The sequence below is a fragment of the Eschrichtius robustus genome, chromosome 7 (genome assembly GCF_028021215.1).
Source record: "Eschrichtius robustus isolate mEscRob2 chromosome 7, mEscRob2.pri, whole genome shotgun sequence".
NCBI classification, from domain to species: domain Eukaryota; kingdom Metazoa; phylum Chordata; class Mammalia; order Artiodactyla; family Eschrichtiidae; genus Eschrichtius; species Eschrichtius robustus.
Window position 1 is genome coordinate 97623120 of NC_090830.1, and position 72089 is coordinate 97695208.

Consider the following 72089-nt stretch of genomic DNA (forward strand, 5'->3'; position numbering starts at 1 on the left):
ATTCAACACCCATTTATGATAAAAACTCTCCAGAAAGTAGGCATAGAGGGAACTTACTCAACATAATAAAGGCCATATATGACAAACCCACAGCCAACGTCGTTCTCAATGGTAAAAAACTGAAACCACTTCCATTAAGATCAGGAACAAGACAAGGTTGCCCACTCTAACCACTATTATTCAACATAGTTTTGGAAGTTTTAGCCACAGCAATCACAGAAGAAAAATAAATAAAAGGAATTCAAATTGGAAAGAAGAAGTAAAACTGTCAGTGTTTGCAGATGACATGATACTATACATAGAGAATCCTAAAGATGCTACCAGAAAACTACAATAGCTAATCAATGAATTTAGTAAAGTAGCAGGATACAAAATTAATGCACAGAAATCTCTTCCACTACTATACAGTAAGGATGAAAAATGTGAAAGAGAAATTAAGGAAACACTCCCATTTACCATTGCAACAAAAAGAATAAATTACCTAGGAATAAACCTGCCTAAGGAGACAGAAGACATGTATTCAGAAAACTGTAAGACACTGATGAAAGAAATTAAAGATGATACAACCAGATGGAGAGATATACCATGTTCTTGGATTGGAAGAATCAACATTGTGAAAATGACTCTACTACCCAAAGCAATCTACAGATTTGATGCAATCTCTATCAAACTACCAATGGCATTTTTCAGAGAACTAGAACAAAAAATTTCACAATTTGTATGGAGACAAAAGAGACCCCGAATAGCCAAAGCAATCTTGAGAAAGAAAAATGGAGCTGGAGGAATCAGGCTCCCTGACTTCAGACCATACTACAAAGCTACAGTAATCAAAACAGTATGCTACTGGCACAAAAACAGAAATATAGATCGATGGAACAGGAAAGAAAGCCCAGAGATAAACCCACGCACATATGGTCACCTTATCTTTGATAAAGGAGACAAGAGTATACAATGGAGAAATGACAGCCTCTTCAATAGTGGTGCTGGGAAAACTGGACAGCTACATGTAAAGGAACGAAATTAGAACACTCCCTAACACCATACACAAAAATAAACTCAAAATGGATTAAAGAACCTAAATGTAAGGCCAGACACTATCAAAGTCTTAGAGGAAAACACAGACAGAACACTCTATAACATAAGTCACAGCAAGATCCTTTTTGACCCATGTCCTAGAGAAATGGAGATTAAAAACAAAAATAAACAAATGGGACCTAATGAAACTTAAAAGCTTTTGCACAGCAAAGAACACCATAAACAAGATGAAAATACACCACTCAGAATGGGAGAAAATATTTGCAAATGAAGCAACTGACAGAGGATTAATCTCCAAAATATACAAGCAGCTCATGCAGCTCACTACCAAAAAAACAAACAACCCAATCCAAAAATGGGCAGAAGACCTAAATAGACATTTCTCCAAAGAAGATATATAGATTGCCAACAAACACATGAAAGATACTCAACATTACTAATCATTAGAGAAATGCAAATCAAAACTACAATGAGTTATCACCTCACACCGGTTAGAATAGCCATCATCAAAAAATCTACAAGCAATAAATCCTGGAGAGGGTGTGGAGAAAAGGGAACCCCCTTGCACTGTTGATGGGAATGTAAATTGATACAGCCACTATGGAGAACAGTATGGAGGTCCCTTAAAAAACTAAAAATTGAACTACCATATGACCCAGCAATCCCACTACTGGGCATATACCCTGAGAAAACCATAATTCAAAAAGAGTCATGTACCACAATGTTCATTGCAGCACTCTACAATAGCCAGGACATGGAAGCAACAGATGAATGGATAAAGAAGATGTGGCACATATATACAATGAAATATTACTCAGCCATAAAAAGAAATGAAATTGAGTTATTTGTAGTGAGGTGGATGGACCTAGAGTCTGTCATACAGAGTGAAGTAGGTCAGAAAGAGAAAAACAAATATTGTATGCTAACACATATATTTTAAAAAAATGGAATCTAAAAAAAATGGTTCTGATGAACCTAGGGGCAGAACAGGAATAAAGACCCAGACATAGAGAATGGACTTGAGGCCACGGGGAGGGTGAAGGGAAGCTGGGACGAAGTGAGAGAGTGGCATTGACATATATACACTACCAAATGTAAAACAGATAGCTAGTGGGAAGCAGCTGCATAGCACAGGGAGATCAGCTTCCTGCTTTGTGACCACCTAGAGGGGTGTGATAGGGAGGGTGGGAGGGAGATGCAAGAGGGAGGGGATATGGGGATATATGTATACATATAGCTGATTCACTTTGTTATACAGCAGAAGCTAACACACCATTGTAAAGCATTTATACTCCAATAAAGATGTTTAAAAAAAAAAGAAATAAAAAGGTCCTTGAGACTGCACAGATCTGTACTATTAATTTATAATCTTCCATTGCTATACATTTACATATAATGCAAGCAGAAACTTGGCACATGCTATCAATAGACAATTTGGAAACAGGTCTGCACATATGAGAAATGTGGAAACAACAGCCACCAGTCCATTGCATCTCCTGTATTACTATGGATTTCTGCCATTTACATTTTATCTCACCTTGTGCCTGGGTAGAAACACTAACACACAATTTACTGTTTATGCTCTATCCCAAGTGGTTGATTAGAGCTTATTATAAGAGGTCTGAAACAGTCATTGTACCTGGGCTCCTAGTCATGCAATCTGCACCATGGTTTGTCCAGAGTACTGGCTGATGGATAAGCTCTCCTTCATTGCCAGTTCCATGCTAATTATTCCTTGCTCACTCCCCAGTGCTCATTTTATTCACTGGCTTTGTTCCTCAATCTGTTGCTTAACACTTTGTCCAACTCCCTGGTTAAAATTGCCAGTTCACTCTCTCCTCACCCAGCCCCAAATTGCCCATTCAGACACAAGACTAGACCCCATCCTCTTTACACCTAAACCTTAGACCAGCGGTCCCCAACTTTTTTGGCACCAGGGACCGAATTGTGGAAGACAATTTTTCCACGGACCAGGGGCAGGGTGGTTCAGGTGGTAATGCCAGTGATGGGGGAGCGGCAGATGAAGCTTCGCTTGCTTGCTCGCCTGCCACTCACCTCCTGCTGTGCCCAGTTCCTAACAGGCCGCAGACCGGTATCTGTACGACGCCCGGGGGTTGGGGACCCCTGCCTTAGACTCAGGAGAGGGAGGGTATGTCCTAATGATTTAGGGATGACCTGGAAGGTCAAGGTTTGCATGACCTTGCTAAGCCTCAAATAGGCCTCTTCCTTTGAATGTTATTGACTTAGCTAAAAATAATTTTTAAAAAAGAGCACTGAATGCCAGGGAAACATGTTTTTATTCTATAGACTTTGAAAGCGTTTAAGCCCAGAATTTTAATAATTGGTACCAGTATAAGATGTAAGTGGATTTGGCAGTAACAGAATTATTGCAGTTATTCACAGAACTGCTGGAGTTGTGAGTTATAAGAATAGCATGAATTCAGTGAAAAGAAAAGTCTCCATACTTTGCAAATAGATTATGTATAATTTGGTAATGAATTGGATTAGAATAATAATAAAAGAGACAATCACCACTCCAGCATGATATACTTAACAAAGAAGATAGACTTTGGGGAAAAATATAATTGGAGAACAATATAGACTTGTTGATTTTGATTTTGCCAATATTGACTTAAGATATGATGAATAGCAAGTCTCTAAGCTGGAAAGGTTAAGAAATTTCTAACTTTAATACTGGACCCCTACCTCACAAGATATATAAAAATAAACTTAAAATGAATCACAGACTTAAATATAAGATCTAAAAGTATAAAACTTTTAGAGAAAACATTGGAGTAACTATTTTAACTTTATTTTTGTGAAAGTCTAGGGTATTCTCAGTTCTTTTCTAACCATCTCTTATGCCTTGGGCATGAGTGTGGCTTTTTAAATTCCTCAGCACATATAGGTGCTTTTGAATGCCCTAATTTCCTAAAGAAAACTCTCCCTACCTTTTCCTTCTGGGCTTCAGGCCATCTATTGCATGTCTCAGTTGTAGTCTTTAGCCCCAGGCAGCTGCAGGTTTTTAATTTGCTTACAGTGTTTTCTAGCAATGCACACTGCTTTCCGGCCCTGAATGAATTCCAAGATAGGCAAGACAGAAACTATCACCTGTGGCAGTCCCCCAGACATTTTAGAATAGAACAGATGAATATAATTACAAATAAGGTCTGCTGTGCTTCCTTTAAAACCAGGGACAAGGGTCCCACACTGGGAACACAGGCTGTCATCTTCAAGACCACCACTGTGCCAGGAAGGGAGTGAGACAAGGCCAAGAAAAAATGTCACAAAAGCTTTCCAACAATTTTTTAGTTGCCTTTCTCCTAAGTTATTGTTCACTTGGTTTCTGTAAACCTTTGCCTATTTCCAGAGTTCTGACAAATTGGTCCTGAAAGTTTCAACTTGTTTTTCCATGTTTCTGTGGAAAGCTGGGAGTTTGGAGCTACTTACTCCACCAGTTTTTTTTTTTTTTTTTTTCCTAAGGTATGTTATTGTTTTCTAAGCTAAGAAATTTTTCTTTAGACTTCACCAAAATATTGTATACAACTTGAGAGTGATAACACCACCTGCGTACTTTTTTCTGAAGCGCATCTGCTAACCTACCTTTCAATTGTTTATTTACTTTCCAGAAAAAATTTCAAAAACCTTTACTAACACTAATATGTTGACAAATATGATATCCTCTCTTTCTTCTCAAGGAGCAGAGACTGGGGTGGTAGACGTCTGGGTGTCATGGAGCTTAGGACCAACATATATCCCTTTCTTTGGGAATTTACAAATTTCAGGGATGGCTATGTGGTAATAATAACCAGCATGGATATATAACAGCTAAGCCTTTGTGATTCATTGATAAATAGAGAATTTCTAGCTGAGAAACACAATGTTAAACTTGGTGCAATTATGTGATTACGAATCACTAGGTATGTAACATTGAAAGTTTTCAATCTATAAAAACAAAACAGGTTTTTAATTTATCATCTATTTTAAAAATCAAAGTTTAAACTTTTCATGAAGATGTCATATTATCTGTTTCCACCTGGAGTTGAATATTTAAGTCTGTATAGATATATTCTTCACATACATATTTTAGTATATGAAGCCAAGATAATATATATATATTTTTAAATTTCTTAAAGGCTGCCACTAACTTGGTAAAAACTTTTGTGTGTGGGTGATTCATAGAACAAGTGGATTTTTGTAAGTTCAATTAATTCATTTCTACTTAATTTACTTCATAAGGCTTTTGTGAAGAGCTTTAAAAATGTGCTTTTTCATGTACCAGTTTATAGAGGGGGGAATAAAAGCCCTTTATCAACTAATTGAATTACAAAATTCAACTCAACCATAATCACATAGGTGATTATAATTGCACAAACTTAAATGCAATTGCACTGAAATTATTTCTTTTTAAATCAGAATCTATAGTGATTAACAGTAGGAATTCATTTTATATGTGGAAATTAAATTGCAAGATATTTAAATATAATCAAAGTATATCTTTTTCTTAATGCAGAGATAATTTTGTTTCAATATTGGAACGGAAGAGAACCCTGGGCTGCACCCCCCTCCCCAATACAAAGACACTTCCATGTCTCCTGCCTCTTGTTTGTAGGGAAGCTGAAGTCTCCCAGGCCCCCCTGAGTCACAAAGGAACAGGCTCAAGCAGCTAAAGATTAGGGCAACAGAGTCACAAACTAAGTGTCTGATGCACATTCCTGAGTTGTTTTACAGATATTGTAACTGCCACCAAAAGGAAAAAGCTGACTGCATGATGACCAGACTGCAGCCATGACATAAACTGCTCCATCTTGAGCAGTTCTGAGTCTATGGCTAGCACAATTACAAGAACTAGCCTTAAGAGAATGGAATTAACACTGTTGCTCATAATAATCTATATATTTGTGGGCATCAAAATAACTGTAGCATGTTCTGTCCATATATGTAAACAGGCAACTACAACTGTCAGCAAAGAGATGCTACAGACCCATGTAGACATCTTCCACTCTTAAGAATATGGCGGCCTATGTCAGCATGAAGAAGTGACAGAAGACGGACCTTTGCCCATGATCCCATAGAAATGGAATGATGTTCTGACAAGTGGGAATTTGTAAGAACTTTTTGGCAGGAAAGAGCTCTCTGCAGGAGGCCCCTTTTGTCTTGTCACTAACCTTAAGCCAGACACCACATGCCCTACTTATCACTGGCCCTAGCACACCTTTCAAATCTTTTAATCACACAATACCTTGCCTAACTTGGTTCTTTCCGTAGATCAAAGAAGTAGAAATAAAGAATAAGCAATTAACAGATGACCAGATCTCTTCCTTAGCGTCCCCTTCAGTAATCTTGTGAACAAACTGTTTGAACAAGACAGCATCTAAAGAAAAATCACAAGAAGTCGACAAGCCTGCACACAAGTCTGCACACAAGTCTGCACACAGTGGGGGACGACTCTGACCCCCATCTCAATGATTAACTTAGATTACTTCCCCTTTTCTCTTTAAAAGCTTTTATGGCCAAGCAGAATCTTTGGAGATGGTTTTTGGGGTACAACGAGTTCACTATCTCCCCAGGTCGCCAGCATTCTGATTAAAAGCAACTTTCCTTTCTAGCAACATTTGTCTCTCTCTTGAGTATTGATTTTTTGAGCGGCGAGCTGCTGGACTTGAGTTCAGTAACAATATCTTTAATCTCCCAAAGGACAAAAAAGCTCTAAAGGTGACACTACTAGCTCATGGATGAGCTTGAATCTATAATCCAAATCTAAGCCTAGTTTCCATATCTTTAAAATTAAGCTAAACTATTTCCAAACTCCCTTCAACTCTTATGCTCTAGAAAACTAACTCTCAATTTATGTAACTCTCAGTTTATGTTTACACATTTTCACTAAATTATCTGTGTATGTATGCATCTATGTAAACATCCATTCATCCACTTAAAAAAATTCTGAGCACTTACTATGTACCAGGCTATATGATGCTTTGGGGGATATAGGTTTTAACAACCTAGGTGGGTTCTTTCCCTCATGGAAGAAAACTAATCATCAGACCTGGTCATTGTTTTATTTTTGACCCTGCTCTGCCCAAGGTCAGATCACCTAAATCACCAGTGATTTCATACGTCAAAGAGGCTTAAACTCATCAGGTTCCCATCTTTGTTGCTACCTTAAAAACATTCACTTGTTCATCTGGATTCCTGATTATCAGCCTATATGTGATCAGGGGAAACATTTCACTCCATGCCTTCCATGTTTGTGTATTTGGATATTCTTATTTACCAGTTGCGGACTTCCTATTTCCTTGCTTCACATGTGTTGGATTCTCTACCACCTGTCTTCCTCTATCCCTATAACTATCTGGTTTCATAATATTATATTAGTTGATAATTTCTGATGATACATTATTTGTGCTATGATGACATCAAAACTACAAAGATTTTTCTAAAAGAATCTCCTTAAAAGGCAAATAACCTTTATACAATAGTTTGGTATTATGTATTCAAGTTTACAATTACTTAATTTTACCTGTTATAAACTGCATTTACAAATAATATTATCAACAGAGAAAATTTTATTTATTACTTCAAAAGTTTTCATTTTAAAATGATCCCATAAATTCATTTAAATATCTGTAACACTATACTGAAGTCCAAAAGCTTTGTATGGTTGGCTTAAATAACCTTCACCACCACACATATTACAGACATAGAAACAGCCTTATGGTCACAACTTCCATCCATTCCATGCCCAGGAAGTGATACAGATAGAATCTCATCTCATTCCTGTATAACTGTAAAGTCCATTTTCTTTTCACTACAGTACATCTCCTCCCCATAGAAAAGATTTCAAACTGTGTTCCATGGAAACAGATTTTCCTAAAACAGGAGGTAATTTCTTGGTCAAAATTAAGAAATATGCTACATAAAAAACTTCCACTCTCCCTTCCATCAATAGAGATATGATTCAGCTATATTGGTTCATAAAATACCAATTCCCATCCCCTAGGTCACCCCCAATTTACATTTAACTCAGATTTACTTCAATACAGAACTGTATTTTGGGGTCTGTTGTTGTTATTGAAGGGGAGCAGAATATGTCACCCCGAAATATGTCTCTTTAGCATAAGGATTATCTTGAGCTGGTTATTTTTAAGAAATAGCAGACACAGAAAAGCCCTGAAGACCACATACAAGTTGCCATTTTGTAAGGGACATTTACATGTATAAGGTAAATCTCCATTTGTAAGTGTGTCTCCCTCTCTGTACCAGGAAGAGGTGGATGACCAAATCTCTAGAAACTCTTACCTATGGAGAAGGTAACTGACTTAAATCTGCATAACAACCATACCCTTATTTACTGTGCTTTGCCTGGTAAGGTTCCATAACTGGCTCCCCACCATAAACCCAACATCTTTTGTCTTTAGCTGGAGATGGTATTTAAATTTCTTATTAAGAGCAGGCCAATAATCTAAGAAAATGTTGTCCTTTTAGCAGATGAAAAAAAAAAATTAAGTTTTACTTTTACGTAAGTACACTATCGGTTTTAAAGCTTAACTTAAAAATCTTTATGATAACAATTCAATTTTTAGCCAACTTGACCACATAAGATTCCCTCTTTTTTCTCTCTCTGTGTCCAGAGATAACATGAGGCTATTTGACTTTTAGTAGACACAGATTATATTTAATGCCGATTACTCTAAAGACATGTCTATTAATTAAATCAATGAACTTCAGATACCTATAATACCAAATATTTTTCCAGGTCATGTGATCCTGAGAAGCATTTGTGTTAGTTTGTATTATATTTTTTGAGGATTTTTATGAATACTAAACTTACATAAGTACTTGTTTGTTTAAATAGAGCTTTTTAACAAATAAATTTAGCAATATCATCAGCAGGTAAAAATAAAAATACTACACATATACAACACATTTATAAACACACGTAAATATATAGACAGATGAAAACAGAGACCTTATAATTTTCATTTTAAAATTAGCCATGAGATGGGTGTGATAATGCAAAATTCACTAGTCTATAAAGTAGTTGGACTAAGTTTACTTGAATAGAGTTTGGGCAGAGGAGTTCTGACAGCAGTTTATATTTTTTAAACATCACCCCCTCTCTTTTTTTCAGTCTTAGGACATGGGGACGGTCTAGATAAGAGTTCCCTGAGGAGACCTGGTAAAACATTTTTATCTCAAAGGCACAGGGAAAGAATGTAAGTTCCCCCAAGGACTTTGGTTTCTTAAAACCAATCCTTACAAGCCTAGTGAGATAAATAGGGACTGGTAATAAGGAAAGGGTGAACTTTGAACTGCCTCTAGAGTTGCATTTTGAGTTTTGCAAAGATTTGTAAGATAAAGATAGTTGTTCTCAATTCCCCAAAGAACTGGGTTGCAGCCTAAATTATGTCATAGGTTGATCTACCCATCTCATTAGATTATCTTCTTTTTGTTTTCTTTTTTTTGGTAAATATAAAGACTTTAGAAGGTGTTTACTGTTTAGACATAATCTATGATTAGTCACAAAAATTTCAGCACTCAATGAAATTCACTTAATTTGGAAAAAATATATATTTGTACTCCTTTTATTTCCCAGTGCACTCTAAGATCTTGCAGAGCTCTGGAAAATCATTATAAAGATATATTCTTACTGGCTAGTTTATGAAAGAAAAAAAAGTCAGGTTATATAAGTTTTACTGTTTCAGATTTTATTGGATAATTGGTATTACATGCATTTAAGATATTTTATGTGCTTATTAGTATACTGTACTAGACCATGCCATAATTTTCATTAAATGCAAGAGCTTCCATTCAGTTTAGAAAACAGTTTATATATTCTTATATCCTAAGATTCTTCATCCTTATAGGCAATTGTGCTTGTTTCACTTGTGTGAAATTGTTTGGTGTAACCGTTAATAGGTTTGAATGATGAAAAGTGCAACTTCCCTTCAGCACTCTGAAGGGAAGTTGGGAGTTTTGTTTAATAGTAAATGTATATTTTGCTGTAATTTCAAACCTTCTGCTCTCTCAACTGTACTATACACAGCATGATATAAGAGCAGGAAAACCAACAGAATCAACAAATGACAAGATCAATTTTGCTTGCTTTATACTTTTAGATTAAGCCTATATCTAACACTTCCAAATAGTTCTCTACTGGAGGATATCAGAATCTTCCCAATATTAAGCACTATTTTATTATTTTTTCTCCATTTCCTTTATTTTCATTTTTTAAAAAATTTATTTTATTTATTTTTTATACAGCAGGTTCTTATTAGTCGTCTATTTTATACATACTAATGTATACATGTCAATCCCAATCTCCCAATTCATCCCACCACCCCCACCCCACCCCCATCCCCGCTTTCCCCCTTTGGTGTCCATACATTTGTTCTCTACATCTGTGACTCTATTTCTGCCTTGCAAACTGGTTCATCTATACCATTTTTCTATATTCCACATATATGTGTTAATACACGATATTTTTTTCTCTTCCTGACTTACTTCACTCTGTATGACAGTCTCTAGGTCCATCCCCGTCTCTAAAAATGACCCAATTTTGTTCCATTTTATGGCTGAGTAATATTCCATTGAATATATGTACCACTTTTTCTTTATCCATTCATCTGTCAATGGGCATTTAGGTTACTTCCATGACCTGGCTACTGTAAAGAGTGCTGCAATGAACATTGGTGTGCATGTGCCATTTTGAATTATGGTTTTCTCTGGGTATATGCCCAGTAGTGGGATTGCTGGGTCATGTGGTAATTCTGTTTTTAGTTTTTTAAGGAACCTCCATACTGTTCTCCATAGTGGCTGTATCAATTTACGTTCTGCCCAACAGTGCAAGAGGGTTCCCTTTTTTCCACACCCTTTCCAGCATTTGTTGTTTGTAGATTTTCTTTGTTTTTTTAACATCTTTATTGGACTATAATTGCTTTACAATAGTGTGTTAGTTGCTGCTGTGTAACAAAGTGAATCAGCTATATGCATACATATATCCCCATATTCCCTCCCTCTTGTGGCTCACCTTGACCCTACACATCCCAACTCTCTAGGTGGTCACAAAGCACCGAGCTGATCTCCCTGTGCTATACAGCTGCTTCCCACTAGCTTTCTATTTTACATTTGGTAGTGTACATATGTCAATGCTACTCTCTCACTTCATCCCAGCTTACCGTTCCCCCTCCCTGTGTCCTCAAGTCCATTCTCTACGTCTGCATCTTTATTCCTGTCCTGCCCCTAGGTTCATTAGAACCATTTTTTTTTTTTTTTTTTTTTTTTTTAGATTCCATATATATGTGTTAGCATACAGTATTGTTTTTCTCTTTCTGACTTACTTCACTCTGTAGGACAGACTCTAGGTCCATCCACCTCACTACAAATTAACTCAATTTCTTTTTACGGCTGAGCAATATTCCATTATATATATGTGCCACATCTCCGTTATCCACTCATCTGTCAATGGATACTTAGGTTGCTTCCATGTGCTGGCTACTGTAAATAGTGCTGTGTTTGTAGATTTTCTGATGACGCCCATTCTAACTGGTGTGAGGTGGTATCTCATTGTAGTTTTGATTTGCATTTCTCTAATAATTAGTGATGTTGAGCAGCTTTTCATGTGCTTCTTGGCCATCTGTATGTCTTCTTTAGAGAAATGTCTATTTAGTCCTTCTGCCCATTTTTAGATTGGGTTGTTTGCTTTTTTAATATTGAGCTGCATGAGCTGTTTATATATTTTGGAGATTAATCCTTTGTCCATTGATTCGTTTGCAAATATTTTCTCCCATTCTGAGGGTTGTCTTTTCATCTTCTTTACAGTTTCCTTTGCTGTGCAAAAGCTTTGAAGTTTCATTAGGTCCCATTTGTTTATTTTTGGTTTTATTTCCATTACACTAGGAGGTGGTCAAAAAAGATCTTGCTGTGATTTATGTCAAAGAGTGTGCTTCTTATGTTTTCCTCTACGAGTTTTATAGTGTCCGGACTTACATTTAGGTCTTTAATCCATTTTGAGTTTATTTTTGTGTATGCTGTTAAGGAGTGTTCTAATTTCATTCTTTTACATGTAGCTGCCCAGTTTGCCCAGCACCACTTATTGAAGAGACTATCTTTTCCCCATTGTATATCCTTGCCTCCTTTGTCATGGATTAGTTGACCATAGGTGCATGGTTTTCTCTCTGGGCTTTCTATCCTGTTCCATTGATCTATATTTCTGTTTTTGTGCCAGTACCATATTGTCTTGATTACTGTAGCTTTGTAGTATAGTCTGAAGTCAGGGAGCCTGATTCCTCCAGCTCCGTTTTTTTCCCCTCAAGATTGCTTTGGCTATTCAGGGTCTTTTGTGTCTCCATACAAATTTTAAGATTTTTTTGTTCTACTTCTATAAAAAATGCCATTGGTAATTTGATAGTGATTGCACTGAATCTGTAGATTGCTTTGGGTAGTATAGTCATTTTCACAATATTGATTCTTCCAATCCAAGAACATGGTATATCTCTCCAGCTGTTTGTGTCATTTTTGATTTCTTTCATCAGTGTCTTATAGTTTTCTGAGTACAGGTATTTTACCTCCTTAGGTAGGTTTACTCCAAGGTATTTTATTGTTTCTGTTGCAGTGGTGAATGGGATTGTTTCCTTAATTTCTCTTTCTGATATTTGATTGTTAGTGTATAGGAATGCAAGAGATTTCTGTGCATTAATTTTGTATCCTGCTACTTTACCAAATTCATTGATTAGCTCTAGTAGTTTACTGGTGGCATCTTTAGGATTTTCTATGTATAGTATCATGTCATCTGCAGACAGTGACAGTTTTACTTCTTCCTTTCCAATTGGGATTCCTTTTATGTCTTTTTCTTCTCTGATTGCTGGGACTCCCAGAACTATGTTGAATAATAATGGCAAGAGTGGACATCTTGTCTTGTTCTTGATCTTGGAGAAAATGCTTTCAGTTTTTCACCATTGAGAATGATGTTTGCTGTGGGTTTGTCATATATGGCCTTTCTCATGTTGAGATAGGTTCCCTCTATGCCCACTTTCTGGAGACTTTTTATCATAAATGGGTATTGAATTTTGCCAAAAGCTTTTTCTGCATCTATCGAGGTGATCTTTTGGTTTTTATTCTTCAATTTGTTAATATGGTGTATCACATTGATTGATTTGGGTATACTGAAGAAGCCTTGCATCCCTGGGATAAATCCCACTTGATCATGGTGTATGATCCTTTTAATGTGTTGTTGGATTCTGTTTGCTAGTATTTTGTTGAGGTTTTTTTCATCTATATTCATCAGTGATATTGGTCTGTAATTTTCTCTTTTTGTAGTGTCTTTGTCTGGTTTTGGTATCAGGGTGATGGTGGCCTTGTAGAATGAGTTTGGGAGTGTTCCTTCCTCTGCAGTTTTTTGGAAGAGTTTGAGAAGGATGGGTGTTAGCTCTTCTCGAAATGTTTGATAGAATTCACCTGTGAAGCCATCTGGTCCTGGACTTTTGTTTGTTGGAAGATTTTTAATCACAGTTTCAATTTCATTACTTGTGATTGGTCTGTTCATATTTTCTATTTCTTCCTGGTTCAGTCTTGGAAGGTTATACCTTTCTAAGAATTTGTCCATTTGTTCCAGGTTGTCTATTTTATTGGCATATAGCTGCTTGTAGTAGTCTCTTATGATGCTTTGTATTTCTGCAGTGTCCATTGTAACTTCTCCTTTTTCATTTCTAATTTTATTGATTTGAGTCCTCTCCTTCTTTTTCTTGATGAGTCTGACTAAAGGTTTATCAATTTTGCTTATCTTGTCAAAGAACCAGATTTTGGTTTTATTGATCTTTGCTATTGTTTTCTTTGTTTCTATTTCATTTATTTCTGCTCTGATCTTTATGATTTCTTTCCTCCTGCTAACTTTGGGTTTTGTTTGTTCTTCTTTCTCTAGTTCCTTTAGGTGTAAGGTTAGATTGTTTATTTGAGATTTTTCTTGTTTCTTGAGGTAGGATTGTATTGCTATAAACTTCCCTCTTAGAACTGCTTTTGCTGCATCCCATGTTTTGGATCATCATGTTTTTGCTGTCATTTGTCTCTAAGTATTGTTTGATTTCCTCTTTGATTTCTTCAGTGATTCATTGGTTATTTAGTAGCATATTGTTCAGCTTCCATGTGTGTGTATTTTTTAAGTTTTTTTCCTGTAATTTGTTTATAATCTCATAGTGTTGTGGTCAGAAAAGATGCTTGATATGATTTCAATTTTCTTAAATTTACCAAGGCTTGATTTGTGACCCAAATGTGATCTGTCCTGGAGAATGTTCTCTGTGCACTTGAGAAGAAAGTGTAAACTGCTGTTTTTGGATGGAATGTGCTATAAATATCAATTAAATCTATCTGGTCTATCGTGTCATTTAAAGCTTCTGTTTCCTTATTAATTTTATGTCTGGATGATCTGTCCATTGGTGTAAGTGAGGTGTTAAAAGTCCCCCACTATTATTATGTTACTGTTGTTTTCCTCTTTTATAGCTGTTAGCACTTGCCTTATGTATTGAGGTGCTCCTATGTTGCGTGCATATATATTTATAATTGTTCTATCTTTTTCTGGGATTGATCCCTTGATCATTATGTAGTGTCCTTCCTTGTCTCTTGTAACATTCTTTATTTTAAAGTCTATTTTATCTGATATGAGCATTGTTACTCCAGCCTTCTTTAGATTTCCATTTGCATGGAATATCTTTTTCCATCCCCTCACTTTCAGTCTGTATGTGTCCCTAGGTCTGAAGTGGGTCTCTTGTAGACAGCATATAGATGGGTCTTGTTTTTGTATCCATTTAGCGAGCCTGTGTCTTTTGATTGGAGCATTTAATCCATTCACATTTAAGGTAATTATCGATATGTATGCTCCTATTACCATTTCCTTAATTGTTTTGGGTTTGTTTTTGTACATCCTTTTCGTCTCTTGTGTTTTCAACTTAGAGAAGTTCCTTTAGCATTTGTTGTAGAGCTAGTTTGGTGGTGCTGAATTCTCTCAGCTTTCCCTGTCTGTAAAGCTTCTGATTTCTCTGTCGAATCTGAATGAGATCCTTGCCAGGTAGAGTAGTCTTGGTTGTAGGTTCTTCCCTTTCATCACTTTAAATATATTGTGTCACTCCCTTCTGGCTTGTAGAGTTTCTGCTGAGAATTCAGCTGTTAACCTTATGGGAATTCCCTTGTATGTTATTTGTCATTTTTCCCTTGTTGCTTTTAATTTTTTTTGTCTTTAATTTTTGTCAATTTGATTACTATGTGTCTTGGCGTGTTTCTCCTTGGGTTTATCCTGCCTGGGACTCTCTGTGCTTCCTGGACTTGGATGGCTATTTCCTTTCCCATGTTAGGGAAATTTTCAACTACAATCTCTTCAAATATTTTCTCGGGTCCTTTCTCTCTCTCTTCTCCTTCTGGGACTCCTGTAATGCAAATGTTGGTGCGTTTAATGTTGTCCCAGGGGTCTCTTAGGCTGTCTTCATTTCTTCTCATTCATTTTTCTTTATTCTGTTCCGCAGCAGTGAATTCCACCATTCTGTCTTCCAGGTCGCTGATCTGTTCTTCTGCCTCAGTTATTCTGCTGTTGATTCCTTCTAGTGTAGTTTTCATTTCATTTAGTTTATCATTCATCTCTGTTTTTTTGTTCTTTAATTCTTCTAGGTGTTTGTTCTTTAATTCGTCTAGGTCTTTGTTAAACATTTCTTGCATCTTCTCGATCTTTGCCTCCATTCTTTTTCTGAGGTCCTGGATCATCTTCACTATCATTATTCTGAATTCTTTTTCCGGAAGGTTGCCTATCTCCACTTCATTTAGTTGTTTTTCTGTGGTTTTATCTTGCTCCTTCTACTGGTACACAGTCCTCTGCATTTTCATTTTGTCTGTCTTTCTGTGAATGTGGTTTTCGTTAAACAGGCTGCAGGACTGTAGTTCTCCTTGCTTCTGCTCTCTGCTCTCTGGTGGATGAGGCTATCTAAGAGGCTTATGAAAGCTTCCTGATGGGAGAGACTGGTGGTGGGTAGAGCTTGATGTTGCTCTGGTGGGCAGAGCTCAGTAAAACTTTAATCCACTTGTCTGTTGATGCGTGGGGCTGAATTCCATTCCTGTTGGTTGTTTGGCCTGAGGCGACCCAGTCCTGGAGGGTATAGGCTCTTTGGTGGGGCTAATGGTGGACTCAGGGCGGGCTCATGCAAAGGGATATCTCCCAGAACTTCTGCTGCCAGTGTCCTTGTCTCCGCGGTGAGCCACAGCCATCCCCCGCCTCTGCAGGAGACCCTCCATCACTAGCAGGTAGTTCTGGTTCAGTCTCCTATGGGGTCACTGCTCCTTCCCCCTGGGTCCTGATGCACACAGTACTTTGTGTGTGCCCTCCAAGAGTGAAGTCTCTATTTTCCCCAGTCCTGTCGAAGTCCTGCAATCAAATCCCGCTAGCCTTCAAAGTCTGATTCTCTGAGAATTCCTCCTCCCACTGCTGGACCCCCAGGCTGGGAAGCCTGACATGGGGCTCAGAACCTCCACTCCAGTGGGCGGACTTCTGTGGTATAATTGTTCTCCAGTTTGTGAGTCACCCACCCAGCGGTTTTTATATATGAAGTTCTTAGAAATCTTCCTGTCACATATTCAACACTCGAATTATTGCTAACATATATGCTCACACTATATAACTTCATTAAAATATTAGGGAAAATAGAAAAAATGTCTAGTACCTATTGTAATCTGAATAGGATATAATAATTGCATATATTATTATATAGGTATGTATACATGTATACATACATATACATACATTTATGTATACATTTATATAGATTTATACATAAATTATGAAGACTTTTCCTATAGTGATCTTCGAAATTCTACCAGCCTCTGCTTATTGCCCATTCCATAGTCACTTCTACATTTTCAGGTATTTGTTACAGCATTGTCTCACTCCAGGTACCACAATCTCTATTACTTTCCCATTACTGCTGTAGAAAATTACCACTTTTATACTTCAGATCTAGAGGTCAGAAGTATAAAGCATGTTGCTTTCTTTCTGGAGACTCTACAGGGAAATCCATTTCCTTGTTTCCAGCTTCTAGATGCTGCCTCGATACCTTGACTCATAGTTCTTCATCATTCCTACTTCTGTTCCATCAGCCCATCTTTTTTCTCTGGCTAACTCTCTTGTCTCCCTTTTATCCCTTATAAGGGTTCTGTGATTATGTTAGGCAGATCTGAATTATCCAGGTTAATCTCCCTTCTCAAGATCCTTTACTTAATCATATAAGCAAAGTCTCTTTTCTCATATTAAAGTAACATATTCACAGCCTCTTGGGATTAAGATGTGGGCATCTTTGGGGGACCATTATTCTGCCTACTACAACAATGATGCATAATTGAAGTAAAATTTTTGTAGTGCAAATCCCATGGGTTCTGAATTTAAGAGAAAGCCATGTTTCTTTGTGATATTCTGAAAAGCCTTTGAAAATACTTGTCTAACACAGAAAATAGAGAGATGCTAGGAGATGCTTCAACAAATGATAAGGAACAGGAGTCCACAGATTGCTCTTATCCTTTTTTGCCTTATACATAATGCTCTAATTCTATCTCCCAATTTTTTTTTTTTATCATGCTACTAGTGCTGTGAATCAAACCTGCCATGGCCAGTCACTCTTGAACAGTCCCTGCTTCCTGAAATCCAACCAATCAAACTGTCTCTTCTTTTTCACTCATCAGCAATTATATTGCAGCTTTGGAATGACCAAAAAACAAATAGTCAGCTGACATTTTGAGTAGAAGCCTTCCAGGTCCACAGAAACCACAACAATTTCCCAAACAATAAAAACTCTAGAAATCACTAGTTTCTATGACCTTTCACTTCATCATCAGAGCAACAGTCTTCTTTCTTCACTCTGCCCTTAGATGCTAGAAGTCAGACCATCAGTGATTATAGAACACTGGAAAGAAGAAATATGCAAGATCTTGACAGCCTCTTAACTGCTATATTTAATAATGTGCTACTCCTGTTGTAACAATTCAAAAGTAATCAATATTTAATTTGGGTATCAGGTTATTGGTATTTTTGTTTTTAGGAAACTCATATTTTCAGTGAACGATGATGAGACCTTTTTTTGTTCATGATAAATAAGGACCTAAGTATACAGAAGAAGTTAAAAAGGATAATAGGATTTAACTTAAAGCTACTATTTTGATAGAAATTATGATGTTATAAAAAGAAGATAATACAAAGGGTAGGAATAAATAATGATGATGATGATAATGTTGATGATGGTGGTGGTAGTGGTAATATTAGATATTTACATGAATGATCTCAACAAATGTGTAATGCAGGTATTATTACATCCTTTGACACATGATAAAACTGGGACTCAGAAAGTCTGTCTTGCCCAATGTTGTATCACTAGTAAGTGACAGAACTTGAAAATAAGCTCATGACTCTGATTTGAAAGAGTTCTTTCCCATTCCCTGAATTTCATCATTAAAAATCATAGTTAAAGATTTTTGGTATGTATATGATAGAAATAAGGACAAATAAGGCAAAATAAGACAATAGTTGACCGGATTTCTGTACCTACCCAATGTTTAACCATTTTCATCACAAACTATGACTAACTTGGATTTCATATTTACTGATTGGCTATTAAAATCTCTACTTGTGAGATTCTACAAATCTACTGATTCAGTCAACTTAGGCAAGTTAGTCTCTATAGCTCTTACTTTTACTGTTCTCTAAGTGGAACAATAATAGGTCTGAACTAAAGTTAATCAGTTATCACAGTGTTACTGATATGAACTAAAGGCATTATCACAATGCCTCATATACATTAAACATTCATTTAAAGAGACTTACTGTTAATATTAATATCATTATCCCTGTTGTAATTATAAACTATGAATGGATAGTGCCATTTATCTATACCAAGCTCAGCTTTCAGACACACATAGCCCTCTGGACTCTGGGAACTGACTGAGATAGCATCCACTAAATAAACCAATCCCATATTTCAGTGTTCTCTTCAGCTTTTATTTCACTTGGTTTTCACTCCTCCTACTCCCTTCTGAGATATTTGTTCAATTCAGCATATACATTCCAACTAACCTGGATTTTAACTGCATGGCTTGCACTTTTGAGCTTCCCTTAGTGTTGACACAGCAATAATAACTTACATCCTGATGCCCTTGTACAGTGAAATTTTGCCCCACCGTATGCCATTCCAAATATTCTCTTAAGTCTTTGGCCTGTATGATTTGCCTTAGTTTTTCTATTGCTAATCAACCTCCTTTTACGTATCAATTCCATAAAGAATTTGGAATATCTCACCTTCTACTATCATTTTCATTTTCTTGTACCAATAAATCTGCCAGTCTCCGGTAGGTGTCTGAAATAGAATCCTGAGAAAAGCTCATCTGGATAAAGTTCAGGAAAGAAACCATACCCATCCTTACGTTTTTGTCTTTGATTGAGCCTATGATAAACAGAATGTGTGGGATTTTGTTGAAAATTAGTCCTTCAGATGTTCTACCAAAAAGGGTGTTCAATACGTAAATAAATGTGAGAAATGATGCATACTCTCCCTGTTCTGGATATATATTTTTAATGTTTAATTAAGCTTTTCATCTTGTGACAACTGTAGATTCACAGACAATTAATTATAAGAAATAATACAGAGAGATTCTATGTACACTTTACCCAGTTTCCCCCAAGGGTAATGTCTTTAAAGACTACAGTATAATATCACAACCAGGATACTGAAATCTATTCAGTCAAGATACAGAATGTTTCTATCATCACAGGAGCCCTAATATTTCCCTTTTGAAACCACATTCATTTTCCTCCCAACCTTATCCTCCTTAACTCTGACAACCACTAATCTGTTCTCCATTTTTATAATTTTATCATTTCAAGAATGTTATATGAATGGAATCATACCATATGAATCTTTTGAGATTGATAGAACAATTTTATCACTTAGTAATTCTCTGGATATTTATCCAAGTTTCTGAGCATAGCAATCGTCCATTTCCTTTTATTGCTGGGTCTTATTCTGCAAGATGGATGTAACAGTTTGTTTAACCATTCACCCACTAAAAGACATCTGGACTGATTGTAATTTTTTGCTATTACAAATAAACTGCTATAAACATTCATATACAGATTTTTGTTTGAACATAAGTCATAATTTCTCTGCAATAAATACCCAAAAGCGTAGTTGGCTGGGTAGTTGCATACTTAGTTTCATAAGAAATTGCCAAATGTTTTGTGAGTGATTGTATCATTATACATTCTTACCAGCAATGTATAAATGATTCCATTTCTCCACATCCTTGAAAGTATTTGCTGTTGTCACTATATTTTATTTTAAACATTCTGATAGGTGTGTAGATAATTCTCATTGTGGTTTTACCTTGCATTTCTCTAAAGGTTAATGATGCTGAATATTTTTTAATGTGATTATTCGCCATCTGTATATCCTCTCAGATGAAATGTCTCTCCAAGTCCTTTCCCATTTTCTAATTGGATAATTTGTCTTGTTACTATTGACTTGTGAGAATTCTTTATATAGTCCAGATACTAGTCCTTTATGGTCTATGTTGTTCACCAAGATTTTCTCTCATTCTGTAGCCAGTCTTTTAATTTTCTTAACACGGTCTCATGAAGAGTAAAACTTTTATATTTTGATAAAGTCTGATATATCACTTTCTCCTTTTATGGATCATGCTTTGGGTTTCAAGTCTAAGAACTCTATGCCAAACCATAGATGTCAAAGATTTTCTCTGATGTGTTATTCTAAAATTTGCATACTTTTACATTTAAGTCTGTCAACCATTTTGAGTTAGTTTTCATATTGCTTGTGAGACTGAGGTTTAGATGTATTCTTTCCGCACAACTTATAGTTACAGTAATGAATACTATGTGCTATTATCAGAGGAATAGATCCTCTGATAATAGATCTATTACCTAACATAGATCAAGGAACAAGACAGAGAACCCCAAAATAGAATCATACAAATATGCCCAACTGATTTTTTACAAAGGTTCAAGAACAGTTCAGTGAAGGAAAGTCTTTTCAATAAATGGTACTGCAGCAACTGCCCATGCTGCTGAGATTGTGACAGAGATTAAACCTGTTATATCAATTTGGGGAGAATTGCCATCTGTAGTATGTAGAGTCTTCCAATCTATGAACAAGGTATACCTCTTCATTTATTTATATCATCTTTGATTATGCTCAGTAGTATTGTGTAGTTTTCATCATGTAAGTTCTGTAGATGCATTTTTTTACATTTATACCTCCAGTATTTCTTTATCTTCAGGATTTCTGCTGTCCTGAAACCTCATCTGTTTTTATCATGAGACTTTAACTTGACATGTGGTTTCTCAGGATTTCTTATACCTGAGATTTCTTGATGTGCTCCTTTCATTTATACCTCTGTCCCTAACTCACAACTATACAGGTCAAATATGATACCAGAAGGGCAACCTAATTTATTATAAATGACTGCTCTCACTATGCCATCCACTTCAGCTCCCCTTTTACTCCCAACATCCACTTTATTTTATTTTAATTAGTTCCAGCAGCAGATATAAAGAATGAATGAAAATTGAGAGATCAATTAGTTTGGCATTTCTGAGACTATATTTTAGTTTTTTAAAATACTGCTTGAAGAAAGTTCAATTCCTTTGTTAAATAAGGTGCAGAGTGGAATAAGCAAAAGTCCTAAAACATGTTTTTGTTTTTGATTCTTTTTTGCTTCAGTGGAATAAGCAAAAGTCCTAAAACATGTTTTTGGGTTTTTTTGCTTCAGTGGAGTAAGAAAAAGTCCTAATACATGGTTTCATTGAGAAATAGAGAAATAGACAATCAGTAACTGGCTCACAATTTGTCAGGTTCTAAAAGCAGTAATAGAAGAATTCTGTTCATGGAAGTCAGATAAGATTTTCTGCCTGGTTCCAGAATAGAGTAAATGCTCTCTGTGAAGGCTAGCTTTGAGAAATGAGAGAGATATTTAGTCCAGTGATTTATGTGTCCAGGACAGACTTAGGAAGGGATGGAAATAAAACTGAAAGTGAACTCCAGAATTTGGAGGATAAAAATAAAATGGGATGGGGGAAAGCTGCTATGTGTTATATGTCAGTACAGTATATACATAAAATGTAAACTGTTCAGCTTTTATGAATGCATTTTGTTAACTGAATTTGATCATGAGCCTTCACTATCAACTTGTAATATACACCCTTCATTGTGGATATATTTTGTAGTTCCTACTCTTTATTAAGGTTTGTTTGTTGAAAATTTACTCGTCCCAAATTGAGATATCCCTATAAGTGTTTGGAATAGTGAAAACAGGCCAGCTGTCAAGTAAAGAAGCAGATAATGAAAGGAGAATACATGTGACATATACACTGTATGTGGGAAGTAGAACTAAAAAGAACCTTAGACATTTGAATTTCTTTATTTTCATTGAGGGACTGAAGCCTAGATGTAATGACAGAGTCAGATGCTCCCAGCTTCCAATATACTACTTCCAAATGAGCAAATCCATAATCTGCAGATGTCTGAATTTGTAGGCAGGATTTGTGAAATGTATCATGACTCTTCTCTACTCAAGGATGGTCTTGAAACTCAAGAAGAGAGATAATTTCAGAAGTGTGCCAAGATAAGATTAGGAGAGGAAGAGTGATAAGCCAGTAGGGCTTGGCCTCAGGTTTTGGCACAGATAGTAAAATTTGTCATGAGGGTTTTCAATGAACCACATTTATGTGAAAATTTAGCAATTGAAAATGGCTTGAATGACATGCTGGGAAGAGAAACACATGTCAAAAAACAGGCTCGAATCACCAAGGGAGAAAGGGAGGACAAAAAGAAAAATCTCATCTGCAGAAAGAGTTTGCCATATCCAAACAATTAGGCTCTTTTCCCAGGAACTTGTAACTGGGACTAAGTGGTTTCAGTCTCAATCTTCTGATCTCATGAACAGAGGAAATATAAATCTGGAAACTGTGGGCAAACATTTATGCTGCCTGGCAGGTCTTTTTAAATACTGGGTTGGCAAGCATGGAAATCGAGCATTTAGTGGGAGAAAAATGACAAAGATGTTTAAGAAGAAGAAGGAGGAAGAGGAAGATAAGAAGGGAAGAAGAGAAAACGGGAGAGGGAGAGAAATAATTGTTGTCTAGCACTACTATACACAAGAAAGAATATATAGCTGTTAAGAATATGAGGTCAGAATTTAGAAAGAGCTTGATTCAAATCTCAGGTAACATCACTTACTTGTCTGTAGATCTTAAACAAGTTAAATAACGTTAAATATCACCAGTCATATTCCCCTAGCATTCAGAATAATAGGTCTACTACAAGTAGGGGCATATATCACGTGTAACTTTTACTGCATGTCTGACGCACAGTTAAGTGCTAAATAAATGTTAACAAAAATAAGACAAAACAAAAATGAAAGGCCAGAGTTGTGAGGGCTTAGACCTTCTTAAAGAAATAGAGGTGTGTGAGGGGAGGAGGGAGATAGTCAAGAGCCCTGAACATCATGAGAGGAAGAACTGCAAAAGAGAGATGGGGATATAATAGAGTAGAATATTAGCCTTTTCAGAGTTTTTCTAAGAATAACCCTTTAGGCTATTTCCGTAATAAGTTGCCTATAAATAAACTACTCTCTAGTTTTCTGAAAACATGACTATCCTCTTAAAATTGCTTAGCTTGACAGTTAGAAGAATAATTCCACTACAGTTTCACCTCTTTCTGTTCACAGTTCACCTAATACTCTGTCCCTATCACAATATTTAGTGATTTGGTCATTTTCTTCCCTAGTGTTCAAATGAATGAGAGAAAGCCTCAACTCAAATTTCATTTCCTACCTAATTGCTGAGTAAAATAGAAAAAAATAATGATGGTTTAGCACCACTATACACATGAGCAGTTGTGATGAGATTAGACTTAATTGCCCCATACATTCTTATTTTTCCATCTTTCACTGCCAACAATAGTTGAAGATTAAAACAGCAGAAAACTGCAGTAACAAAAATAACACCTAACATGGATGATAATAACTGAATTTGGGCTTATAGAAATTGCAGAGTCAACTCTGGTTAGGCAGCTAAGGTGTGTGTGTGTGTGTGTGTGTGTGTGTGTGTGTACATGCTTATATGTTTTCTAAGAGAAGTGACTTGGTTGTGAAAAAGATATGTTGCAGCAGAAATCACCTATTCAGCCACAGGAAAATATCTTTAGGTCACAACATGTAACAAACATTGAAAGGTGACCTCTTTAGAATCAGGAACTTACTGGCAATTATAGGATAGGGAGCAACCCCCCTTCTGTGTGACTCTTCCCAGATTCTGGGCTTCATAGAGTTTTGTTTTGGGAGAAAGTATTCAAAGATGCTCCTTCTCTGCATATGATTGACCTGAATTTCTCTTTCAGGTATATTGAAAGAATCAGTAGCAATATTCTAACTCATGGAGTATGTTGAAGCATATAACTTTAAGCTATAAAATAATTTTGTTAAATATAATTCTTGTCCAATGGCACATGGCATCTAGGAGGTACAATGAAGCCCAGAATGGATCAGTGTGATCAAGGAGTGAAAGAGTGTTTGGGATCTATTTTCTCCCCATAGGACAGCAACATAGATCTCATATCATTGTTTCATCAGTCACATTGTCAGGATTTGCCTTTTCATTTAACCTCACATAAAAGTAGGTTTTGTTTATTACTATGACTCTAAAGACAATTACCTAATCATTTTATCTTTATATTCTGAGTTTCCCACAGGATATGTGATGCATAATGACAGGAAATTACTAAAAGGTTTTGTAAATTAAAACAAAATCACTCGACTTTCAAAAATTGTTTTTGTTACTGGTTTCTCACGTTTGCAGTGTTGTGTATTTCCTTATTTCCTGACGCTAACTTCTGCATTAATTCTGATGCCCTCGTATCCCCTAGTCCCTGAGAGCTTGCCCCTTTATTGACCCATGTTGTTCCAAGAGCTCAGCTTTTATGTATGCATCATTTCATTCAGGACTGGTTCACACAGTGGGATGTCTCCTTTTGTTACCGTTCAGCATTATAAAATGTAACAGTAATTTCACTCCATTATATATGAGTGTCTAATAAGATGGTTTGCAAAATTCCTCTCAATTTAATTTTTATCATTTTATTTCAAAAACAGAAAATGTATTCATCAGACAAACCAAGGGACTGTATATTATTCTCAAGGACTCTTCCTCCATAGGACCTGAGTTCAAAACTTAACTCCACCACTCGTTAAGTTCTGTGATTTTAGGGGAAATCCTTATATTTCATGAATATTAGATGACACTGATTTTAAGTTGTGGCATTATATAGATTTCTATATAAGATACAGGGTTAGCAAGGAGGGTGGGAGGAGTTTGTATATATCATATGACTTTTTTTTATTATTTTGCATTTTTATTCTTAATTTATTTAAAGAGATCTTTTATTCTTATTTAGATTTGTATTACATGTCCTCTTGTACATAGACTTAAAGGAAATATAAGCAAAATAAATTTGTGATATATTTGTAATTGCTTCTTATTCAGAATCTGAATTTGGGGAATCACTTTTAGATTTAGAGAAGATGTATATTTTTTCCATATAATAGTGTCACCTGTGCCATAAAGAGCATTGGGGATACAGCATTTCTTTAAAGTGTGATCCATTATTCTATCTGGAGCTGTCTCGCATATTGTTACTGGTGCTGCCAAACAAAATGCAAGTTTTGACTTTGGAGTTTTCTTGATCATACGAGAGGGTGACCATAACAAATGCTGTTGGAGCCCTACACAATCTTTTTTACTGTGAAGTGTACTCATCCACCAGCTTTTGAGGGTGTTGACTGCTCACAACTCGCATCTATGCTGTTCTCCAAAAGATTAAACTCTGCTGACAGAGCTGACAGAGCCCTAGCGCAGAGATATCCTGGGGGCACTCCATGTACAAGGACTTGCGGGTACACAGTATAACAGTTCCAGCTCCTTGACCCTGGGCAGGACAACCTCTTGATATTATTTATACTTCAGCATTCCCTGTGGATACAGACTAAGGCTAGTCTTGCCATGTAACCACATGCTAGTCTAGCTCCTTGCAGTATGCTATACAGCCTCTCTTATACCCCTAGTGGTTTCTCTTGAGGAAACTCTCTCAGTAAGTCACTTGTGTAAGAATTTCCATCTTTTAAGCTTATCATCTAGTTACCTGACCTAAATCAGTAACTTTAAGAACCTTAAGATTACAACCAGAACTCGTATTTCTTTCCTCACATAGAGAACTTGTGACTTGCTGATTGAAACTCAAATTGTTGCAGTTGTCCATTTATGGCCCCAGGCATAACAAACAGAGTTGAGCAAGTTAGAAGTAAAAATAACCTGACTGAACCCTGGCTTACTGCTATTAGAGGAAGCCATTGATTGTGAGAAACATTCTTATTTAGAAGATTTTTAAAATGTAAAATATTTGCATCTTAGAATTGAAGAAATATTATATTTAACCTTTTATGACTCAGTTTCCTTATCTGTAATATAAAGACATTCATTGCTCCTACCTCATATAATTGTTGTAAATATTGCATTAGTAAACATGTATAAAACACTCAGAAAAGTGTGTGGAACAGAGTAATCAATGTATGTGTCTTAGGAGTAGTAGTCATATTAGTACATGAAAAATTTACTGAAGAAGTTTGCTTTAAGATATATTTCTTATTCAGCATAGAATAAATTTTTTTTTAACTTACCCCAAATTCAAATATATTCATGGCCATTTCCTTTATTTCCTCTCTTATTGCACTTGAGGTTGTGACAGAATCATTTTCAATCAAGTAAAACTTGTTGACATCCTAGTCCTGGATAAAGGAAAGAAAATTGGACAGGAGTTATCTCTGATATACTAAATTTTTTTTTTAACCCCTTCTTTCACAGATTAGAAATGTCAATGTTTCCAAGCAGATTCAGATGCATATTAGAATTTGAGAGGCATCGCCCTCCCACCCCAAGAATTGTTCAGCAGGGCAGGCAGGTACCCAAATGGGAGCATTCTTGGAGAGTCCACTATCCTCTTTGTACCTAGGCCACAATTTCTCAGGCTCATTATAGTCACCTCTTCTTCCTTATTATAGGTGCAGGCAGAATTCCTGTTTTAAATTAGTATGCAAAAATCAATAGCCTTCATACACACAAAGAGTAACTAATTAAAAGATACAATGTTAGAGAAAACTGTATTAGATCAGTCCTATTTAAAATTGAGAAAAAGATTAAATACTGAAGAATAAACTTAAGGATTGTTCAAAACTTATAAGAAATAATTCAAACACTCCTGAGAGATACAAAAGTAGATTGAAACAAATGGAATAATATCTCAATTTTGGATAGGATGACAAAACATTATAAAGATGTCAGTTGTCCTTAATTTATAGATTGCATGCTTACTTGTATATAAAAATACAATTAAGCTTTTTTATAGAGTTAAGAAGTTTGTCCTAAAGTGCATACAGAAAGAAAACCACGCAAAAATAGCCTGAAAAACATGACAAAGGAACAACTAGAAAAGGTGACCAGCCCTACCAGAAATTAAAGCATACTATAAGACTTCTATGATTAAAACAGGGTGGTACTGGAGTACAAATAGAAAATAGACTAGTGGAATTGAATAGAAAGCCCAGAAATAGACTCAATTACCTAAAAATCTGATATACAAAAAAGGTGACATCTCAAATTACTGGGGCAAAGATAAGACTTTTTAATAAATGGTTCCAGAACAGCCAGGTAGTCACTTGGAAAAAGATATAATTAGATGCATACCTTACACCATACACAAGTTTTGTTGTTGTTGTTGTTCTAAAAATTATATTTTTTAAACCTTTTTTATTTCACAAAGAAATTCTTTTTTTTTAATTAATTTTTATTGGAGTATAGTTGCTTAACAATGCTGTGTTAGTTTCTGCTGTACAGCAAAGAGAATCAGCTATACATATACATATATCCCCTCTTTTTTGGATTTTCTTCCCATTTAGGTCACCACAGAGCACTGAGTAGAGTTCCCTGTGCTACACAGTAGGTTCTCATTAGTTATCTGTTTTATACATAGTAGTGTATATATGTCAACCCCCATCTCCCAGTTCATCCCAGCCCCCCTTACCCCCTGGTATCCATATGTTTGTCCTCTACGTCTGTGTCTCTATTTGTGCTTTGCAAATAAGTTCATCTGTATCATTTTTCTAGATTCCACATATAAGTGATATTATACGATATTTGTTTTTCTCTTTCTGACTTACTTCACTCTGTATGACAGTCTCTAGGTCCATCCACGTTGCTGCAAATGGCACAGTTTCGTTCCTTTTTATACCATACACAAGTTTTAACTCCAAATGGATTAGTGACCTAAATGTTGTTTTATTCCATAGCAATATATACTTAATTTGTCCTTGGGGAATAACATTTGATTTCTGCACTGGCAAATTATCACCTAGACATGATGATACCCAAAGACTGAATCCATTATAATTGTCTAAAAACTTGAAAAAAAAAGTCAAAATAGGTTGTCTGCCTCTTAGCAATTTCTAAAGCTAGTTTTTAATATTTTTAAATGGGGTTAAGTATTCATGTTTAATGTATTTTTGGAGATGACAACACAGTAGTTTAAAAAAAACGACTTTTAGGGCTTCCCTGGTGGCGCAGTGGTTGAGAATCTGCCTGCCAATGCAGGGGACACGGGTTCGAGCCCTAGTCTGGGAAGATCCCACATGCCATGGAGCAACTAGGCCCGTGAGCCACAACTACTGAGCCTGCGCGTCTGGAGCCTGTGCTCTGCAACAAGAGAGGCCACGATAGTGAGAGGCCCACGCACCGCGATGAAGAGTGGCCCCCGCTTGCCACAACTAGAGAAAGCCCTCACATAGAAACGAAGACCCAACACAGCCAAAAATAAATAAATAAATAAATAAATAAATAAATAAATAAATAAATAAAAAAAACAAAAAAAAAACGACTTTTAGAAAAGTTAAAGCATAATACGAACATATGGCATTTTTGCTACTAAGAGCATAAAATGATCAGAGCTCCCTATATGGAGTCTATAACCTTGAGTACAATTGGCTTGTAGGTCACATGTTTGCAGTGAATTCACTAAGGTTTCAAGACTAAAGAAGTCCAAGTAAAAAATGAGATCACAGAGGTCATTACGGGACAGAATATCTGAGCAAGATGAAGAAGCACTGATGTTTCTCTCTGAGCTGTTTAAAATGACCCCCCAGTAATAGCCCACTAGATTTTGTCTCCTTTTCCTTCTTGTTAAATATTTGACCTTGACCTGGTTTCAACATATTTCCTTTCTCTCATGATGCACAGCATCCATACTCATCAATGCCAGTCAAAGAAAGAGAGTTGTGTATAATCTCTAAGTCTCTAAAAAAAACAATATACTTTTAGAACTCCACACCAATGAAAAATAAATCCTAAATCCGATGAACAATTTAAAATTATTGATCATCATGTTTTTCTGAGAAACATAAACTTGAGTGTAACATTTAATGGATTAAAAATAAAATGTTCTAATGGGTTGGCCCAAGGACCTAGGTCCTATGTGTTGTACATAAGAGTGGAGTGAATCTATTGGTAGTGTATATGCACCAACCCAAGGTAGAAATTATTTTTTCTGGAATGTCGCTCGGTAAGGGAGATTGTGTAAAAGGTCTGGTTACCAATCTTGGGTAACAGAACTCATGCAAATCATAGAAGTGTGGCTCATATTCTCATGCAAATAAGGATGTTGATATGGAAATTGATACAGATATTTATAAGCAGATATATACTTAACACTGATATAAATTTAAGATAGAGAGACATGGCTATAGGTGTAGATATACATATCTATTAACAGGATGACTTGGAGGACCTTTTTTTTAACATCTTTATTGGAGTATAATTGCTTTACAGTGTTGTATTAGTTTCTGCTGTATAACAAAGTGAATCAGCTATATGTATACATAAATCCCCATATCCCCTCCCTCTGGCATCTCCCTCCCACCCTCCCTTTCCCACTCCTCTAGGTGGTCACAAAGCACTGAGCTGATCTCCCTGTGCTATGCAGCTGCTTCCCACTAGCTATCTATTTTACATTTGGTAGTGTATATATGTCAATGCCACTCTCTCACTTCATCCTAGCTTACCCTTCCCTCTCCCCATGTCCTCAAATCTATTCTCTACATCTGCATCTTTATTCCTGTCCTGCCCCTAGGTTCTTCAGAACCATTCTTTTTTTTATAGACTCCATATGTATGTGTTAGCATACGGTTTTTGTTTTTCTCTTTCTGGCTTACTTCACTCTGTATGACAGACTCTAGGTCCATCCACCTCACTACAAATAACTCAATTTTGTTTTTCTTTTATGGCCGAGTAATAATCTGTTGTATATATGTGCCATATCTTCTTAATCCATTCATCTCTCAATGGGCACTTAGGTTGCTTCCATGTCCTGCCTACTGTAAGTAGTGCTACAATGAACATTGTGGTACATGACTCTTTTTGAATTATGGTTTTCTCAGGGTAGATGCCCAGTAGTGGGATTGCTGGGTCATATGGTAGTTCAATTTTCAGTTTTTTAAGGAAACTCAATACTGTTCTCCATAGTGGCTGTATCAATTTACATTCCCACCAACAGTGGAAGAGGGTTCCCTTTTCTCCACACCCTCTCCAGCATTTACTGTTTGTAGATTTTTTGATGATGGCCATTCTGACTGGTGTGAGGTGATACCTCATTGTAGTTTTGCATTTCTCTAATGATTAGTGATGTTGAGCATCCTTCCATGTGTTTGTTGGCAATCTGTATATCTTCTTTGGAGAAATGTCAATTTAGGTCTTCTGCCCATTTTTGGATTGGGTTGTTTGTTTTTCTGGTATTGAGCTGCATGAGGTGCTTGGATATTTTGGAGATTAATCCTTTGTCAGCTGCTTCACTGGCAAATACTTTCTCCCATTCTGAGCGTTGTATTTTCGTCTTGTTTATGGTTCCCTTTGCTGTGCAAAAGCTTTTAAGTTTCATTAGGTCCCATTTGTTTATTTTTGTTTGTATTTCCATTTCTCTAGGAGGTGGGTCAAAAAGGATCTTGCTGTGATTTATGTCATAGAGTGTTCTGCCTATGTTTTCCTCTAAGAGTTTTATAGCGTCTGGCCTCACATTTAGGTATTTAATCCATTTTGAGTTTATCTTTGTTTATGGTGTCAGGGAGTGTTCTAATTTCATTGTTACATGTAGCGGTACAGTTTTCCCAGCACCACTTATTGAAGAGACTGTCTTTTCTCCATTGTATACTCTTGTCTCCTTTATCAAAGACAAGGTGACCATATGTGCGTGGGTTTATCTCTGGGCTTTGTCTGAGTTTTCTATCCTGTTCCATTGATCTATATTTCTGTTCTGTGCCAGTACCATACTCTCTTGATTACTGTAGCTTTGTAGTATAGTCTGAAGTGCGGGAGCCTGATTCTTCCAGCTCCGTTTTTGTTTCTCAAGATTGCTTTGGCTATTCAGGATCTTTTGTGTTTCCATAAAAATTCTGAAATTTTTGTTCTAGTTCTGTGAAAAATGCCATTGGTAGTTTGATAGGGATTGCATCGAATCTGTAGATTGCTTTGGGTGGTATAGTTATTTGCACAATGTTGATTCTTCCAATCCAAGAACATGGTATATCTCTCAATCTGTTTGTATCATCTTTAATTTCTTTCATCAGTGTCTTATAGTTATCTACATACAGGTCTTTTGTCTCCTTAGGTAGGTTTATGCCTAGGTATTTTGTTGCTGTTGTTGCAATGGTAAATGAGAGTGTTTCCTTAATTTCTCTTTCAGATTTTTCATCATTTTGTATAGTAAGGCAAGAGATTTCTGTGCATTTATTTTGTATCCTACTTTACCAAATTCATTGATTAGCTCGAGTAGTTTTCTGGTAGCATCTTTAGGATTCTCTATGTATAGTATCATGTCATCTGCAAACAGTGACAGCTTTACTTCTTCTTTACTGATTTGGATTCTTTTTTATTTCAGGCCCTTCTCTGATTGCCCTGGCTAAAACTTCCAAAACTATGTTGAATAAGAGTTGTGAGAGTGGACAACCTTGTTTTGTTCCTGATCTTAGTGGAAATGGTTTCAGTTTTTCACCATTGAGAATGATGTTGCCTGTGGGTTTGTCATATATGGCCCTTTATTATGTTGAGGTAAGTTCCCTCTATGCCTACTTTCTGGAGAGTTTTTATCATAAATGGGTATTGAATTTTGTCGAAAGCTTTTTCTGCATCTACTGAAATTATCATATGGTTTTTATCCTTCCATTTGTTAATATGGTTTATCATATTGATTGATTTGCAAATATTGAAGAATCCTTGCATTCCTGGGATAAACCCCACTTGATCATGGTGTTTGATTCTTTTAATGTGCTGTTGGATTCTGTTTGCTAGCATTTTGTTGAGGATTTTTGCATCTATGTTCATCAGTGATATTGGCCTGTAGTTTTCTTTTTTTGTGACATCTTCGTCTGGTTTTGGTATCAAGGTGATGGTGGCCTCGTAGAATGAGTTTGGGAGTGTTTCTTCCTCTACTATATTTTGGAAGAGTTTGAGAAGGATAGGTGTTAGCTCTTCTCTAAATGTTTGATAGAATTCGCCTGTGAAGCCATCTGGTCCTGGGCTTTTGTTTGTTGGAAGATTTTTAATGACCATTTCAATTTCAGTGCTTGTGGTTGGTCTGTTTATATTTTCTATTTCTTCCTGGTTCAGTCTGGGAAGGTTGTGCTTTTCTAAGAATTTGTACATTTCTTCCAGGTTGCCCATTTTATTGGCATATAGTTGCTTGTAGTAATCTCTCATGATCCTTTGTATTTCTGCAGTGTCAGTTGTTACTTCTCCTTTTTCATTTCTAATTCTGTTGATTTGGGTCTTCCCCCTTTTTTCTTGAGGAGTTTGGCTAATGGTTTTATCCATTTTCTTTATCTTCTCAAAGAACCAGCTTTTAGTTTTATTGATCTTTGCTGCCGTTTCCTTCATTTCTTTTTCATTTATTTCTGATCTGATCTTTATGATTTCTTTCCTTCTGTGAACTTTGGTGGTTTTTTGTTCTTCTTTCTCTAATTGCTTTAGGTGGAAGGTTAGGTTGTTTATTTGAGATGTTTCTTGTTTCTTGAGGTAGGATTGTATTGCTATAAACTTCCCTCTTAGAACTCCTTTTGCTGCATCCTGTAGGTTTTTGGTCATCGTGTTTTCATTGTCATTTGTTTCTAGGTACTTTTTGACTTCCTCTTTGATTTCTTCAGTGATCCATTGGTTAATTAGTAGCATATTGTTTAGCCTCCGTGTGTTTGTAGTTCTTACAGTTTTTTTCCTGTAATTCATATCTAGTCTCATAGCATTGTGGTCAGAAAAGATACATGATAAGATTTCAATTTTCTTAAATTTACTAAGGCTTGATTTGTGACCCAAGATATGATCTATCCTGGAGAATGTTCCATGAGCACTTGAGAAGAAAGTGTATTCTGTTGTTTTTGGAAGGAATGTTCTATAAATATCAATTAAGTCCATCTCGTTTAATGTGCCATTTAAAGCTTGTGCTTCCTTATTTATTTTCATTTTGGTTGATCTGTCTATTGGTGAAAGTGGTGTGTTAAAGTCCTCTACTATTATTGTGTTACTGTCTATTTTCCCTTTTATGGTTGTTAGCATTTGCCTTAGTATTGTGCTCCTATGTTGGGTGCATAAATATTTACAATTTTTATATTTTCTTATTGGACTGATCCCTTGATCATTACGTAGTGTCCTTCTTTGTCTCTTGTAATAGTCTTTATTTTAAAGTTTATTTTGTCTGATATGAAAATTGCTACACCAGCTTTCTTTTGATTTCCATTTGCATGGAATATCTTCTTCCATCCCCTCACCTTCAGTCTGTATGTGTCCCTTGGTCTCAAGTGGGTCTCTTGTAGGCAGTATATATACGGGTCTTGTTTTTGTATCCATTCAGCCAGTCTATGTCTTTTGGTTGGAGCATTTAATCCATTTACACTTAAGGTAATTATCGACATGTATGCTCCTATTACCATTTTCTTAATTGTTTTGGGTTTGTTTTTGTAGGCCTTTTCTTTCTCTGTGTTTCCTGCCTAGAGAAGTTCCTTTAGCATTTGTTTTAAAGCTGTTTTGATGGTGCTGAATTCTCTTAGCTTTTACTTGTCTGTAAAGGTTTTAATTTCTCTGTCAAATCTGAATGAGATCCTTGCTGGGTAGAGTAATCTTGGTTGTAGGTTTTTCCCTTTCATCACTTTAAATATGTCCTGCCACTCCCTTCTGGCTTCCGGATTTTCTGCTGAAATATCAGCTGTTAACCTTATGGGGATCCCCTTGTATGTTATTTGCTGCTTTTCCCTTGTTGCTTTTAATATTTTTTCTTTGCATTTAGTTTTTGACAGTTTGATTAATATGTGTCTTGGCGTGTTTCTCCTTGGATTTATCCTGTATGGGACTCACTGCACTTCCTGAACTTGACTGGACATTTCCTTTCCCATATTAGGGAAGTTTTCAACTATAATCTCTTCAAATATTTCCTCAGTCCCTTTCTTTTTCTCTTCTTCTTCTGGGACCCCTATAATTCAAATGTTAATGCATTTAATGTTGTCCCAGAGGTCTCTGAGACTGTCCTGAATTCTTTTCATTGTTTTTTCTTTATTCTGCTCTGTGGTAGTTATTTCCACTATTTTATCTTCTAGGTTACTTATTCGTTCTTCTGCCTCAGTTATCCTGCTATTGATTCCTTCTAGAGAATTTTTAATTTCATTTATTGTGTTGTTTATCATTGTTTGTTTGCTCTTTAGTTCTTCTAGGTCCTTGTTAAACGTTTCTTGTATTTTCTCCATTCTATTTCCAAGACTTTGGATCATCTTTACTATCATTACTCTGAATTCTTTTTCAGGTAGACTGCCTATTTCCTCTTCATTTGTTTGGTCTGGAGGGTTTTTACCTTGCTCCTTCATTGCCTTCGTATTTCTCTGTCTTCTCATTTTGCTTATCTTACTGTGTTTGGGGTCTCCTTTCTGCAGGCTGCAGGTTCGTAGTTCCCATTGTTTTTGGTGTCTGCCTCCAGTGGGTAAGGTTGGTTCAGTGAGTTGTGGAGGCTTGCTGGTGGAGGGGACTGGTGCCTGTGTTCTGGTGGATGAGGCTGGATCTTTTCTTTCTGGTGGGCAGGACCGCATCCAGTGGTGCGTTTTGGGGTGTCTGTGAATTTATTATGATTTTAGGCAGCCTCTCTGCAAATGGGTGGGCTTGTGTTCCTGTCTTGCTAGTTGTTTGGCATGGGGTGTCCAGCACTGGAGCTTGCTGGTCATTGAGTGGAGCTGGGTCTTAGTGTTGAGACGGAGATCTCTGGGAGAGCTCTCACTGACTGATATTACATGGGGCTGGGAGGTCTCTGGTGGTCCAGCGTCCTGAACTCGGCTCTCCCACCTCAGAGGCTCAGCCCTGACACTTGGCCAGAGCACTGAGACCCTGTCAACCACATTGCACCTGGCCAGAGCACCAAGACACTGTCAGCCACATGGCATTTCCTCACAAACTAGAAAGGAAGATCCTTGAGGACAGGGAATATCCTTGTTTCTCTAGTGCCTATTACAATGCCTGGTCCATCACAGAAACTCAATGTGTAATCGGGAAGAACAAATTTGACTCCATACTGTATCTGTTTCTTTTACTTACCCTTTGTATTCACTTGCTTTTGCTTAGTCGTACTAGTTTAACCAGGCATGAAACCAAGCAGGACCCTGTGGGGCCCTCCCAAGTTGGAGAACTTCTTTCACTCAAGACTTCATGATAATCACAAAAATATTTTTTGAGAAAGACTAGAAAGTGAGTAAACAAGGAGGAATTACTCGGCAGCACATTAAACCCAGAGTAGCATTCACTGTGGGCAATTCATGGAAATGAGATCAGATGCTTATTTATCCTATCATTTGCCATTTTCTGGGAAAGTGAACTGGACTCTAGCAACACTTAACATTGGATTACAGAAACTAGCCTCTGGCTGTGCATAGTGGGACTTAGAATTGTATGAACAAGGAAGTGCCCTCCCTCCCCTCTGATTCATCATATCCTGGGAATTCAACCATTGTATAAACCAGATCTAATCCACCTTTCAGTGTCCAAGGCTCAGGAGGAGCCAGCCCCTCCCTGGTGTGATTAGAGGGCTAGGGACAAAGCCTAACTGTTGCCACTCTTGACCTCCAGCCGAAAGCTGATCTTAGCCCTCTACTGGGACTGGGGATTGACGGCCTAGGCATCCAACTATAACTAATGTCCATTGAAATCTGCAGAAGGCCAGTTCCTAAGATGGGAGTCCAGTCTGTGGGGTATCAGTTTTAGACAAGTTAACACTGACTGCTCACTGTATCATATGCCTGTTAATAAAAATATGTATAATAAATTAGGGAACTGATATAATATGGTTTCTAATATCAACTTCTTATGGACCTAACCTAGGATCCAGTGACATCATTTTGTTGTCTGGACTGACATTGCTCCTCTTCTGCTGAGTTCAGGTAAGAGTCCCAACTGTAGAATAATTATGTCCCATCTTTGGGTTTCTGTACAATTTGCAGATAGTTCTTAATATATTCACTAGCAAATTCTATGTGTTTACTATAGTATAGTGGTTTGCTTTATTTTGATTTTTGGAGAATGACAGTTTTTCATTATAACTGAAACTAATATTTTCATTTAGTCCCCAGGATGCTATTCTAGAATAATGTTAATTTTTATGCTACTTTTGTGCTTATATGGAAGTGCTTTATAATTGATGGTATTGGACTGGATGTCAATGATTACTTGAAACCTTTGGCTAAATAATCATAGTGTGTCATACTATTTTGAGGTATTAAATCATAGCCTTCTAGGACAGTCTGAATAATTTATACATTTAAAAGGAAACAAACTAAGCAATTACCTTCAAAATATATTTTTATAATTTCATATTAGCACTCTTCATTTAATAATTATAGAGAAAAATGTTATTAAGGCAAGTGAAATTATTTTAATATTAAAAGCTACTCTAATATTTCAGTCCCTTTAAAAGATGTCTCAATCTACCTTCTTATCAAATAAGAGAGTAGAATTATCATGTTTGTTCTACTTCCATCAGAAAGTCAAATTTAAATGTCATCAGTCTCTAACAATTTAACTACCAAAACAGCTAGGTGAATTAGTAATAATTTTCTGCTTGAAGTTTGAAGTCACAGATTATAGCATCCCCTACCCCAAAGTGTGATGCTAGAATCCTGACTTCTGTGTGCATTTTCACAGAATATTCAATAATCTTACTGCATTAGACATTAAGAAAACCATCAATACAAGTCTCCAGGAATTATCTGGATCTTTGGAATCCAATGAGACTAACTGCTGGTCTAGTAAGCTTTTGTCTCTCCAGGTAAAATTCTTAGAAGCACACATGGGAATGGGTGAGAGAGACTACAAGAAATAATTTTTTTATCAGAGAGTTTGACACAATACCCTCACTTTGTTAAAAAGGGAAAGTACCAAAGGATTATTTCAATTACATGAACGGTCAGGGGCAAGGATGCAACAGTGGACTATACTCACACCGAAAGAGTTAAAAAGTTGACTGGCACATATTTAGATGATTTTTTTTTCTTCCATGAAACTGCAAGGAAATCTGCTCCCTCTTTGAGAATTTCCAAAGGAGAATCATTCCACTGTTTTAAAATGTTAACAGTGAATTCAAAACAGAGGTGCTATTTTCAAATAAGACAAACTAGACCAATCTCTTCCTGAACCAGACACCTTTAAAAAATTTTTATTGGAAGGAAGAAATTAATATACTTCTACAGCTATGCTATTCATTTTAGACATATTCTGTCATTTAGTTGCTGCAGGGAAATCTGTGAGGTAGCCCCCCCAAATAACACCTGAGGCTCTGGAAGGTTAAGAAGTTTAACCAAAGTCACACAGCAAGTAAGTACCAAATCTAGATTTGAACCACAACCTGTTCTTTATGTTTTACCCTTAGAGTTAGACCTAAAAGTTTTCAGCAGTAAACTGTTGTCTTTATTAAAGTAAAATGTCTTCTTTTTTTTTTTAATAATCACCAACAAATATCACTGTTCTTGGCATTAAATAAAATTGTGCAAATTTAAATTGAATTCCTTTTGCTACTGCTTCTTCCTCTTTTCCTTTCCCTTCTTTTTTCTTAGTCTTCATCTTTCCTGAATCCATACACCGTAGTTTGAGTGTTTTTCCCCAGAGCAGACCTTGTACTTTTAGTTATGTGAACCCTTAGGAGGTTCAGACAATAATACCTCTCAAAGGGGAGTATTTTCTCCAGGTGGGTATTTAAACAGACTTCAATCTACACCACTCTAATAGCTCACAACTGTACTTCAAGCTGGGCCAAATGTTTTAATATTTTATGGCTTCACCATTATTTTCTGAATGTGTACATACCATAGAAGTTACGAATGGGAAAATAATAAATAGAAAATACGCTAATTCATAGCGCCTCTCCTAATTCTGTGAATTGATTCAGAAAACATTACAATGCATTGCACTATATAACGTGTAATTTATAAAACCCACCATACAAAATACCAAGTACATAGATGACTTTTTATTTATTTTTTTTAATTTTTTCCTTTTTATTTTAATGTGTTATATTTTCTAAAGAAAACTCTTCAGCAGGTTTTTGAAAGAGGGTAGAATAAGGAATGCATTTCTGGTGATTAAAGACTGGCCTTGTCTAAGCGAGGCATTTTTAGTCAGAGAAAATGATTTGACCCAGAAAACAATGAAAAACAGATTTGTCATGTCACCTTTTATGCCCCAGTGCAAAGAATGTGGCTTTTGGAATTGTGACCTTGAGAAACTTAATCAAAATATCATTTTTCTCATTTATCAAATGGGGATAATTAAGATGTGCAAGTTTATTCTGAAAAATGAAGTAAACTACATTTTAAAAGTCTTTTGAACTGTATCTGGCACATAGTGGATATTTATTACATTTTAGCCCCTCTTTCTGCCACTCATTTTGGGGTCATAGTTAAATACAGCTAGAACCTAAATAGTTACAAAACTGTTTTGAAAACCATTTATTGTGTTAAAACTCCAATATATAACACAGAGTAAACATGTTTCCCAATATCAAGAATATCTGAAAATTGCATTCAAGCTAAGTATAATTTATGGCCTTTAATTTTTGGTTCTCCAATTTCATTTTTATTGTCAACTGAAATTATAATTTAAAATTTTAATATTATATTTCCTCAAAACAAAGTTTAAGGACAAACACCCATGCTAAAAGCTTAATGTTTAGCTGTGACATCTATTATTGCTCTACTATGAACTATGATTCTAAACCAGAACTTTAGTTTGATGTTAGCTGCTACTCTCCTTCTCTGGAATTTTCAGATCACAATATCAGGTATCTATGAAGTTTGACCGTATTTAGTATCTAAATTGTAGATCACAGAGTAATGCTCATCATGACTTGCTAGTTCCACATGGATAGATTCTGACTTACACAATGCCAATTCCCTACAACATCCAGGCAATTTTGATATGGAGCATCTGAACTAGATATCAGGATTAGCATGAGAAAGGATATCTCCTAATAAATGCCCTGAAAGCTTGTGGCTCTTTTCTAATTATGATCTAACTCTCTAAGTTCTTTTTCTCTTACTGAGATATAATTGATATATAACACTGTGTAAGTTTATGATGTACAACATGTTGATTTGGACATTTATATATTGCAATGTGTTACCACCACAGCTTTAGCTAACATCTTCATCACATCACATAATAAATAATGTGATTGGATTCTCTAAGTGTGGGATGGGGCTTATTAGCTGGTAGACATCACCAGAGGGTGATTAGATAGGGACTTGGACATTTTGTTGAGAACCCCTAAATGTGATTTCTCTTGGTCAGTCTCCCCACAGAGAAATTCACTAGTCTCCTGTGCCGACAGAAGGAAGGAGGGCATAAATCTGGTAGCCAGAACTGGAGAGCCCAGGCAAGGAAGAGCTTTGGGTATCTCATTCTTGTTGCCTTTCAATGAATTTTCCTGTTCCCAGTGTGGTTCTCTCACCCACAAGCACAGCTCAACTCAGTATCCCTTCGCAATTGAGTATACTGTTAAAAAGAAGAGATGGAATTCTGACATTTAAAATATTCACCAATACTTGGACAAGCAACTCAATTATGTTCATTTCATATGTCAAATGCATGATTAACAATGTCAATTCTGGAACCATATAGATCAGTGTTTAAGCCTGAGTTTATCTAAATGTTAGCCATGTATACAAAAGAAATTATAATACAGTCTAATTAATAAACACTTGATGAAAATTTTTACGAGGATAAAATGAAATAATGTTTTTGAACAGTAGAGGACACATGTACTTAGTATTTGCTTCCATTGTTATTACCACTCACACAACAGACAATTCAGACTTTTTTTCACATTATATTCTTCAGATTATATAGAACCCTATGGCAATGTTTTATTCTGGGCATAAACATTTGTACAACTTGTTGAAAGGGGGAGGTAGGAGTCAGTATGTGCACTTCCACAGTTATGGATAGTTCAAGATAATGATTCATTGTAGTTACTGCTAGTGAACTATGGTTAAAGCAATACTTTGTAATGATTTTAAGTCTATATTTTATCATTTTGAAACAGAACATAATGTATAGCTTAGAATCATTCATCATTTTCTACTCAGATACCTAGAGGTTACACTTTCATAATTATTTAGTAAAGGACATGTCATTTTTGTTTTTTCTACAGCTGTTTATTTTATTCTTGTGCTTTTTTCTCCCCATGAAATATACTTGGGTCTTCTATTATAGATAATTTTAATGCTTTATCTAATGCCTTTTCCAGAAAACTGAAACAAAGAGGGGCATTAAATTTTTTAAAAATCCAGGTAACTAATAGATTTTGTATTAATACTGGGGACATGATTTGCATCATTAATTTTTCTCTGTTTTATCTCTTCTTTTTAATAATATACTCGGGAAGAAGGAAAGAAAAATCTGGGATGTGTGATATGTGCATGCATTTATTTCCACAGATATACACATTAGAAAAGCAGATCTTTAAATTATATATTTTTAAAAATCTATATGATTTATACTTTTAATACTTTTTGAACATTATGTTTTTCCAATGGAAATTTTTAGGAGTGCAAAATGGGCAAATTTACTAAAAATTAACAAAGAAGTTTTGTGAAGATTTTATATGGATATTTCTGTCTTTAGAACATTGACATTTAACCTGTCATTATTTATTGAGAGCTAGATAAATTATTTCATCAATGGAACTGTATGCCTGACAGTATAAGAGACTTATGCTATCATGATAAAAATAGGTATATTTCATATATGATTTTATTGTAGCATCTGTCTTTATACAATAGTTGGGTGTATGAAGATATAGTAGGATAATTTGAAGAGATATGTGTAAATATACAAATGTTGAAACATATATTGATCAGAATCAATTTAGATAGCTTATTGAAGGAAAAAATAAGACGATTTTTAAATGACCTTAGCTTTAAAAATTCTATATTCCATAGGAATAGATGTATTTTATAACTTGTTTCACAATGCATCGTAAAACATAATAGTGCTTTTCAGAGCAAATACAAATATAAATGAGAATATAATAATAAGAATAGAGTTGGAGGGGGTAGTGGTGTCTGAGGATGGCTGCAGCAGAAAGGGGTTGATTAGAATAGTGCTGTGTAGCTAAAATAAGTTTTTAAAGATTAAGGTGTTGAAACAAAAAAGATCAGAACACTCAGTGGGTGCCATGATATTCATTGTTCATGATTATTTTTATTATTTTATGTGTGACGACATTCTAGCTCTAAATCTGACTTATATGTAGGTTCTAGATCATTTGAACCTAGCAAAGGCAAAAGCAAAATTATAAAAGCAGAGTGAAGATTAAAAAAGGACAAGACTCGGAATTGAAATAACAGAGGAAAAGAGTCAACTGCTTTTAGCCCAATCAAAGTCTGCTCTGTGAAACACAGAACAGTTCTTCTAGTGAAGACTTTGATTATTTTTTCAGTACCTTTTTAAGTTAAATAGATTAAAGCCTTGACATTCCTAAAAGGAGACACAGAGTGAACACTCGTCCTGCTCTCTCCTAGCCACATGTCTTGGATGAACCACTTTACCTACTTTGCCAAGCTCAAGTTTCTGAAAGAGACTCCATGACATTTTAAAGCAGTTTAGGCTCTAGCTATTGAGAATTCAATTATTCTATTCTTTTCTTTCATTATGTTAACATTTCTCCTTTACATGATCAGCACCATCTATCAAGAATACAATGAGAAACACATTCTGAAACTCTGATGGAACTAATACAGAACCGTAACCATGGAGAAGAAAGTTCCAGCTAAAAAAGTTTTTCCTCCAGTAATGAAATTCCAAATATATTTTTCAGACCTCTAATTTTCACCTTCTTGAAAATATGTTTGTTCTCAGAAGAAGATATTTCTATTAAATCATTCCAAAGTTCAGTGAAAATAACTGCTTGATACTTCAATTAACAGTAATCACCAGTCATCCATACGGAATAAAGTCATCAACATAAAGAAGTACAGCTACCTTGGGGAATTCATAGGCAACTGCAGACATCCTCTCTGTTGACTGTCTCTCATGTCATTCCTGCAGAATAAATTTGAATTTGGGTGAGGACGAAGTATTTAGGGAGGTCATAAGTGTAGAAGGCCTCAATGATCAACTCATTACAGTCAAGTTTTCTATTTCTGGAATACATTTCTTTCTAATTAAAAGCTAACAAACACACAGGAAAAGACATATATAATATATATAATATAGTTTATTATATATGTCAAATCCCTTGAAATGAGTTTGAATCTGTGTGAGGGAACTGGAGGAGAGAGGCAGTAACTAGAGGAGGTACTTCTTTTCCTTCAATAAAAACTAACATACAAAAAGAAGTATGTCTTATCTGTCATTTGGGGATGCTAGTGTGTGTGTGTGTGTGTGTGTGTGTGTGTGTGTTTCAACCATCAGTGCTTAAGAAAAATTCATATCTATACAATGTGTTTATGTTTTCAATAGCGACAATATTGTAGAATGGAAAGCCCATCAGAGACTCTGTGTAGTGAGTTAAGTTGGATACACTAACATATACAAGTTTCAGGAGTTCAGTAAACTCTGCTATAAATACAACTCAATACGTTGTAATGATTTAGCACTGTGGTGCAAAACAAAAGAAAGAAAGTTCCATTTGTTTGAAAACTTTGTAGGTGCAATAATTGTGTACATTCTGTGCTAAAATGTTTGGGGAATATAAAAAAAATTGTCACAATGTTTTAGGTGGTCATGCCTCTGCAAAGTTATGGTATAAAATCGATTACAGTAGCAACAAACAAAAGTACAACTTTCGGTTATTTTCTTTCTTTTTTTTCAAAATGAACTTTTGTTGAAAATATTTTATTGTACCCTCATTATAAAATACTCATTGTAGAGAATAAGAAAACTGAGTAAATTTTTAACAACTGCATGGTGAGGTTCAACGTATATGTACAGGATGTGTCTGGCACAAAATAAGCACCTAACAAATGCTAGCTATAATTTAAATTTATGTGAATGTTCTTGATTCTATGGGAATTGCCTGGCTCCTCTTTTCAAATATTTCTCAATATCTAGATTGCTTCAAATATTTTGTCTCATGTATAACCATCTAGCAAGAATAAATCACATCAATTATATTACTTTTGGTTGACTCACAAAGTAAATATATTCACAGAAGAAAAGAAATGAATATGCAAATAAGCAATCACTGGCTACAATGAATATATAAAAAAAGATCTTTGCTTGTAGTTATAAAATCAAATCATCTGAAGGTCAAAAGACACATTTAAAAGATAAGAATACCGAGAAAAATGTTGGATAGCTTAAAGTTAGTCCACATACAATATATTTAGCATAACCAACTCTGACATATTAGATGTTAAATGGAATACAACTCATTTCTGCTACTGTCAACCCAGATCACTATTCGATATGAAATGATGCAGAATGAAATTTCTGTTTCAGCTTCTTGGCTTTTAGCACAACTCACCGCGTTTTACAGATGTCTGACCTTTGAATTTTAATTCAAATGCTCTTTTCTCTGAACAAAGACTGACATAAAAAAGTTGTTCTTTCATACAAGAACAGTTCCATAATGAGCACAAAAAAGATCCTATGCAATGTAATTTTTTTTCTTAAAAAATATGTCTAGTTCTGTCAAATACAGTTGTTCCTAGGGGTATTTCAGAATTTGTAGGTAAATATATAAAAGGAAGGATATTGTATAGCAATGATTCATCTTTTTTTTTTTTTTAAAGTTTAGTTGATTAGGAAGAAATGTTTTAATGATCCTGATCTTGATTCTAGTTCTTCAGAAAAATTGTCAGCTTTTCGTATGTTTTATTTTTCTCATTATCTATTTGTCACTTAGGCCCAGAGATTTTTTTTTTTTCTTTTTCTTCTTTCTGTCTTGTTATTCTTATTACACCTTACCTATCTATCTAAGATGTTACTATCATTTCTATACTCTTTTCCACATCCTTTAAGATTCCACTATGGGTTGTTCATCTCTGCTGCTTTCTTTCATAGCCTCTTTCTCATAGATTTCCAAATTAATGACAATAACACAGAAGAGAAAAGCCATGTTCTATCATTTTACTGCATTTTACTGCATGAATTGTAACTGAAGACTAGACTACATATTAACACCTTAAAGAAATTTTTATTGTGGATAATGACATATATGAAATAATTCTGGGATTTCTTTATTTTTAAATAGCTTTATTGAGATAAAATTCATATACCATACAATTCACTCCTTTAACATATACAATTCAGTGTTTTTTAGTATACTCGCAAAGTTGTGCAGCAGTCACCACTATCTAATAACAGAGCATTTTTACCACCCCTCAAAACAACTGCATACTCACTAGCAGTCACTTCCCATTTCTCCCTTCCCACAGCTCTTGGCAAACACAAATCTACATTCTGACTGTATGGGTTTGCCTACTCTGGACAATTCATATCAATGGAACTATACAATATGTGACCTTTCTTGTTTGAAAGTGATTTGTTACATTTTTTCTTAATCAATTTTTTAATGTCACTGACTGACACTGGTTCTGCCCCCATGTAAACACCATAATTTTAAAATCTGTCTCTGCTATAAGAAACTTACATTAATTTAGGAGGCAGTTTCCACTATTTCTGAAGATTTCTCTTTCGATCCCTTTCTTATTTGTTCAGATGTATTTTGCCTTAGAATTGGACAGCTTTTCCTTACCCATAGAAGCCACTTCTTTTAACTTTTATACTCAAAGCCAACCATCAAGCAGTTCACGGTGATGTTAGCCTCACAGAACTCCCAGTTGACTCCTCCCAGAAGCCAGTATCTGCCTCAGCTCCCTGGGACTTGTGACTCTGCTGCACCCTCACTATTTGTTTCTGAACAGACTGCCTTGTGCATTCTGTCCTTCTGGCTTCTCATCTTCACTTAGCTCCAGGCTCTTTCCTCCCACTTGCCACCTTATTGCTACACTTTCCTGCTCCTGTGCTACTTACGTAACTTTGCTCCACAAGATATTCTGGCACTTCTGCTTGCATAAAACCCAACACTAGTTACTGCTGGCATATCTGTTGCTCTGATCAACCCGACTCTCAATAGCTGTCTATTCCTTTGGACCTATAACTTAGAATTTCCACTACTCACACTGCATCTTAACCACAGTTTCATATGGCCTGGTTTTGTCCAGAATTAAAACATTTATGTGAAAATCTGCTTTTATTTAAACACCACTTTTTGTGTATATTCCTCACCAAAATTCGCTTTTTAAATTTTTCATTAGGATATATTGTTCTAAAGTTCTGCCCTAATTATCACCAGTTTCCCACTGACCAATGTTACAATACTATTTCCCATCAGCATTTGTCCAGTTAATTTTTACCTCAATGTGTGAGTTGTTTCACTTCTGCCTAGACTCTGGGTGTGGTTTATATTCCAGTTATTTCATTTCCAGGTTCCATAATGTTTTCTATGTTGCACATTCAACTCGTTTTATTTATGATCTTACTTCAATGGTTCATTTAATAAAATTTTCCTCTTTTCTATTATTTCTCAAAATTTTATTCTTCCTTCGTTTTTTCTCAAATGTTATTTCAGTTCAATCCTAACATTTAATATTTTAGCATAAACATTTTAGATTTGTCATTGTCTAGCTTTTAAAAAACAGACCCTTTTAAATTCATCACAATTTTACTGCATCCCTGCCATAGCCCAGGCAATTTCCTAGGTGCTACAGATATAGAGACAAGTTGAAAACACTGCACTCAAGCAGCTAGTGCAGAATTCAGGCAACTAAACAGATTTCAATATATCCTTATGAGTTAAAATAGAGATATGTAGAGTGTATTCATCTTCTATTGTTGCCATAACAAATTATCACAATTTTAAATGCTTAAAACTATATAATTTCATTATTTTATAGCTCTGTAGGTCAGAAGTCCAGATTGGATCTCACTGAGCAGAATGAAGGTGTCACAGTGCTGCATTCCTTTCTATGGGTCCTAGGGGGAATCTGTTTCTTTGCTCATTAATTCAGCAAGAATAAGCAGAATGTAGTTCTATGTAGTTGTAGTACTGAGCCTCCATTTCTTGCTAGCTGTCAGCTGGAAGCTGGTCTCTCTCTCTACAGTCTTATACATAGCCCACTACATCTTAGAATTCAGCAACAGGGCATCAAATTCTTCTCATGCTGTCATCTCCCCAACCATTCTTCTCTAGACACATCTCTCTCTCTTATTGCACCAGGGAAAGCAGCTCCATCTTTAAGGTCTCTTGATTAGATTACATCCAACTGAATAATCCAGTATAGTCCCCCCGTCTCAAGTCCACATCCTTAAGTCCCTTTTGCCATGTAAGATAATATATTCATAGGTTCTAGAGATTAGGAGGTGGATACCTTTGGGGGGCCATTATTCTTCTGACCACACACAAGGAACACAAAATAATGTTTAGTGCAATGAGAGGAAGTAAATTTATAGTAGAATATTGTACTCTACTTGAGGACAGGGATTGGATCTGCCTTGTTTCCCGCCGTATCATCTGCCCTAGCAGGGCTGGCCCTGTCGTTACCGGGGCTCGCAGGACCCAGGCAGCCATGCCCTCCGTACCCTGTCCTCACTGGGGCAGACCCGAGTGCTCCAGGGAGCAGACTCCTGTGGGTGCCCTACATGCTGAGGTGGGGCTAAAACCATAGCTGAGCCCCAGGGGAGGGGCAACTAAGGAAGAGGAACAGAAATCTTTCTGTCAGCTGCACATGCCACAGATTAAATCCCTGTGATCAGCTTGGTAGACCCTGCATCTATGGAATATCTGAATGGACGAATGTTCCCACAAATGAAACCGGTCTAGCTCTGGCAACTGTGGACTTTGGGGGCAAGCACACGCGAGAGTTGGGCCAGATCAGAGTCTGAGCTGTCCCCTCAGTGCCCAAAGCAGGTCCAGAGACCAACCTAGAGGCATTGGAGGACCTCCTAGGGAGGCAGAGGTGGGCTGTGGCTAAGAGCGGGGACAAGGACACTGACAGCTGAGACCCCAGGAAAATATTATTACTATTATTTGTATTAAGTTTTGATACATTCTGTTGTTGTTTTTTACATTATTATTTATTTTTATATTTATTTAGTTTTTTGGGGGTTTGGTTTTTTTTTTCTTTTTAAACTTTTTAAAAGATATTTTTTTTTTATATTTCTAGTTTTACTTTGCATTCTCATTGTCCTGTATTTTTTACTTTTTTTTCTTTTCTTTGTTCTATTTTGTTTTTATCTTTTTTTAAATCGTTTTTGTGTGTTTGTTTTATTTTCTTTGCTTTATTCCTCAGTTTGCATTCTGCTTTGTCTTTGTCTTTGGTTTTGTGTTTTTGTTAGTTTTGAATTGTTTGATTTTACTTTTGGGTTCTTTTGTTTATCCAGTTGTTCCCTTATTTTTTGTTTTCTTTGTTTTTTTTGTTTCTTTTGTGTGTGTGTGTTTGTTTGGTTTTGCTTTTACCATTTGTCTATTTTTTTTATTGCTGTTGTTGCTGTTTGTTTGTTTCTGTCTTTGCTATATGTCTTGGGGTTTGTTTTTCTGTTTGTTTCATTTGTTTTCTTCCCCCCTCACTTTTTTTCTTTTTTTTTTTTCCCCTTTATTGCCATGATGCGTGGCTTGTGGGGGGGTCTTGTTTCCCCGGCCAAGGGTCGGGCCTGAGCCTCTGGAGTGGGAGTGCCAAGTACAGGATGCTGGACTGCCAGAGAATTCCTAGCCCCAGGAAATATTAATCCGTAAGAGCTCTCCTAGACGTCTCCATCTCAAATCCAAGATCCGGCTACACGCAACTGCCTGCAGGCTTCAGTGCTGGATGCCTCATGCCAAACAACAAGCAAGATAGGAACATGAACCCATCCATTAGCAGACAGGCTGTCTAAAGTCATACTAAGCTCACAGACACCAAAAAACACACCCCCTGGCATGGCCCTGCCCATCAGAGGGACAAGATCCAGCTCCACCCACCAGAAGGCAGGCACCAGTCCCTCCCACCAGGAAGCCACTGGACCAACCTCACCCACCAGGGGCAGACACCAGAAGTAAGAAAAATTATGGCCCTACAGCCTGTGGTAAGGAGACCTCAAACACAGTAAGTCAGACAAAATGAGAAGACAGAGAAATACGTTGCAAATGAAGGAGCAAGGTAAAAACCCACAAGACCAAATAAAGGAAGAGGAAATAGGCAATCTACCTGAAAAAGAATTCACAGTAACGATAGTAAAGACGATCCAAAATCTCAGAAATAGAATGGAGGCATAGATCAAGAAAATACAAGAAATGTCTAACAAGGACCTAGAAGAACTAAAGAACAAACAACAGAGATGAACAACACAATAACTGAAATTAAAAATACACTAGAAGGAATCAATAGCAGAAAAACAGAGGCAGAAGAACGGATAAGTGACCTGGAAGATAGAATGGTGGAAATAACTGCCACGGAGCAGAATAAAGAAAAAAGAATGAAAAGAAATGAGGACAGCCTCAGAGACCTCTGGGACAACATTAAACGCACCAACATTCAAATTATAGGACTCCCAGAAGATGAAGAGAAACAGAAAGGGTCTGAGAAAATATCTGAAGAGATTACAGTTGAAAATGTTCCTAACATCAGAAAGGAAACAGTCAGTCAAGTCCAGGAAGCACAGAGAGACCCATACAGGATAAACCCAGGGAGAAACATGCCGAGACACATAATAATAAAGCTATCAAAAATTAAACACAAAGAAAAAATATTGAAAGCAGCAAGGAAAAAGCAACGAATAGCATACAAGGGAAACCCCATAAGGTTAACAGACGATTTTTCAGTAGAAACTCTGCAGGCCAGAAGGAAGTGGCAGGATATATTTAAAGTGATGAAAGGGAAAAGCCTACAATCAAGATTACTCTACCAAACAAGGATCTCATTCAGATTCGACGGAGAACTCAAAAGCTTTACAGACAAGCAAAAGCTAAGAGAATTCAGCACCACCAAACCAACTTTACAACAAATGCTAAAGGAACTTCTCTAGGCAGGAAACACAAGAGAAGGAAAAAAAACCTACAAAAACAAACTGAAAACAATTAAGAAAATGATAATCGGAACATACATATCAATAATTACCTCAAATGTAAATGGATTAAGCGCTCCAACCAAAAGACACAGACTGGATGAATGGACACAAAAACAAGACCCATGTATATGCTGTTTACAAGAGACCACTTCAGAACTAGGGACACATACCAACTGAAAGTGAGGGGATGGAAAAAGATATTCCATGCAAATGGAAATCAAAAGAAAGCTGGAGTAGCAATTCTCATACCAGACAATTAAACTTTAAAATAAAGATTATTACAAGAGACAAGGAAGGACACTACATAATGATCTAAGGATCAATCCAAGAAAAAGATATAACATTTGTAAATATTTATGCACGCAACATAGGAGCACCTCAATACATAAGGCAAATTCTAACAGCCATAAAAGGGGAAATCTACAGTAACACCATAATAGTAGGGGCTTTAACACTCCACTTACACCAAAGGACAGATCATCCAGACAGAAAATTAATAAGGAAACACAAGCCTTAAATGACATATTAGATCAGATAGACTTAATTGATATTTATAGGACATTCTATCTGAAAGCAGCAGAATACACTTTCTTCTCAAGTGCACATGGACCATTCTCCAGGACAGATCACATCTTGGGTTGCAGATCAGGCCTTGGTAAATTTAAGAAAATTGAAATCGCATCAAGCATCTTTTCCAACCACAACGTTATGAGATTAGAAATCAATTACAGGAAAAAAAAACTGTAAAAAACAAAAACACATGGAGGCTAAACAATATGCTACTAAATAACCAATGGATCACTGAAGAAATCAGAGGAAATCAAAAAATACCTAGAAACAAGTGACAATGAAAACACGACAACCCAAAACCTATGGAATGCAGCAAAAGCAGTTCTAAGAGGGAAGTTTATAGCAATAAAATTGTACCGAAGAAACAAGAAAAACTCAAATAAACAATCTAACCTTACACCTAAAGGAACTAGAGAAAGAAGAACAACAACAACAACAAAAATAAAAACTCAAAGTTAGCAGAAGGAAAGAAATCATAAAGATCAGAGCAGAAATAAATGAAATAGAAATGAAGAAAACAATAGCAAAGATCAATGAAGCTAAAAGCTGGTTCTTTGAGAAGATAAACAAAATTGATAAACCTTCAGCCAGACTGATCAAGAAAAAAAGGGAGAGGTCTCAAATCAATAGAATTAGAAATGAAAAAGGAGAAGTTACAACTGACACTGCAGAAATGCAAAGGATCATAAGAGACTACTACAAGCAACTATATGCCAATACAATGGACAACCTGGAAGAAATGGACAATTCTTAGAAAGGTACAACCTCTCAAGACTGAACCAGGAAGAAATAGAAAATATGAACAGAACAATCACAAGCACTGAAATTGAAACTGTGACTAAAAATCTTCCAACAAACAAAAGTCCAGGACCAGATGGCTGCACAGGCAAAATCTATCAAACATTTAGGGAAGAGCTAACACCTACCCTTCTCAAACTATCCCAAAATATAGTAGAGGAAGAAACACTCCCAAACTCATTCTACAAGGCCACCATCACCCTGATACCAAAACCAGACAAAGTTATCACAAAAAAAGAAAATTACAGGCCAATACCACTGATGAACATCAACGCAAAAATCCTCAAAAAATACTAGCAAACAGAATCCAATAACGTTAAAAAGATCATACATCATGATCAAGTGGGATTTATCTCAGGCATGCAAGGATTCTTCAGTATGTGCAAATCAATCAATGTGATACACCATATTACAAAATTGAAGAATAAAACTACTTGATCATCTCAATAGATGCAGAAAAAGCTTTCAACAAAATTCAACACCCATTTATGATAAAAACTCTCCAGAAAGTGGGCATATCTCAACATAATAAAGGCCATATATGGCAAACCCACAGCAAACATTATTCTCAATGGTGAAAAACTGAAAGCGTTTCCTCTAAGATCAGGAATAAGACAAGGGTGCCCACTTTCACCACTATTATTCAACATAGTTTTGGAAGTCCTAGCCATGGCAATCACAGAACAAAAAGAAATAAAAGGAATCTAAATTGGAAAAGAAGTAAAACTGTCACTGTTTGCAGATGACATGATACTATACATAGAAAATCTTAAAGATGCCACCAGAGAACTACTAGGGCTAATCAATGAATTTAGTAAAGTCGCAGGATACAAAATTAATGCACAGAAATCTTTTGCATTCCTATACACTAACAACAAAAGATCAGAAAGAGAAATTAAGGAAACGATTCCATTCACCATTGCAACAAAAACACTAAAATACCTAGGAATAAACTTACCTAAGGAGGCAAAAGACCTGTATGCAGAAAACTATAAGACACTGATGAAAGAAATCAAAGACGACACAGACAGACGGAGAGATACACCATGTTCTTGGATTGGAAGAATCAATATTGTGAAAATGACTATACTTTGCAAAGCAATCTACAGATTCAATGCAATCCTTACCAAATTACCAATGGCATTTTTCACAGAACTAGAACAAAACATTTTACAATTTGTATGGAAACACAAAAGACCCTGAATAGCCAAAGCAATCTTGAGAAAGAAAAATGGAGCTGGAGGAATCAGGCTCCCTGACTTCAGACTATACTACAAAGCTACAGTAATCAAGACAGTATGGTACTGGCACAAAAACAGAAATATAGATCAGTAGAATAGGATAGAAAACTCAGAGGGAAACCCACAGGCCTATGGTCACCTAGTCTATGACAAAGGAGGTAAGACTATACAATGGAGAAAAGACAGCCTCTTCAATAAGTGGTGCTGGGAAAACTGGACAGCTTCATGTAAAAGAATGAAATTAGAACACTCCCTAACACCTTACACACAAATAAACTCAAAATGGATTAAAGACCTAAATGTAAGCCCAGACAGTATAAAACTCTTAGAGGAAAACATAGGAAGAACACTCTTTGACATAATTTTTGACCCACCTCTTAGAGTAATGAAAATAAAAACAAAAATAAGCAAATGGGATTTAATTAAACTTAAAAGCTTTTGCACAGCCAAGGAAACCATAAACCAGATGAAAGACAACCCTCAGAATGGGAGAAAATATTTGCAAACTAATTAACTGACAAAGAGTTAATCTCAATATCAAAAAAACAAACAACCCAATCAAAAAATGGGTGGAAGATCTAAATAGATATTTCTCCAAAGAAGACATACAGATGGCCAAGAAGCACATGAAATGATGCTCAACATCACTAATTATTAAACAAATGCAAATCAAAACTACAATGAGGTATCACCTCACACTGGTCAGAATGGTCATCATCAAAAAATCAACAAACAATAAATGCCGGAGTGGGTGTGGAGAAAAGGGAACCCCCTTGCATTGTTGGTGGGAATGTAAATTGATACAACCACTATGGAGGTTCCTTATAAAACTAAAAATAGAACTACCATATGACCCAGTAATCCCACTACCCTGAGATAGGCATATACCCTGAGAAAACCATAATTCAGAAAAACACGTGTACCCCAAATGTTCATTGCAGCTCTATTTACAATAGCCAGGACATGGAAGCAACCTAAATGTCCATCAGCAAAGGAATGGATGAAGAAGATATGGTACATATATACAATCAAATATTACTCAGCCATTAAAAGGAATGAAACTGGGTCATCTGTAGAGACATGGATGGACCTAGAGACTGTAATGTCCATTAAAAACTTTCCTTCATCTGTGTATCTAGATACAATTAGAAATGAATCTCATTTCAGTACTGTTTTCCCTTTTACAGAAACTGGGTCAGATATAAACAGTGGAGCTGATCAATATGATTTTATGATTTGTTACAGTTTACAAAAATAGTTGATAAGAAAAGGACTGGAGACAGTGAATCGTAATGGAAAGAAATCCTAGATGTGGTATTGATCAGATCTTTATTCAAATCTTCAGTCTGCTAAAATTAGCTCTATAATTCTGTGCAAATTATTTAACATTTAAGATCCCCAGTTTCCTCATAGACTTAAAAATAAAAAAGCAATTCCACCCTCACAGAGCTCTTATTAGAAATAGAGATGACTATAAATTTCTTAGCATGGAGGAGCTCATTAAATTCCTGATCTTCAGAGGTAAATTTCAGTCCGTTTTTATGTTAGAGGCATGTTCTATATTTAACTCACGTACAAATTCAATGCATTCCTCCATAATATGATACTGAACACAGTGTTGGAGGAGATGTGGTCATCTGAAACTAAAGATTTCTCCCTTATTCTTTCTGCACTTCAGAAAGCAGGAACTCCGTTTCCTGTCCTCTCTGTGTCCAAGTACCCTCAAGTCAGTTGGAAACAGCTGGCATGGGGGCAAACCCATGGATGCCCTTCTTCCTAGAGTTGAGGAGGAACATTCTTCACTTACTCCTGAGCATCAACATGATTGAAATGATGTGTTCGTAGAACCACTTCATTCTCATGTAACAGGAAAGAGGAGTCTCTCCCACAGTATGGTAAGTTGGGCCCTCTATCCAGGCTCTCTCCTACCTCCTTAGCCTTGGATGGTAATGCCAGCAGAACTGCAATGGAACTCCATGTGGAGCTAAGCTACTCAGATATGGTGCAGCAAAAGGACCCCTCTATTAGAAGCGCAAAAAATAATTCTAGTTCTATCACAGATTTTCTTTTCTTTTTTTTTTTTTTTTTTGCCTTGAGCAGTCTTTCTTAAAAGAATGGGTCATTTTTCAATATATGCAAATATCGAATCATTATGTTGTACACCTGAAACTAACATAATGTTATATGACAATTACAGCTCAATTAAAAAAGGATATTACAGATGACGTTTTAAAAAGAAAATGGAAAGATTAGAACAAGATAAAGGATTTTATTTTTCAAAGTAAGGGGAAAATATGTCAAAAGATGGTCAGGAAACACTCAGCTCTAGTTTTTTTCATCACTTGTCCCACCCTCTCATCACTTTCAGCTCTCCAATACCTTTGCCTATATTAGAATTGGAAAATGTAGCTCTAACTTCCATAACATAGAAGAAACAAAAATAAACTTAAAAAAAAAATACAACTCATGAATGGCCACTGTCAACATGGCTTGGCATTAGGAAAATTCACCCATGTTGAGAACCTGTTTTGTTCATCTGAGATGATTTTACTTGACTAAACATTTAGAATACAAATACAAAATTATATCAATAAAATGCCTTTAACTGCAGAGAATAAAATTTGGGTTCAATCAATAAGATCCTTAAAATTCTACTTGACACATACCTCATTAAACATATATTCTTTGTTTTCATATTAAAAGGTTGCATCTGAACTCAATGGGTGCCTGTGCTAGTGTTGCTGAGGGTCAAGGCTAAGCCCCCTGAGGACACAGTCCCTGATATTAACTATCCTGTATATCAAAATCCTGGTAAATATTCATAAGCATCCATATTTAAATTAAATTTCTAAAATGATGAAATGACTCAGCTCCATCTGAGGCAGCAGGCTTATGATACTTGTCTAACCTATCCTCATTTTATGGAAATGATTAGTAATTGCCTGTAGACCAATGTAATAAACCATTTTGAAATAGATTAACATAATCCTCTTTAGCATATGGAATACCACAAATTCTCAAAAATCTAGTACAGAGTCTGTAACAGAGGTGATTCTCAATAGGTGCTTGTGGCTGATACGGTGAGAAAATTAAAAGCTGTGTATATAAAGCACCATGATTTTTATTAACAGAGAAAAATGCAAAAACCTCTATATTTTTCCTACATAAGATTAAGCCCCCAGATATTTGGAATCATCAAAGACCTGGAATTGTTTTAAAAAATCCACAGAGCTGCTGGATATTTTTCACTTTTCATTTTAATATTTTGATATTATGAAGGCAGTCAAATTTAGATCCCTGAGAATTTCAGTTCTAAATATAAATTCTTACTGTTATGTCCTATGCTAAAGCTGTTTCTGATCTGACGAATTACTCTTGTAGGAGGGGAGCAGGCAGGGTAGAGAAAATACAAATTTCAGAATGTCAATGTCTATTCCACATTTTTTTAATATACATCTCTTGATAATTTCCTGTCTGTGCTTAAAATACTAAATAACTGTGCCCTTTATGGATAAAACTGAAGGAAATTTACTTTTAGATCTGAATATTAAAAAATAATGTCTACTCAGAAAGTCCTATATTAGCATCTCTTCTCACTCCTTAAAAAGTGACCCTCCTCTATTTTTCCCCAAAATATATATTTATCAAGAATCTATGCTTTCTAAGTAATGATATTTGCAGTGAAGGAATAGCTTGTCTAAGAGGGAATTAAAGAATAAGAGCTAAGGAATGGTATAGGGTTGTATGTATGTAAATAGCAGAAAGGATAATAGGTGCTTGCAAAAATTGGAGGAGAAAGATTGATTCTTTCTAGCTGAGTGTCAGCTAAGATAAAGTGTGATGTAAGTCTTACCTCTACCAGTGATTCTGACTCCATTCATCTGACTAGGGGCCAGGGCACAGTTACTTTTTAAAGATCCCCAGATAATTCTAATCATCTGCTCAAGTTTAAAAATCACTGAACTTGAGAGAGAGAGAGAGAGAAAGAGAGAGAGAGGAGAGAGAGAAGGAGAAGGAAGCATTTAAGGCACAAGAGGGATGGGTGTGAGGAGAGACACACGGGCAGGGAAGGTTAAAGTGGGTGAGTAGAATCATCTTTGGCTGATTTAGAGAAGTCATGGTTTGCACTATAAGGTTTTTTTTGGAACCAGATTTCATAAGTCCCTTGATTGTGATTGGTCAGATAAATAATTTTACTTTGTCTTACAGGTAATTGGGTATTTCAGGTTTGTAGAGAGGAAACAAAGTTTTGAAAGTCATATTTTGGGGAAATATGAGTGGAGAAAATTTCGGGATTAGGAAAACCCTTGAGCACTGGTTTTCAAATCTAAGTGTGGATAAAGTTCATTTGTGGAGCTTATTTACATACAAATCTATGGACCCTCACTCAAGAAATTCCAACTGAGTAGGCCTGGGTGAGGCCCATTATCTGCATTTTAAGCATGTCCTTCAGCTGACTCTGATGTACATGTCATATGGACCAATCTATTCAGATACAATAGTTTGTGCAGAAAACAGTTAAGATACGCCTGATGACCATGGTTAATTATATACAAATCAATAAATATTTAATGAGTATTACTATTTGGACATGATTCGAGATGCTGGAAATGAAAGTACCAATTGGTCAAGGATATTACCCTCAAAGAACTAACAGTCCAAAATGGGGAGACTGATATGTAAACAAGTAACAATAGCAATAATAGTTACCATTTATCTTTGTTGTTAATAATTTTTATTGGCATTTCCACATATATGTCAGTTACTGTGCTAAGCCTTTTACATATCATGGGTTTTTTTTTTTGTATTTCTGTTTTCCCCCTTACGTCAGCATCCTAAATTAGGAACTGCTTTTATCGCTTTTTCCCACGAAGAAGTCAGGAGTCTGACTCCTGAGCTTCTGATTTGGGTTACTAAACAGACGTGATGCCACCAACTAAGGTGAGGAGAGGAAAATAATGACTATTTTTACAAAGGGTAACTTTGAAGTTCATGTGGATTTATGGGTTTAGAATTCCATGGAGCATCAGTGCTGGAGATATGTATATATTTTTTAAGTGCCAATTACAAGGCTACTATCATCTAGGATAGTTCTATCTACGTAATCACTGCTTTAGACTATTACAGCATAGACGTTAAGTTAAAAATAAGTTCCTACATAAGTTAGTCAAACCATCCTTTGGCTCTCATAATTGTTAGACTTCAGCTGAGCTTATCAATTTTATAAAACTGACTATCTTTGCAGAAATCAATATACATGGCCGGCCTTGTCTCATGCAGCACAATCAGGGCCAGAGGCTTGAATTCAGTAAGTGGTGAAGAAATACTTAAATACTGGCAAGAATTTGAATTTGACACCTCTACAGGTGACAAATTAACAATGTCAAAAACATATTTCTATCACGATAAATCTCTTCAGACAATAGCGATTATTATGGTATACATCTGAATTTTGGTATGTAATTTGTTTCTACTAGTAACTGCCAGAATTACTTTTTAAAATTTGTGATAAGTAAGGTTACACTCTGAACACTGGATAATTAAAAATATACTATTTTAGAGATTAGATAATATATTAAAAACTAAACTATGTCACAAATCAGGTGAAATGAGCTAACAGCTCTTGTACTTCGGAAAATTCTGACAGACAAAAAAGGTCATAGATGAGTTACTATTAAAGACGTGTAACATTTTAATAACCAAACCAAAATTCTCTTTCTATATATAAATGAATTACCTTTCCAGCCTAGGGATTACTTCAACAAAAGTCACCAGGTAATATTCCATACTGTGTTAGGAGGATGGCAGCAGTAGGTCTAGAAAGTCAAGTTCCTTTTGTGATTAATCGTTAAAAATTTTGAGAAGAAAATAATCTCCCCTTCTATCCCAAAGCATGTGGGTAATTTCCTTGCTTTCCTTGATGTGGCAGTCTTAGTTTGTTAAAATCTAGGGCAAATGCCATTTTTCTTTTAACAGCAATATACAGTAACAGTGTAAGCAACAACTCTTCAATTGCCCTGTCCTTACTGGCAGCTCAATCTTTCCCAGGGTGCCTTCCTAGAGCATCAATATTATTCTTCATGAACTCAAATTTCCCCTTTAATATATGTGGGGCTGCCAAATCAAGAAAATTAAAAGTATTTTAGGCCTTTACAAGTTTTATTCTGCTTACTCATGATCTGGGAATTCATAAAGATTCTAACATTATTCTTTAGTGGAACCTGAGTCATTTCTGTATTTCAATTTAAGAAATTAACATTCATTGGGGACTTTTGGGAAGTCAATATTATGAGGGGATAGTCCAGAAATATACTTGTCTGTATTCCCATTAAAATATAAATTAATAATAGTAACAGCTACCATTTCTTAAATGCTTGCTATGTATCCAGCATTATGATAGATTCTGAACATACATTACTTATTTACTTTTTACAACAGCCTTTGACATGATGAAACTGAAACTTATAGAGATTGAATTGCCCCAAAACACATAGTTGTTAACTGGCAGAGCTGGGATATTAACTCTATATGATTAAAAGGCCATGTTCTTAACCATTATTCTGTCTTTTCCTGAATACATGAAAACAGAAAAATTCTTAACAGTTTTGCAAATTGACGATAAGAATCAACCGTATTCCAAAATCTAAATTTCAATTTACAGTAAATACAATGTAGGTAGAAAGATAATTTTAGTATGTAGTAAACAAAAACTAATTTTACTAAATATTTTAATAAGGAACATTGGAACATTTATTCTATTCAAAAAGGTAAGTCTAAAGACACACATATGGTAAGGAAAATTGTACCAACAGGGCAATTTTCCTTTTCACTATATGGAAGCAGGTTGCAAATTTATCTACCTACACTCCCCAATACTGCTTTTCTATCTTGTACTATTTGGAGACAAATAATAAACAAAAAGAATTAATTTATTTATGGATTTCTATCTACCCTACACCATTTATTAGTCTGAAGTAAGGAGAGAACCCCTGTCCAGATATTAGACTGCTTGACCAAATAGCTAGGTACCACAGCCTAGTCAAGTTGACAGATAAAATTAAACATCACAGTAAATCTCCCCCATGCACACAAACACAAACACACATACACATACACACTAACACATACAAATGTCTTTAGTGACATCCACAAATTTTGACAGGTTGTGTTTTCAGCTGAAATCTTAGCTGGAGCTCTAGGTTGAAGTGCTTAAATATGGCCTCCCCACATGATCTGAGCTTTCTCACAACATTGTAGCTAAGTCCCATTCATTGTTTCTCAATCAATCAAAGTTAACATGCATCTGGCAAAGAATATCATTAATCATTATGCTTACTTAAGAGTCAAAGGCCTTTTCCTTGTTCATTTATTTATTTGCAGGAAAAATAGGAAGAGAGAAAAGGTAATTTTTTTTCTTTTCACTGCTTAAAGGTGAGCAGCCAAAGCAGTACAAAGATGGAATAAGTTCTGCTGGAAAATACTCCCTCATTACTATGGGTGGGACAAAATCATACCTTTCATTGATTAGGTGGCCTAATCCTAAGGCAGTGGTTCTTAAACTTTAGTTAAATCAGGTAGAGATTGTAAAGAACATTGTGCTAAGATCCCATCAGTCAAAGATTCTTATTTAGCAAATCTGGGTAGTTCTGGCCATGTTTAGTTTTGACAACCCCTAGGGTTATTCTGAACTAATCCAAAATTTGAAAAAGTTTGAAATAAAAATAATTTAAATCGCAGTACTTTTAACAGTGTAATTGATGGAGCTTGTAAAAAATATAAGAGTATAAGCCATCATTTCAAATTTACTAAATTAGTAGTCTTCAAGGTAGGGAACAAAAATCTGCATTTTTAACACATACCCTGAGATGATTCTTATGCATAATCCAACCATAAAATTATGAAGCTGTAAATTTATAAATATATAATTTGTACACACAAAATAAAAATTATCTATAAATAAGTTTTATAAATTTTATGAAATATATTTATACTTTGATACTTCATTTTTCATAGTTGTCTGTACTTAAGAGGTAGACAGATCAATAAACCATCCCATACCTTATTGGTACCATTACACATACCTTACTGGTATCATTAGACACAATGCATTTATGTATATATTAAATAAGAGAAATAACATGTGGTGGCCCTTTATAAAAAAAAGTCCTAGACATAACTAAATCTTAAATAACCAACTTAATAATAGGTTTGATCAGTTTTTTTCCTTTCTTTCTTTCTTGTTTTTAGTCCTGCTGTCACTTTACAACTTTCATTAGTTTATTTAAAGTACACTCAAGATCAAAGGGAAAATCTACATGTCTATAATCACTTCAATACTTATATTTGTGTTCCCAAAATGAGAACAAAAAGTAATCTTCTAGTTTCACTGAATACCTTAGAGATCGAGGTGAAAATAGGATCAAATGAACCATGTAAAAACAAATAAAAGGGATTAGAGTATCTATCTTATCTTTTACTCAATCATAATTTATTTATTCCTGATAAATTCACAAGTGCTATATATGTCAGAAAAATTAGCTTCTCTTTTAATTCATTTCCAGCAGTGGGTAAATATTTTTCTTTTCCCTTAATACTAAATATTTTAAAAGGTTATAAGTCCTCAGTTTAGTATTTGTATTCAATATATTTTTGATGAACTCCTAGTTGGCAAGAATACTTAAGGTTACTTCATTGCCAAAGACAGAGTGCCTAGTTCTGATATAATCTAGTTTTACTTTTATAAAGACTGGGATGGTACTGTTAAAATTCATGAAAACAGGACAGTTATGTACATTATCAATTTATTTATGATATTAGAGTATATGAGTCTCTGAATCCAAATCATTTGTACATCAAAAGAACATTGAAACTTCTGTTGTGATGTGTTTATATGCTAAATAATTGATCAAGTTATATTCAAGGAGGTGTATACCTCTCTAACTTTAGCATTTTTAAAGAAAAGGAGTGCTCTCTGTGATTCAGAGTGGTCCTCTATACACAAGCACAGTCCATTGGGAAGAGTTTCAACTCAGTAAGGACAGATGGTGAAGGAGAAGCCAAAGACATACAGCCTCTGATTAAAATTTCATTACAGAGGAAAATGTCTACAAAATGGTCGTGATGTGGGAAAGATTTAGATATTTTAATAATATAATATAATGAACCAATATTTTAGAGAAGATCAGATTATCCTTTTATGAAGGAATGAATAAAATGGAGTCTGTAATGCCAATAGAGCACAAAAGTGGAGCCAGGAGGTCACTGGGGAAGCAGGGACTACACACATCTTCACCCAGATGGAACATGAACTTTGAACTAAGCCACAACATCCTGAAAGAATGTTTACACAGTGAACTCTTGCATAGTAACAACCTTAACAACCAATATGTGAAGACAAGAAAGATTCTAGTCTGCTAGCACCAATCATAATTCTTGCAAAACAACTTATGTTAGCTTCCTCCTTTTTCATTTAAAAAAGCCTTTGGTTTTCAACCCTCCTCAGAGCACATGTGGGTTTCTACCAGATTTCCCAAAATGCATTTCCCAAATAAATGCTTTTGTTACCTTACAGCACTGGTCGAAACTTTCACTAGAATAAGAAATGCCTGTATGGCTCTATAAGAAATGTTAACTCCCTGGTTCCTGCTTGACATGCACAATGGTTAAGAACTGTTTTTGCATTATTAAATAGAGGATTAAGTCCATGATACACAAATTTACTGACCTATACACTCAGCATTTTAAGTTAAAGAAATGATTTGAAGATCTATAGCTTATAAGTCAAGTTTTGGAGTGATGACTATCTCATATGGTAAGTCCAAAAAGTCAACTGCAGCCCCAGATAGCATTTGCAATACATTCATAGACACACTTCTGTTTACTTTATGTCATTTTCCTCTTCCTTTATGTGTAAGGAAAAAAACAGGAATTTTAAATAGTGTTTATTAAAAGCATACTACATGATAGGCCTTCAAGTTGGAGAGTTCTCAAAGGGAAAGAAAGGTTAACTAGAAACTGCAAGCAAAGTGGCTGATTAAATTGATGTGGAAGAGTGTTTCTCCTGTCAAAAAATTCTATAGAAAATGGTGAATAAACTATAGCAGTTATGAAAAATAAATAACCCAATTGTACTACTTTTGCAACTCTGCTCTAAGTCTAAAATTATCTCAACATACAAAGTTAAAAAAAATCTAGTAGTAATGATTAATGCTATTGAGCAATTACCATTTCAAGCAATGTTTCAAATAAAATTGATGTGATAAAACATATATGAAAAGTGGGACAATTCCTAACAATGTGTCCTCACTGATTTAGTTTTTTCTAAGGTTGATTTATATTTCTGTCTTTGGATTCCCTAGGACCCTCATATTCATAACAGATTTTCATAACAGATTCACAGCAGGTATTCACAACAGATTTACAACTGATTAAACTTTTTTAAGATAGTTTCTTAACATTTACATCTAAGCATTGAAACATGCAGATGAACACACTTCTGCTATATGGAGTAAAATACATACTTTTTTAACACAGTAATACCAAGAGATAAAAACTTTTCCTCCACCTGCTTTTTATAACTGATTAAAAACAATCTTTACACAGGACCATAGGCTCAAACCAAATTATAAAATTGGATCATCATTTATTTTTTAATTAATAAATTAACTTACTTATAATTCTTAATTTTACAGTTAAATGCAGCTTAAAGGGAATTTGCCATGGACTTATTTCTAATGTATCCTACATTCCAGTTATTTGTGTAACCATCATTATGATTTTTGCCATACCACCTGTCATATTGTTCTATTATTTAGTTCATATTTAAATCAACTCACTTTGGGCTTCCCTAGTGGCGCAGTGGTTGAGAATCTGCCTGCCAATGCAGGGGACATGGGTTCGAGCCTTGGTCTGGGAAGATCCCACATGCTGTGGAGTGACTGGGCCCGTGAGCCACAACTACTGAGCCTGCGCGTCTGGAGCCTGTGCCCCGCAACAAGAGAGGCCGCGACAGTGAAAGGCCCGTGCACCGCAATGAAGAGTAGCCCCCGCTTGCCACAACTAGAGAAGGCCCTCGCACAGTAAACGAAGACCCAACACAGCCAAAAATAAATAAATAAATAAATAAATAAATTTATTAAAAAAAAGTCAACTCACTTTACTTAAGTACTTTTTATTTTTAAAATAAGATGGTATGTACACACTGCTATATTTAAAATGGATAACCAACAAGTACCTACTGTATACTTGCACAGGGAACTCTGCTTAATATTATGCAACAACCGAAATGGGAAAAGAATATGAAAAAGAATAGATATATGTATAGCTGAATCACTTTGCTGTACACCTGAGACCAACACAACATTGTTAAATCAACTATACTCCAATATAAATAAAAAGTTAAAAAAAATAAGAAAAATAAAATAAGATGGTATATCAATGTAGAAATGATTGGTTTGATGATACATATTTTTTACTATGTATATTTTATACAATTATATATTTTGGTATGCAAAATTATAGCTATTAATATTAAAAATTCCAAGCACTGAATATGGAAAATTACCTCATGTATCACCATTGGTATATGTACTACGCTTTATAAAACACACTGATACTAGAAGTTAATGCACATAAAAACATTTGATACATCTGAAAGGTAATGGAAATGTACAATGTTAAGAATATGTAGTTGTGAGCAACAGTTGTCAGGCACCAGAGGTAAAACCAAAGGGAAGGATATCATTTAGAATAGATGGTGAAAATACTGGTAATAGAAATAACTGGATTTTCATGACATAGTCATAGTATACATCGCAATTTACTTCACAATATTCACCTTTAATCACTTATTCACTTTTAATTCCTTTTTTTCACTTATTTGATAAGTGGTTCTTCAGATATGTCACTTGTATCAGTGAACCAATCATGATTTTGTGAATAGCATTTAATAATAATGGTATCTACACGCAAATTAGTTGTATCAAATACGGCTAATCACAGGACATGCTTTTATGAATATTTTGTTAGTGGTTCATTAATGGAATTTTCCAAAAGGATCTCAAGCTCTGCTTTGAAAATTCCAGTAACATTCCCAACTAAAGCATTAAAATTTCTGGAAATATTAGTCTATCACTTAATAGGAAAAATATTCACGTATAATGACTTCAATAGAAACCAAGAATTATTATCCTAGCTGGATATAAACCCAACTGCCTACATTAGAACACTTATAGATACCATGCTAGGCCTCAAGACACAGAGTAAAAAATAGCACATAGAAGGTTGATCTTAATGGCTTTCTCCAACCTACAAATACATATTATTACAAGATTATGTATTTTACATATATTTAATTCTTAAGATAGTATTTTAAGTGCCATATACTAACACAACCAAAATAATCATCAAAATATATTAAAAATTAAATGGAGACTTTGTTGTTTAAAACAAAAAAAAAAGGTAGAAAGTGATGTTAAAAACAAAGGCTGATATCTCCCAACAGCTTTGCTGAGATTGAGTGCATGTGAGGAAAAAAAAAAAAAAAAAATTAGTGATCAGTAATCAGCTATTTTGAATAGAAGAGAGTGATTTTTTTTTTTTTGGGCCGTTTAACTTGCAAGATCTCAGTTCTATGACCAGGGATTGAACACGGGCTCTCAGCAGTGAAAGTGCAGAGTCCTAACAACTGGACCGCCAGGGCATTCCTGATAAAAGGCTATTTTGGAAATAAATGAGAATAATTTCAACTTCAAAGGGAAAAGAAAGGATAGAATAAAAATCCATCTTTAAGCAGAGATCAATAACTGTGTTTTTACTTTAAGAATCTCCAAACAAATATAACCAAAAGAAAACTTCATTTATTTTTATTTTTGTTCTTGTTTGTTTTAAAGATAATTTAGTAGACTAATAATCCTCTATATCCAAATATCTTGCTTTCTGAATGCATAAAAAAATCAGACTATGGGCTCAGAGATAGCTTGCAAATGACACATTTATTTATAAAATAGTTAAGGGCACCCGCCAGGTGAAATCCACCACGTATGTCAGAACACCAATTCAGAGACAAAGCAGAGAGGGACACCGTTTTCAACAAGTTTAACATCAAGTATGAATGATGAAGATTATACCCCAAACAATAAATGACCCTAGAAGTAATGAACATCATTGCTTTTCTGCGCAAACTAGGTGTAAGATGAAAATCTACCTGAACCTGAAGAGAAAATCAAGAGTGGCAGGAATGGTTTTTGTCTTTTGCACTTGATAAGGGTGCACCCTCACCCTGAAGTTGTGTTACAAGAGTGGGCGAGAAAAATTTTGGAAGAACAAGCAAAACAAAAGCAGAACAATTAGTGTAATATTTAAAACACTATAGACATTGCCACACTATACTCTCACTGATAGTCTGCATCAATAGCATATTAAAGGTAGTTTTTTGTTTTTTAATCTTTCACAGTTTGAAGAAATTTGTTACCACAAAACCAAGAAAAACAACCGGAAGAGGACACTTAGGGAGTGAACACTCATCTTTTCTTTACAAGAAATTGAAATATGGACTCCAAAAATGCACTTAGATGTCTTTTCCCTAGATCCACTTAAAGAAGCGAAAGTATTTGTTGACCCACCACTGAGAAAAAATAATGTGACTGTATGAGTTTCCTATTAGTGCTGTTAAAAAATTGCCACAGATTTAATGGCATAAGAGTATACAAATTTATCATATTACAAGTTCTGGAGGTTAGAAGTCCAAAATAAGTCTTACTAGGATAAAATTAATGTACTGGCAGAGTGGCATTCTGGAGGAGAGAATACATTACTTGCCCTTTCCAGCTTCTAGAGTCTGCATACCTTCCTGGCTAGTGGCTGCGTCACTCACCTCTGCTTTCATTGTCACAGCTCATTCTCTTATTCTGACCCTCTTTGCCTCCTTCTTAGGATATCTGTGATTATACCGGGTCCACCTGAAAAGTCCCCACGTCCGAAGATCCTTAACATAATCACATCTGCTGAAACCCTTCTGCCAGTGAAGGTAGTATAGTCACAGGTTCCAGGGATTAGGGGTGAACATTTGCAGGGGACAATTATTCTACCTATCATAAGGGTACAGAAGCTTTCACAGATGGTGGGTGTTCATTAGGTCTGTCAGAACCTAACTGCAGTGTCAATGTCCTCTATTATACATTTTCTCTACTTAGGATTAGCACTCCCAAAGTCTTTTTTTTTTTTTTCTTGGAGTACAATTGCTTTACAATGTTGTGTTAGTTTCTGCTGTACAACGAAGTGTATCAGCTATATGTATACATATATACCCTCCCTCTTGGACCTCCCTCCCACCCCATCTAGGTCATCACAGAGCACCGAGCTGAGGTCCCTGTGCTATACTGCAGATTCCCACTACCGATCTATTTTATACATGGTAGTGTATTTCTGTCAAACCTAATCTCCCAATTCATCCCACCCTCCCCTTCCCACCCTGTGTCCACACATCCATTCTCTACATCTGTGTCTCTATTCCTATCCTGGATAAGTTCATCTGTACTATTTTTCTAGGTTCCACATATATGTGTGAATATATGATATTTGTTTTTCTCTTTCTGACTTACTTCACTCTGCTTGATAGACTCGAGGTCCATCCACATCTCTACAAATGACCCAATTTCATTCCTTTTTATGGCTGAGTAATATTCCATTGTATATATGTACCACATCTTCTTTATACATTCATCTGTCGATGGACATTTAGGTTGTTTCCATGACCTGGCTACTGTAAATAGTGCTGCAATGAACATTGTGGTACATGTGTCTTTTTGAATTATGGCTTTCTCAGGGTATATGCCCAGTAGTGTAGAAGAACACTCTTTGACATAAATCACAGCAAGATCTTTTTTGTCCCACCTCCGAGAGTAATGAAAATAAAAACAAAAATAAACAAATGGGACCTAATTAAACTTACTTCACAGCAAAGGAAACCATAAACAAGACAAAAAGACAACCCTCAGAATGGGAGAAAATATTTGCAAATGAAGCAATGGACAAACGATTAATCGCCAAAATATACAAACAGCTCATGCAACTCAATATCAAAAAAACAAACAACTCAATCAAAAAATGGGTGGAAGACCTAAATAGATATTTCTCCAAAGAAGACATACAGATGGCCAAGAGGCACATGAAAAGGTGCTCAACATCACTAATTAGTAGAGAAATGCAAATCAAAACTACAAAGAGGTATCACCTCACACTGGTCAGAATGGCCATCAACAAAAAATCTACAAACAATAAATGCTGGAGAGGGTGTGGAGAAACGGGAACCCCCTTGCATTGTTGGTGGGAATGTAAATTGATACAGCCACTGTGGAGAACAGTATGGAGCTTCCTTAAAAAACTAAAAATAGAACTACCATATGACCCAGCAATCCCACTACTGGGCATATACCCTGAGAAAACCAAAGTCTTTTCAATTCTTTCCTAGCAGAATGCCTTTCTCCTAAAGGCCCACATCTGCAATCCAGCACCACTTCTAGCCCGTAGTGGAAGTATCCAAAGCTTTCCCCTAGACAATTTTCTTTTCCTTGCCTGACTCTCTGAGTTTCTGATTCCTCTTCTCTACCTGGCCATAATTAGCTGCTGACACTCAAGACTTTAAAATATTAAAATTGAATAGCATGTATCATTTTATATCTTCAAAGTTTCTTGACTCTTAGGATGTCTATCTCTGTATCTGTTTCAAAAGGTGACAGCTATTGAAGCCTCAGGCTTAGTTTTATATATATTGAAATTCCGAAATTCTTCATTTGTTCCTGGATTCTAGTACCCAGCTCAAGGTCCTCTGACTACAGGCTGCACTGGGTGATCACTGCCCTGTACCCATCTCATTATGCTATTTCTGAATAATCTGGGACTTGAAACAGTTGACTCCATCTGCTGCCAGATCTACTTGGAAATATACAGGCAGTCTTAAAAAGTATTTATGCTAAAGAAAGGTCAATAGATAATTTGAGAGTTATGTTTTCTATGTTTACTTATTAATTTTAATGGGTTCATTCATAAAAGCCTAGCTAATAATCTACTTCCAGTTTTGGATTCCTGTGCCTATGCTTTATTATAAAATGTTATAGCTCTATTAAAAAAAATTATAAATGCTGTGATGACCATCTGCTTAATTACCCACAAAATTAATGGGAGATTTTGTATGCCAAATACCAATATTAACCTGTGTGCATATGTGTGTATGTATGTAAAATTTATACCTTTTCAGTTCCAAAGAAGAAAAAGTAATTGCTGACTAAACAATAAGGAAAATAATGCTTGGAAAGATGTGTGTGTGTTTCCCATCAGACTCTATAAGTCTTTCATAGAAAAATTTTCCAATGTCATTGATTTGTTTGAATACCAAGAAAATAGCATACAAAATTATTTTTGGCTGTGGCTATATTTGTGTAGAAAAACATTTTATTTTCTGTTACAGGCGAGACAGCAGTGAAATCTAAGCTCCAGAAAGATTCATATATTTTAAACTTAGAATAATAAAGTACAAGTAATTTGTTGGGGGAAAATTTTCCCCATACACACACACACACACACACACACACACACACACACACAATCAATCAATCAATCTAATTTTAAAAGATTTAAAACAACCATTAAGAAGTTATCACTGAAATGTTTTACTGCTCCTACTTGGTAATTCAAAATCTATTTCATGACAGATCTAAAACTGAGATTACATGGAGTCAAAAGATTCCATCCATGGCAAACGACTGAGCCAGTTAAGAATGCAGCTTCATCATGTCATCAAGATGGTGACATAAGTTGTTCCTGACTTTGGTCCCTGCCACAAAAGGACCAACTAGGAGCTATTCATGGACAAGACACCATTGTGAAAATCCTAGAACCAGGGAGTATGGCCAGCATCATTCTCAACGGTGAAAGGTTAAAATCATTTTCTCTAAAATCAGGAAGACGCCAAGCATGCCCACCCCCCACCAATTTTATTCAACATAGTATTGGAAGTCCTGGCCATAGGAATCAAACAAGAAAATGAAATAAAATGAATACAAATTGGGAAGGAAGTAGTATAATTGTCAGTGATTGTAGAAGACATGACACTATGCATGGAAAATCCTAAAGGTGCCAGTACAAAACTACTAGAGCTCATTAATGAATTCAGTAAATTGGCAGGATACAAAATTAATATACAGAAATATGTTGCATTCTATACACTAACAACAAACTATAAGAAAAAGAAATTAAAGAAACCATCCCATTTACAATCATATAAAAAAAAAACCAAAACCCTAGGAATAAATCCAACTAAGGAGGTAAAAGACCTTTACTCAGAAAACTATAAGATACTGATAAAAAAATTGAAAACAATACAAATAAATGGAAAGATATATCATGTTCATAGATTGGAAGTATTAATATTGTTAAAATGACCATACTACCCAAGGTAATCTACAAATTCAATGCAATCCTTATCAAAATACCAATGGTATTTTTCACAGAAGTAGAACAAATAATTTAAAATTTATATGGAAACACAGAAGACCCCCAACAGCCAAAACAATCTTGAGAAAGAAGGAGAGAGCTGGAGGAATCATGCTCCCTGACTGCAGACTATACTACAAAGCCACAGTAATCAAAACAGCATGATACTGGCACAAAAACAGATACATAGATCAATGGAACAGAATAGGGAGCCCAGAAATAAACCCACACACTTATGGTCAATTAATCTATGACAAAGGAGGCAAGAATATACAACAGGGAAAAGACAGTCTCTTTATTATGTGGTGTTGGGAAAACTGGACAGCTACACATAAAAGAATGAAATTAGAACATTTTCACGCACCACACGCAAAAATAAATGAAAAATGGATTAAAGACCTAAATGTAAGACCAATAACCATATACCTCCTATTAGAAAACATAGGCAGAACACTCTTTGATATAAATCATAGCAATATTTTTGGATATATCTCCTAAGGCAAAGGAAACAAAAGCAAAAATAAACAAATGGGACCTAATTAAACTTAAAATCTTTTGCACAGCAAAGGAAACAATTGACAAAATGAAAAGACAACCTACTGAATAGGAGAAAATATTTGCAAATGTTATGACTGATAAGGGGTTGATATCCAAAATATATAAACAACTCATAGAACTTAGTATCAAAAAACAAACCTGATTAAAAAATGGGCAGAAGACCTGAACAGACATTTTTCCAAAGAAGATATACAGACGACCAACAGGCACATGGAAAGATGCTCAAGGTCGATAATCATCAGAGAAAGGCAAATCAAAACCACAATGAGATATCACCTAACTGTCAGGTCGGCTATCATCAAAAAGACTACATATAACAAATGTTGGCAAAGATGTGGAGAAAAAGGAAGCCTTGTACACTTTTGGTGGGAATGTAAGTTGGTGAAGCCACTGTGGAAAATGATATGGAGGGTCCTCAAAAAACTAAAAATAGAACTACCACATGACCTAGCAGTTCCACTCATGGGTATACACCTGAAGAAAATGCAAACATTAAGAAAAGATATATGCACCTCAATGTTCACAGCAACATATTTACAATAGCCAAGAGACAGAAATGATCTAAGTGTACATTGATGGATGAAGAATGAAAATATAATACACACACAAAATGAAATATTAGTCATAAAAAAGAAGGATATCCCATCATCTGCAGTAACATGAATAGACCTTGAGGGCATTCTGCTAAGTGAAATATATAAGATAGAGAAAGATAAATACTGTATGATAACACTTATACGTGGAATCTAAAAAAGACAAACTCAGAGAAACAAAGAGGAGAGTGGTAGTTACCAAGAGTTAAGGGGTAGGGGAAATGGGTAAAGGTGTCAAAAGGGTACAAACTTCCAGTTATTAGATGAATAAGTCCTAGGGATGTAATGTACAGCATAGTGACTATAGTTAATAATAATGTTTGTATACTTGTAGGTTGCTAAGAGGGTAAATCTTAAATCACACACAGATCTCAACACACACACATAGACACAAAATGGTAACTATATGCAGTAATGGATGTGTTAACTAACAAAAAAAAATGTAACTATGTGAGGTGATAGATGATGGGTGTGTTAACAAAGCTTATTTCTGTAATCACTTGGCAATATATACATATATCAAATCATTACATCATACACCTTAAACTTACACAATGTTATATATCAATTATAGCTCTATACATTTGGGGAAAAAACAAATTTAGCTTTTTATGGTAGATTGTTATCATTACAACATGATCACAACAGCACTGCAAATTAATATGCCTGAGCTAAATAAAACAAAAGGAAAACATATCAAGATATAGTTAGGCAAATATTTCCATACCAAAAGAATTCTTGTGAAGTCAAAATTGCTATTAAATTAAAATTTTTATTCTATTAGTTGAATTTGTAATTTGCAGTGAGAGACTTTTTTTTTCTTGATTTTAACCCATGTTCAAGACACATTTTCAGAATGAAAATACACCCCAACATTCCTTTATATTTCCAAGCCAATTTCCTTCTCACCTCAATTCTTTGAACTTCTTTTCCTCTGACTTAAATGTTTTCAGAAGATAATTATGCAGTTGCCTTTCTTTCATTCTTTATGTCTCACCTCAAATGCCCTTTCCTCTGACAGTCACCCCTCATACTCTATCTAGAAGCATCACATCTTCTGCTGAT